General features: G+C 44.9%; 1 protein-coding gene and 1 pseudogene across 2 annotated transcripts; one reads left to right on the plus strand and one right to left on the minus strand.

Annotated features, from left to right (window-relative positions):
• The first annotated feature begins 3,973 nt into the window (after window positions 1–3,973).
• On the plus strand, window positions 3,974–8,122 carry LOC119312969 (probable WRKY transcription factor 14). 2 transcript variants are annotated; one of them, XM_037588768.1, is made up of 3 exons: window positions 3,974–4,565; window positions 5,071–5,256; window positions 7,480–8,122. In XM_037588768.1, the coding sequence occupies exons 1-3, from the start codon at window positions 4,117–4,119 to the stop codon at window positions 7,958–7,960; spliced, it is 1,116 nt and encodes a 371-aa protein (XP_037444665.1). In that variant the 5' UTR covers window positions 3,974–4,116; the 3' UTR covers window positions 7,961–8,122. The 2 variants fall into 2 exon arrangements, with proteins under 2 accessions (XP_037444665.1, XP_037444666.1); XM_037588769.1 differs by having other exon boundaries at window positions 5,110–5,256.
• Window positions 8,123–18,103: 9,981 nt separating this feature from the next.
• Window positions 18,104–19,365, minus strand: LOC119306854 (annotated as a pseudogene).
• Between the last annotated feature and the right edge of the window lie 41,554 nt (window positions 19,366–60,919).

The following is a 60,919-nucleotide window of genomic DNA, read 5'->3' on the forward strand; positions in this document are numbered from 1 at the left end:
ACTTTCTGTGGATTTTTTGACAAGTAAAATGAAAAGTCAAGTTTATTTCGGAAATATTTTAAGTTTCTTGGACTTTTTAATTAATTACTATTTTCCCATATAGGGTGTATATACATGTGAGAGTCAAACGTGCTTGTCCTTTTGGGGGGTCATGATATTTTAAGCTGACGCAACACCATGTTCCTTTGTCATCATGCATTGGAAATGTCCGAAACCCTGTCACGTAATCACAACTTATGGACACCAGTGCAAATTTTCCACATTACATGCCTGAGCTAATTTGTAAAAGAAACACATAGGAAAACAACATATGCCATTAGCAGGAAGAAATAATCCGAATGCATTAAAACATGAAATTTGGTGTTCGTGTGTTGTCAATGAAGGGAAATGATGTTGTTGTCTGTTTGTTGTGCATGGTTTGTGGCGTCAGTTTTTTTCCTTCTTCTTCTTTTTTATCTTTTTGGTTGTGTACATACTCAGTGTCTTGATTAGGACTTGAAATTGTGTTATTGTAAAGGCTGGGTGTAATTTGTTTCATCTTGGTACTAATATATTACCCTTTGTTGAATTTGTTTTTTGAAATTTGGTGTGCATTATTTACCCACTTCCACTTGCTAATATGACGTATACTCCCTCCATTCGAAGATAAATATTTAATATTTTAGATTTTTCTAGGCTGACCATTTGACAACTAATGTTTCTATCAACATGTAAGTACATAATTATTAAAGTACATTCTGTGAAACTATTTTCAGAAGAATCTAATTATATGGTTTTTCTCCCAACAAATCTATCTATTATTTAGTTGGCAAAGATAGAGAATTTTGACTTTGCGCTTCTAAGAATTCATTATTTTGGCATGTAGTAGTATGGCATAGCTTGCCTGTGGCCGTGTTGATAACTTGACAAATAAGCATCTGTTTACAGGCCTGGCTGTTCATCATGCCGTATATAAAATGATCAATCGATCAATGCTCACGATCTGTAGGAAGTGACACGACAATGTTAGTTAAACTTATGTCAAAAGGGGCACTGTACATGCACATAGGCATGCGTACGTCCACACATATGTGACAAGGGGGAACACAGAATCTAATTAAATATGTTGCCCAGCACGGTATGTTTCTCATGAACAGCAGGCCGGTCTGATTGCACAGGTTGCATTCCTCACACTTGTGTTAGAATTTAGTTTTTCGCTGCCCGGAGGCAGTAAGAGCATCTCTAGCAGACCCCGCAAAAACGGTTAAACCCGTAAAAATCTACGTTTGCAGATTCGTGGTGTCAAAAAACGTCCCGAATAAAACCCGCAAAAGCGGTCAAACCCGTAAAAATTTTGCAGGCCTGTGAATCCATCCCACGACCCTTAATTTTGCAGATTTGGAGGTAAAATATAAGGGGAACTGCAAACCGGTCAACGCTACGCGACAAGGAAATTCCGCCGTGTGCACACGTGCTCCGGTGACCTTCCGCCATGGAACTCGCCGGAATCTCGCTGGAAACTCGCCGTTTACCGCTGCCGCCACGGAACTCATCGGAATCTCGCCGGAAACTCGCCGTTTACCGCTACTCGGCCACGAACGAGCTAGCTAGCAAGCTACTAATCCATCCGGCCACGAACGAGCAAGCTAGCTAGCTAGCTAGCAAGGTCCTCGATCCATCCGGCCACGAACGTTGAGGGAGTAGCTAGCAAGCTCCTCGATCCAGCCGGCCATGGAATAGCTAGCTAGCTCCTGGATCCATCCGGCAACGGAGGAGCTGCCTCCTAAATCGATTCGGCGACTACCATGGACGACGGGAGCTGACTATGAACACAGGCAAGAGGAAGAAGAAGACACGGGAAAGAATATACATGAATATTCTTTTTTACGGGTCCGTTATACGGGGTCTGCATTTGCGGCTGTCCGTGCCGGCCCGCAAAGCCGTTTTTTCACGAACTGCAAACGTGTTTTGCGGGTCGGCGGGATGCGGGGTCTGCTAGAGATGCTCTAAGAGAATCTGCAACAGGGGGGCACACACCTTTAGTTGTCGGATGTATATGCACCTAATATGAAAAAATAATTTAGTAATTGCAAAAAAGTTAAAAAATCTAAATATTTTTTGAAAAAAATCTTGACTTTCATGGTATCCAGGTGGAAAAATATTAACGCTATGTACAAGTTACTATTCACACTTCTTGTTCTCGAAAATTTGTTATTTTTGCCCTAAAGTCGACGGGAGTTTTTTTTCGTTGACTTTTTAATATGAGTACAACAGAAGGTTAAGTATGTTTCGGATTTTTGTTAAAAAATTGACCTTTTTTGCAATTACTAAATTACAACAGAAAGTTAAGAATCTAATTATACAACAAATCAATCTATTTTAACAAATTTGGGAAATTAACTCAAAGAATAAAAACAAAATTTTGAAGAAAAACATAATACTCCCTCCAATCCAAAATAAGTGTTGCAGCTTTGAACTAAGGTTAGTTCAACTTTCGTTCAAAACTGTGACACCTATTTTGGATCCGAGGGAGTAAATAATTTATTGGAGTCATGAAGAATAAAATATTTCAAGGAGAATTTACTAAAATCAAATAAATTCGTAGGTACTTCAATGATTTTAAAATTGTTGGTAACATACATGGACTATTCTACAATTATAGTTTTTTCATTTATCCCGCAATCCATTTTTCCTCGCATTTTTATAAAACAAATAAAATTACAGTCTTAAAAGACTATATATTTTATAACTCTGTGTTATAACATGTCTTAAATAAATTTAAATTTTCCATAATTTTTGATAAATTATCCATGATTTCTACTATTTTGTCAAATTTCTTGATACAATTGACCTTTTTTTTGCTTATCATATATAGTTGACTAGGTTGTCATGTGTATAAAAAGAAGCCGCACCTTCGCAAAAACTGTTTCACATGGAGTGAGGACCAAATTTGCCCGGTATAGTTTGGTGACCAAATAAATGGTGATGTAATAGGCTACCCGCATTGCTACTTTTATTTCTTCCATGGTTTACCATAAAATCTTCCTGGTAATTAAAACCCTATTCAACCGTCTCTAGTGATAAATAGCACGTTGAGACCGTCTTGAGATGTATCTAAGGATGCTTCTACAACGAGGTGTTGACTATGTAGTCCAATTTGTGTGAACATCGCTCCACTCTTCTTCCTCTTTAACCTAGACACCTCTCTTCCCTTATTCCTCACGCCAACTCCTCCTTTTGTCGCTTTTCCACCGACCCCGTGTCGTCATACTTTGACCAACACCTTGATAAGGCTAGGTGTCCAGCCAAGCCATCTAGGTCGCGGCGAGGGGGCGTAATTCCTCCTCCCGATTCTTCTTCCTCTCTTTTACGGCAACACGCGACCAGATTGGGAGCGCGGAATGTGCTCTCCCTAAGGCTGAAGAGTGAACGTTCATTCACTAGGTTCTCCCCAAAAAACTTGAGGTGTGGTGAAAAGAAGCTGGTGAGGGGGAAAGGACCAGCTTGCCAAGCCCTACTCCTCTCTCTCTCTCTCTCTCTCTCTCTCTCTCTCTCTCTCTCTCATAAGTGCCACCATGTCCCTGTCCCGTTGTCGTTTTCCTCTCTCTAAATAAGGGGGGCAAAGGCAGTAGTCCTTGCAGAGAGACGGATGGAGGGAGTGCCGTAATGTCCTGACCTCTGTTCTGTGGTGCAATAAGCTGCTCACAGTTGGCGCCAACAGTGTCCTGAGCTCAAAATAAATGCAGGTCGCTTATTTCGTCCTACACATCCGACCGGTCCGCCTCACGCTCACCATACGTAGACTAGACTCATAGCCAGCCATCAGATCGCGTATCTCCTCATGTGGTTAGTCCATGAAAAGACACACGCGCACTTATCCGCTTGCACCACAGCCCTGCCAAATTGTGCTCCATTGTCACCTAGCTACCTAGATATAGCTCATGAATCAGAGATAGAGAGAGAGTTTTAGAGAGAGGAGGACAGTGTGAGTGTGTGTGTGTGTGTGTGTGTGTGTGTGTGTGTGTACAGCTCCTGCAAGCTGGCTGCGTGTGTGTGTGTGGCTAAGCTAGGAGTAGCAAAGACTAGGCTGGTAATAGTATAAACAAGAAAAGATACAGCAGAGAGCACAAGACCACTATGGATATGGAGGAGCAGGCCAACGCCGCCGCCACTGCAGCGCGGGAAGGCGACCTCGCCGATGTCGTGGCCCGTGCCAACTCAATGCCCTACTCCGCCGGAGCCCGTCGCCAAGCACCACCACCACCTCCCCCTTCTGCGGCAGCTCGCGTCATGATCCCCTACGAGGAGGAGAGACAACGGCGGCCTGCGAACGTCGCCTGCGGCGGCGGCGGCGGCCAGGTTACCTTTGAGGCCCCGCCGTCAACCGTTGTGGTCGACCCGTACCTTCTGGCGGCGGCTGGTGGATATGGGCTGCCGCAGCAGCAGCAGCACCAGCACCAGCAACTGCTGGCTTTCCAGATCTCTGAGCATGCGTGCTGCGCCGCCGCCGACAGCGACGACCCCATGAGGATCTCGCCACCACCACCACCACCACCACCGGCTCCTCATCATCAGATGATCACCAGGTTATTAACTCCTAATTAATTCCCCTTCCATCCATCCTAATTTCTTTCCTAGCGGAGAGACTTGATCTGTCCTATTCTTTGTTGCTTCAGTATTTTATTTGTCATTTGCTCCTTTTTTAATACATTTCCCCCCTTCCCTTACAATTGCATTAGTTCATGCATGTACCTATGTAATTTTCTGTGGTTCTATTCTATCTAATCTTTAGTTCTTTCTATGCATTTCCATTGGTTCATTTCAGCATCATTTTTCAGTAGATTGAAAGAACAATTAAATACTTCACATCTGTGAAATTGTCATTCTGTTTCTGCTACCATGAGTTAACTCAACAGTTCATAGTTTTGAATTCCTGATATTTGATGCATGGATAGCTGCATGTTTCTCCCCTTTCAAATTAAATTAGGCTTCTTTATTCCTTTCATGATGTTTATTGGAAGATGTTTTTTGTGGGGACATGTTTAATTGTTCTTCAAAAGCTCTAACTGCTCTGCCATTCACCACATTAAGTTATTGCGGCATGGCTTGCACGCATATACCATACTGCAGAAAGAACGATGTGAGGAAGGTGGTGTGCATCCCGGCGCCGCCGGTGATGAGCAACCGGGCAGGAGGGGGAGGGGAGGTGATTCCATCTGATCTATGGGCATGGAGGAAGTATGGCCAGAAACCCATCAAGGGCTCTCCTTATCCAAGGTACTATTGTTTTCATGATCCAGTTGAAGTTTATAATTAACATCTGATGTCTTAGTTTGGTACTGTATGCGAATAAGTACATGCCTCACATTAGTTATTCTCGTTTAGTTTTTTCAGTAGGTTGTTCCAATTAGGTCGACTGGTCTGGTCATATAAATTTGAACGAGCTTACTGTTTTGCTGTCAACTCAAATTTCTCCAACTTTTCCACATTTGATCGACATGGAAATCTATGATTTGACCAAAGGAAAAACAGCGACATCTCAGCATCTTCCTTGTGGATTTGGACGGAAAACACACTATTAAACTGGTGTTTGTTGCGTTTACTCATCGTTAGTGTTTCTTGCAGTGTTTCAATGTTAGGAAAGGGATGTTAAGGAACATGAGGATGATTTGGGCCGGTGGGATACATGGATCGATCGACTATGATATGGTGAACAAGGTGAAAGCTGCGGCGGAGAGAAGCACGCAATGCTACACCCTCTTGGCACCTTGTCAGTTTCTTCACTAAGGCGAGGGTGGAACTGCAAGTTTAGAGCGGGGCGGGGAGGGGGGGGGGTTATGTAGTGGGTAGGGTTGGGGTTACTCTTAAGATGGGTTGGGGTTACAACAAGAGTGTGAGGGAAAGTTCAAAATGGTGTAACATGTTGGACACTACTTCCTAGCCGTCCGGTTAGAGAGCCAACGAGACGGAGCAATAGAGTGTGCGGAAGTGTGACATAGGGCGTGAGTATAATTTTGACTTTTGTGGGAGGTGGGTCTTGTCGCAGATTTAAATGCAAAACATATCAACCAGGGAAATCATTTATCAATAATATAAGTTGTTATGTTGTGATTCAAATTCAAGTATAAAAAGAAAGGCTAACTTCTGACGAGCGAGCGGAGCGCGGCCTGTCAATGGTAGGCTTGGGCTGAAGCGGTACAGATCAATTTTGACTGAGGTCACATGGGTTATATATATCCTTTGTAAGCCGCCGCATGGGATAAGTTGATTAGTTGTAATCCCCGGCATTCGTAACCTCCCCCGATATGGCGCCCGTGGTTTTTTTCCCTTCGTGTTGGAGGGGTTTTCCACGTAAAATCTCGTGTCCCCTGATTGCTTCTCGTTCTTCGCTGTGTTGATTTTCCTGCCGTATCTCTAAAATAAGTTCTAGAATATAAATGGAAAATTGAGATTGGTGCTATTTAGCTGGAACACACAGGTTTGGCTCTTTGTCCAAACCCAACAAGTATGTACAAAGAAAATAAGGTTACCTCCAGGCTAAATATTTATTTTGTCAATTAGATTCAATCTTATAACACCCCCCCTCCCCCCCCCCCTCCCCGTGTCCCAAATAGTTGATTTATAAATTCTATCAAAAATTCAACTATTCCTAAGTTTGATCAAATATATGGAAAAAACTATTAACAACTATAATATTGAATAAGTACATTAGGAAAATATATCTAAGGGTGGATATAATGATATTGATTTGGTATTGTTTATCTTCATATTTTTGTATATCTGCTTGGTCAAACTTAGAAATCATTGACTTTTTTAGTCAGTTTATACGCCATCATTGACATTCTGTTCTCAAAATCAATAATTTGTTTCATATAATTCAACAAGAGGCATCTTTTGTATTCAAATATTGGTCAGTTCATGAGTTGTTTCATTATGCAATTGGCTCTAAGCACAGGATGATAACATTCTAAAATAGTTCTTGCATCATTTTATAAAAACAATTACCCAAATATTTAAAACAATATTTTTGATTAACATTTCAATGTTTGAACTAAGACATGTCCAAAACGTCTAAACTGCAGGGGTAATTAACTAAATAACCGAAACACAATCATTCTAGACTCACACAGACAATTAACTATATTTGTATGTATTCATGTCTCCCTTTTGGCTGGTGAATTACTCAATTGTGTGGCTATGTATTTCTAGCTGTTGATTTCTTTATCTGGGTAGTTGCACATTTTTGCCTTAGCTAATAGCTGTGAAATTGTGCATCTGTCACCTGCACGCGATCGACCACACCAAATTAAATTTAAACAAAAAACTTGTCTTTTTTTGTCGGTAACACACACAAAAAGGACAGTTTGCACCTGAAGGATTATGCTGTGTAATTAACTTGAGCCACTTAGAAATAACAATTCTTAAGTAAAGGAAAAAAATAACGAATACGTGTTAATAAATATACAATGACGATGGGATATTTTTGGTGCCTGCATGCAGGGGTTACTACAGATGCAGCAGCTCCAAGGGGTGCCTAGCCCGGAAGCAGGTGGAGCGCAGCCGCAGCGACCCCAACATGCTGGTTATCACCTACACGGCGGAGCACAACCACCCATGGCCTATGCAGCGCAACGTCCTTGCTGGATACGCTCGTGCTCACACGCACGCCGCTGCCAAGAAGCAGCAGAAGATCAGCAGCAGTAGCTCCGCTGATAATGCCGCGAGCTCGTCCTCCAGCAACAGTTTCCACGTCGAGCAGATCAATCCGATCTGCGGCGACCAGCTGCCCGTCAGTTGCAAGATGCCGGATAGCACGGCCACCGCCGGAGATGGTGGTGGCCTGTTGTTTGAAGGCATCCAGCCTGACGAGGTCTTTGCAGAGCTGGAGGAATTGGAGACTGATAATAATCCGATGATGACAAGTGCAAACGTCTACGGATCCAGGGGGGTAAGTAGTAACTACGAGTGGCACAAATTCTAATCACGATGCTTCTAGCTAATCAATCGATCAGGGCGGCTGTGATACATATATGCATGCTCGACTAAGAAGATCATACATATCTTAAAATGCACGGGTTTTTTTCCTTTATTTGTACAACAGGATAACTAATATATTTGTTTCCGCCAATATATGATGATAAAACTAAGAGTGTACATATACGTATATTTTATGAGGTAATTAATCATGAGAAATATCTACATGTGTCATGCCTACTCCTATCGCTAACAAAGTTTCCATATTATTAATCAATAGTATTACAAATGTATAGCAACCACTTCCTCCGTTCCTAAATATATATTCTTTAGAGATTTCAATATAGATTACATACGGAGCAAAATGGGTGAATCTACACACTAAAATGTGTTTGTATACATCTGTATGTAATCTGTATCGAATTCTCTAAAATGTCTAACATTTAGAAACGGAATGAGTACTATTTAAGTAGATCTAGTAATACACATTTGATGTTGTGGATGCTACTCCCTCTGTCCCAACTAACACCAAGTCAGTTATTTTGGGACCTAGGGAGTAGTAATTATTTCTTCATGGCGGATCTAGCTTACAACAAGATGAAAAAAGGCTTAGGTTCTAGAACTGTGTGCATATATTCATGATCCGAAGTGAAATGGTTGAGTGGCCTAAATTTTGGGAGGATGTATGTTGGCCTGACTGCCCTTTTAATTCCATTCAGTTCTTCTAGTTATTTTACTCTAATAATATATTCTATCTTATCATATTATTTTAAATCAGTAGAAAATACTGATATTCAAATTTTTCAAGTTTTACTGAATGCATAAAATTGTTCATGTAGTTAAAATCCTTGTACCATTATGTATGGTTTGATTTCTATAATTGTAAAGTGTGCATGTATTTTAATAATAATAATAATAACACTCAACTTTAGAGTGTGCACTAATATGGTCATAATCTCATTTTCCTATTTGTACATCTTAGCACGGTGTTGTAAAAAAATTCCTTAGGAATATAATTAATTAATTAACTCTATCAAGTGATGATCTCACTTATTATATGCATGTATGAGTCAAATAGTGTCTTATTCCTTCGAAAACATCATATGGTGAAGTATGTAAGCTAGCCACCATTGGAGCAAGATGCCGTCGTTGCTAGCAAAATATAATTTTGCACTCAAACGAAACTAAAAGAAGGTAAACGACATTGGTTAACCACTTAAACTCAGTCTAGTATCAAATGCTGGCAAATTTACCTATATTATTATTAAATATAATTTCCTTGTATATTTATTGGTCAACTATTAAACCGCAATGATACTTGTCGAGCTTCATGTACAAAATCTCACTCATAAATTAATAATCTAAGGGTCAGTTTTGAAGAGAGAAATAGTAATGACATCATTGTCTCGAGTGTCAGTGGGGGCATATAGGGTGCACTAGCACCTCAAGGCGTGCCATTGTACTAAGCCTTTTGTTTCAAATTTACTATGGATTGAAAATTTTCAAGGAAATACAAACACACACACATACATTATGTATACTAGAGAAGATACACGTGCGTTGCAGCAGCAATTGGATGCAGTAATTTCTATGAGATTTGGTGGTATGAAACTTTAGTATTCTTATTACAATATGAGAATTAAAACTCAAGCACATGTAGTTTAATATATTTGATTACCGTATAGTTGTAGAAAATTTATTTATTATAAGTAACATGCATGATGCATGCTAAGTCACATGCATAGTGGCGTAGTGAGTTTGCATAGTTGCATGTTCAGAGAATTAAATTTAGTGGGGCATGCATGATGGCATGATGATTTTGCATAGTTGCATGTCAAGATAATTGAGTTAGTAGGGATTGACTATTTAGGTATATATATATATGATACCATGCTAGAAAAAAATGCAAATTCAATTCGTAATTAAGAACTACAAAAATAATTTTTTATGTGAATAGTACCATTAGATACTATTCAGCTCAGTTTTAAATATGATACTATACACTGCATGTCTTGTCTGGTTGTGTATGAATTTGTGAATCGAAATAAGACTTGGAATCTTGTAGGATGGTACATGTACATATGCATCATTTATATGTTCCGATTTATTTAAATCAGAAGTTTTACATATGAATCTTAACCTAGTGAACCGCCAATACATCTCAAATGTTCTGGTGCTCGGAGTGTTGGCCAACTTTCAAGATGCATGATATGTGCTTTGATTTCTCAAGCATTTTGTAGAGGCAATGAAAAGTTGGAGATAAATAATCCTTGAGCTGAAAACTGGTCTTGCATTATTCCGCGATCTCGATGGAGCCATTCCTTGTTTTATTTATTTATTTTGGGTCTATGCATGGAAATTCAACAACACCCATACACTATGTATGTAATATGTTGCCAATACATAACTCGAGAAACAAAGAAAACAAAATTCTGTTTTGAATAGTATCATTATGAAAATATTCAATACAGTTTTGAATGTGATACTGTTTATGGTCTGTTTTGTCTTGTTGTGTATCAATTCCTGAATCTAATTAGGACTCGGGATCTTGTAGGATGATACATATGCATCATTTAATTATATATCCCAATTTTAAAATTCAGAACTTCTAGATATTGATTTTTACCTAGTGAACCGCGAGTACATCTCAAATGGTTTAGTGCGCTGAGTGTAGACCGGCTTTAGAGATGCATTTTCCATGCTTTGAATTCCTATGCATTTTCGCGACAATAAAAAATTAGGGATGAATAATCCTTAAGCTACAAACTTGGCTTGTAGTGTACAACAATTTAGGGAGCCATTGCTTGCTCTTTTCTTTTTGGGGTTGTTGCGTGCAAATGCATCCTGCATGAGAAGACGACAGAGTCGAATCCATCATAGATATGTGTACAGTTATCAAATGCTGACATTTCTGAGCAAGCATCTCACGAAACAATGACATTTTTGAGCAATTACAACTTTTAATGGCAAAACTGAGTAGTGGGACACAACTAGTGGCATAAATGATAAAAATCCTATTATTAAATATCATGTGCCTTGTATATTTATTTTCAACTGTTTAAACATAATGATATTTGTTGTCCTTCTCGCTCAAAATCTCATCCATAAATTAATAGTATATATAAGCTTTTCAGTTCTCAAGAGAGAAATAGCAATGACATCTTTTTGTCGAGGGTCGGCGAGGACATATAGCACCTCGAGGTGTACTAGTGTACTAAGCCCTATGTTTCAAATTTGATATGGATTGCAAAATCTCAAGAAAATTCGACAACACTCATACAATATGTACATACCACGTTACAAAATTTAAGGTCCAAATTCAATTACATAACTCAAGAAGCAAAAGACAAATCTGATGTGGATAGTACCATTATGATACTATTCAATTCAGTTTTGAGTTACTGTTCAGTTTAATATTGAATGTGGCACTATTCACGATCTGGTTTGTCTTGCTGCCTATCAATTTGTGAATCTAATTAAGACTGGGAATTTTGTAGGATGGTACATATGCGCATCATCTATATGTCCCATTTAAAATCAGAACTTACTGGGAATCTTGTAGGATGGTTCATATCATCTATATGTCCCACTTAAAAAAAGAACTTCTAAATCCTGTTTTCTTTTACCTAGTGAACCCCAGTACATCTCAAATAGTCTAGTGCGCCGAGTGTCGGCTATGCTCGGCTTTCTAGATGCATGTTATGTGCTTTGAGTTCAAAAAAAATTAGAGATTTAAATATATATTTTTACCTAGTGAACCGCCCATACATCTCAAATGCTTTTGAGTGTCGGCCGGCTTTTGAGATGTGCTTTGACTTCCTATGCACCCTTTAGAGCCAATGAAAAGTTAAGACATAAATAACCCGTGAGTTGAAAACTTGGCTTGTAACTACCCAGCTATGTCGAGGAGCCAGTCTTGCTCTTTTCTTTTGGGTTGCTGCGTGCGAATGCATCCCGCATGATGAGGATTGAGGAGACGACAGAGACAATCCTCATAGACATATGTACATGCATGTACAGTGACGCTGTTGTGCCTAGCGGCCGGCATGCAGATCTGTGGTAGACCCCAGGTTGCAAGATCTATCTAAAGTGGACAGAAACGAGTAAAGTGCGCGTCAACGGTTGGCGATGTGACAATACAAGTCCTTTTTTACAGTTTACATTGTTCATTTTCCTAGCGTGCGCTCTAACTTTAACTCCCTCTTTGATTCAATTTGAAATAAATTTTGTAGCTAGTTTTCATTATATACGAAATTTTGCTACAGAGGTGCTGTTTGATGAACCATATGATAAGATACATGAACATGGTGAAGATCATATCTATAAATTACAAAAAAATTATGGAAAAAAAAACCAAGCGTGTACAATATATACACACATAGTAAAGCAAATGCCAAAAATGATTTGCGTGTTCTACCAAAGCTGTCATGCAGGTGTACTCTACATGCATGGATTCTTTGAACATTTTTTTCAAAACTAAAAATATGTTTTTCTAAGTTACTAATATTATGATTATATGTACTAGTACTCCCTCTGTCCCCGTGAAAACACTCTTATATTATGGGACGGAGGGAGTACATGATAGTATGAATTATTCATTATTCTGTGATGTTTCATGTTTGATTGCATGATAATAACCCTTTGCACTCAACTCCAAAGTAGTATTGGCATGAGTCTAATCTGCATTTAACTACAACATTGCACGTAATGAACTCTAAGGGCATCTCCAGCCGCGTCCCCAGCAGGCCCCCCCAGGCCACTTTTTCGGCGCCGGCGCCGAAAAAACGGCCCAGTCGCGCCCCCAGGACGCCGAAAATCGCCGGTTCGGACATTTTTTCCGCCCGGCGGTCACAGGCCGAACCCGGCGCACTGGGGAGCCGTTGGGGGCTCCGGCGCTAGGGAAAAGCACGCCTGGCCCACACCGACAGGGGAAAAGTCAAGGTTTTCTTCCCCCGACTCGCCTCGCACCCCCGCGCCCTCGGCCACCACTAGCTATATCCCGGCGACGGCCGCCGGCCTACTCCACTAGATAGCCATTCCCCGCCGGAAAATAGCAGCGCTTCGCCGCGGCAGCCCCTCCCGCAGCAGCTGGGCGTTTCCGGCCGCCGTTTCCGGGCGCGGAGGCGCGGTTTAACGGCGGGTACACGCCCATTCTAGCATTAACGGCGGGTACTATCTAGCTGACGGCATCTATCCGAGATGGTCGACATTTGTGAAGACGATCTCAAACCCTGTGGCAGGAGGCAAGAACACCTGGTTTGCGAAGGTTCAGGAGGCTTGCAGGAAGGATGTCGAGCGGGCATTTGGTGTGCTCCAATCTCGATTCGCTGTTATTCGGTACCCCGCTCAGACCTGGTCGAAAGATCAAATGTGGGAGATCATGATTTGCTGTGTCATCTTGCACAACATGATCATCGAGAGCGAGCAAGAAGACCCAGTGTTTGACACTGAACCATACTACAGGCAGGGTCCTCTAGCCGAAGTTGATCACCAGCTACCGGCAACTTGGACTGCCTATCTCAGTATGCGTCAGGAGATCCGAGACCCACAGGTGCATCATCAACTGCAGAAAGATCTGATTGAGCACCTATGGAGGCACAAGGGGGACGCCGCGTGATGAAATACGAGTTTTTATTTGTTGAACTATATAATTTGTATTGAACTATTTGTTGTTGTAGTATTTTGTTGAAGTATTTGATTTTTCTGTGATGAAATATGTGTGTGTTGATAATTGAACGCCGAAACCACGCTGAATATGGGCCTATTCTCGCCCATATGAGCCGTTTATTCGCCGAAATTGGGCTGCAAAGTGGGCCAATTTCGGCGCCTGGGGGCGGGCTGGGGGCGACGACTGGACGCAAAACCGCCACCAGCGTCGACTGTGTCGCCGGCTCGCCCCCAAGCGGCGCTTTTAGACGCCCCTTGGGGGGCCAACGGCTGGAGATGCCGTAATGATAACTCAAGCACTTTCCTGGTGCAACTAACCATTTTCTACATGTATTCACATCTCTTTCTCTATTCCTTTCTCTCTCACTCTGCCTCTTGCTCTTCCTCTCTCTCTCACTCTCACTCTCCCTCTCCCTCTCTCTCTCTCTTCCTTTCTCTCTCACCTCCCCCCTCTCTCTCCTGCCGTCTCTGAATCAGATCGGTACTGTGTACACACATGTGTTGCTTTGCTTTTGGCATGCATGCAACCATGTCTTTTGGTCAGAGGAAGTGGCAGTGAACTGACAAGGCCATGCATGTGGGGAAGAACTGCACTGTGTAGCGGCCATGCATGCACACGTACGATATGCTGGTACAGGTGCAGGAATCGCGCATGCATGTAATTGACCAAACAAGACAAACCTGTAGAGCAGCCATGCCTTACTTGGCTTACCTATGCCACGCCTGGCCTCTGTAATTCGTGTCGCCTGTGCTCATTTGAGCATCGTTTCAGTTTCACGCGTTGTCACGATTGACCTCGACCCCACGAGAGAGCCAACTCGATTCGCTGTCAGGAAAACGAAAAAAAAGAGCTGTAACACGATGATCACCTGAATTCGACGGGCTAGGTTAATTAATTTAGTATATACCAAAGATAAAGTTTTCACTTTTTGCAAACGCTTTCGAAGCCATAGAAAATTCCTACAAAATGTATTCTGATGAGTAGAAAACTTTTAACGCAATTTAATCCTACAAATTAAACAACTCCTATCTAAAACATCCTAAATGTCCTAATCCTCCAAATTTCTATAACAATCTTTAGGACCAAAGAGGTTTGTAAATCACTCATACGTGAACTTTTGCCCTAGCTTTAAACCCACCTTAAATTAGTTTATCTTCCTCTTGTTTACCTATGACATATTGTATTTGAGGACACTGCCGGCATTTTTGATTCGGGGAATTCTAAGAACACGGGAATAGGATATATTTTTTAGGACTGCAATGTCATTTCATTGGAATTTTAACGGATTTAGTTTGTTTGATTGGATGACCGGAATACAAAAGGAATTTTTCCAAGAGATTAATTTGTGTGGATGCTAAATTTCACATGATATGTAGTAGTACAAATTAATTTAGGGGGAAAAGTAATATATGTTTTAATCCTGCAAATCAAAGAGGCTCTGGACAGTATGGATTATGAGATCAATACTTCATTTCCACCTTTTATGCAAATTGAGCGTCCTATCATCGTGTGGTTGCAAGAGAAATTACATGCCATGTGCGAGTCCACACAATACTATTGGAGGCACTTCAAAGTTTGAGCAATGTCATTGCAAAAAGAAAAAAAAAAGTTTGCTGCTAACATTTATGTCGTGTCACTGGTTGCTCACAGGTTTGGGGTCTCCATGGGTGCCCGTAACCTAACAGGATGGATGTCATGTCGTACCCATGGTCGGGTTTGGGTATTGGGCATGGGTAGAATTTGGAGTGATGGGCACGTGTTTAGGTAAGTTATCCACTATCCGCTCGGTAGTGTGCATGTGGATAAAAATTCTATACGACTGGGTCGTACTGACCCAAGCTGGAGACCCTCTTCTTCACGTGACACTTGGCAAACCGAAATTATTATTATAGTAGAAAAATAAATGTCATTCTTCAGATTCACAAGGAAACCTACCGTCGTCCAGTGCAGGCAAGCCGAGAAGCAAAAGAATCACACAACGGCGGCGAGAAGCTTGGCCACAACCGACGGGTGCTTGCAGTCTGAGCAATGCGTCAATGGTGCCGATGAGGAGCATGACCGTGGCCGGCGGGGACAAGCAATTGGGCTTGTTCCGCGAGCTTTATCGCTGACAAACCCGACAGACATGGAGCGCCACGAGCTAGGGAGTTAGGTCCGACAGCGGCGAGCATGCGCACGACCATATGTGGTGGGCATCGAGTGGCCGGGCCGCGGGTAGGGCGCCAACGATCAGGTTTGCCAGGTGTCACTTAGGGAAGAGGGTCTCCAGTTTAGATCCATGCGACCCAGTTGTATAGGATTTTTTTTCCTGTGCATGTTGTCATCTTGAGCGTGACCCTCTAAATTTTCGTTCAACAATATATATTACCAGTTGCGTCATATATATATATATATATATATATATATATATATATATATATATATATATATATATATATAGACACACACACACACAAATAAATGTCTCAGCTTTAGTACAAAGTTGAGACACTTATTTTGGAAGGAGGAAGTAGAAAAGAATAAAATGTAGTCCTAGAGCAACTCTAGCAGACCCCGTGAAAATTCGACCCGCAAAACGCGTTTGCGGTTTCACGAAGATCGCGTTTGCGGATGGAAAACATGCACGACCGGTCAGATACCGTATCTAAACCTGCATAATTTAGAAAAAAAAACACTTTCACAGAAGAAATTGCACAAACATAGTTCATCACATCACATATTACAGAGTTCATACATACTACATGATCAACAAATTAAGCATAGATCATACTACATGCTACGTTAACTAGTAGTAGAGGGGGTCGGATCTGACGACGGTGAGGTCGCGTCAAAATGGACGACACCGTGGAGGCCGAGCGATGCTCAATCCTCCTCGCCGGAGCTGCACAGGTCGATGTACTTCGCCGCCCGCTCCGCGCGGATGCGGCGCCACTCCTCAGCATTCTCTTTGGTGGCGACGTTGTCGGCAACTGCCTGCCGCCACTCGAGGGCTTCGAGCTCCTCGGCGTGGTGCCGGCGCTCCGCCGCCTCGCGCACGCTCTGTTCTGACTGAAAAATTAGACCGAACCCGCATACTCGCCAGAATTTTTACGGATCGGACGTTTTGCAGGATCTGCTAGAGTTGCTCTAACAATAACTAACAAATGAAGGCTGGCTAGATTTATAGAGCAGCAGGCCTTCCACCACATGCAATTGGCAGGCCACACATGTGCTTGCGACACGACGATGCATGTTGACGTGGGTCGCACCGAGCTTTGACTGCGCCGTAGTGGAGTCCTTATATAAAACGGATAATATCATCGCCTAAAATCTTCGGAAATGTTAACGTTCACAAGTGTGGGCACATCCACACGCGTGGATCCGCGTCGGTTCGTGAGCGCATGAATCTTGGCATGTTTTTAGTGTCACGTAGGACTGACCTGGTGTGTGAGCGTTTACCCGGTCGTCCACACAACCGTTTCACCACACGGGAGGGGCTAGTGTGTGGGCGTTCAACAGTTCGCCCACACGCCACTTTCCACGCACGCATAAGGGCTAGTGTGTGGCATTTGTCATCTCGCCCACACGCCCGTCTCCTTCCCACACCCAAGCTGCTAGTTGCCATATGTTTTGCAGCACACATGGCAACTGCCCTAGTGTGCTTTATAAGCAGGTGGCAACTCTCCTTTTACCCGAGTTGCCATGTGTTTTGCACGGTACACAACAACTGCCTAGTGTGCACGTAAGCAGATGGCAACTCTCTCTTCACCGAGTTGTCATGGGTTTTTGCATGGTACATGGCAACTGCCCTAACGTGCACGTAAGCAGATGACAACTCTTCCTTTTTACATGGCAACTGCCCTAGCATGCTTGTGAGCACATGGCAACTCTCTCAACTGCCTAGTGTTAGTATGTGGCAACTCCTAAAGTTTTGAAACCATGGCAACTACAGTAGGTCAGACCATACATGGCAACTGCAGTTGAGCAACCATGGCAACTGCAGTTGTCCGACATGGCAACGGTAGTTCAGTGACATGGCAACTGCAGTTGAACGAACATGGACGAGGGTCTGGACCATGACAACTGCGGGCGTGCGGTGACTGTCATGCGTGGCGTGCGGCTCCACGAGGTACGAGGCCTGACATACGGGGCGTGTGGGCGTTATCTACTTCGCCCACACGCACGTGTGTGAGAGGGACCGTGAGGGAAAAAAAGAGGTGTGTGGGCATTAGTTGTTTTGCCCACACGTAGGTGTGTGGGTTGTTCCTCTTATATATCACACAAAATGTGTGGGCAGCATTCCTAACGCCCACACGTGTGGCACTAAACTTCTGAATTTCCTATTTTTAGGATGTGATTAGTGATTTATCTACACCATATATGTTCATGCTTTTAGTTGAAATTTCTCAATTATTTTTCTTAATTGCTCGAGGTACCTATAATTATTGTTTAATAAACATATCACTCTTTTTTAAGAAACACTTTTTTTGAGGGGGAGTAAGAAACATTTTTAGATACATCAACTAGCACTCTTTTTTGAATGACAATGCAGGAAAGAGATCACACGCATGAATAAAGCTTATTCACACAGACATGCCGTGGCACGCAGGCGGGGGTTCAGATCAGGCGACCGACGGGGAAATCCAGACGGGCTCGATGTCGACGAAGTGCCCGCCGGCGATGCCTAGCACCGTCGTCTCCCGGTCGCCAAGCGAGTACACGCCGATGGCATGCCGCGCCGTTGTCCCCTCGTCCCCCTGCGCGAAGTACACGCAGTTCTTCCGGATCCCCGGCGATGCCGACGACGACACCGCCACCGAGGCAGCCGTCCCCACAAACAGCGCCTTCCCGCCGGGAAGCTCCGTCGCCGCCTCCCACTCACGCCGCGCCGGCAGGAACCGCCGCACCTCCACCCCAACCGAATACCTCGGCCAGCATGAACACCGCCTTATGCCCTGCACTACTTTCCTCGCCACCAGGAGGAGCTCCCCATCCGACTCCACCAGGTACACGCGCCGCCGCTCCCAGTTGTACAGCTGGTGCCCGACCTCCTCCCCGCGCAGCTCGCACACCGCCGCCAGGCGCGCGCACAGGTTGACGCGGTAGGCGAGCACCGCACCGTCGTCGGCCAGAGCGCACAGCCGGCCGCGCCAGAACGCCACGTCCTGGAAACCTCCGTGCCCCGAGCCGGCGGCGTCGATCGTGGTCCTGACATAGACGGACATGACGCTGTCCGGCCGAACGAGCTCGACCGTGCGGCCCGAGCAGCTGAGCTGGGCGGCCACCCAGCCGGGGGAGGTGGGCGGTGCTGAGAGCACGACGTTGGCGACCGGGAACGCGAGGGCCCGGGCCAGGAGACGGACTCGCCGGAGAAGACGTTGCAGAGCGCGACGGCGCGGTCCCCGCCGAGGCCATCGCGAGCCAGCCGCCGATCTGCCCGCAGCACCGGCCGGCCGGGAGGGCGAAGGGAAGGATCTCGCGGCGCCTGAGGCTGAAGATGGCAAGTTCGCCGCCGGATCCTGGGCGGCGGAGGAGGAGAAGTGGGGCCTCGAAGGGCGCCGGGAATGGGGCCGGAGCGGCTCGCGCGCAGGAGCGCCACGAGGTACAGACGAGCCGGACGGCAACGCGGCCGAGCGGGTCGAGCGAGCGGAAGACCTTCTCCAGGAGCTCCGGTGGGAGGTCGGGCCAGGCGGAGGACTCCGTCTGCCGACGGCGAGGATTGTACGGGATGGAAGCCATCACACCAACCACTGAGCTTGGCTTTGGCCACTCTCCTCTGCCTGTATTTGCTTTCTTGCTACAGCATACAGGGAGTAACGAACAGTGGGGTCCGCCCAAACAGCAAGACCAATACTAAGTACCTCTTTGACCGGAAATACTTGTCGCATAAATGAATGAAAATTGATATATCTAAAATTAAAATATATCTAAATACATTCATTTTAATGACAAGTATTTTCGGACGGAGGGAGTAACTGACTGCGCTTTACTGGTTTTCAATTTCGATTTCAGAAATATTTCAGCCGTAACCGAAATCGCTGAATTCCACTTAACTACATAGATTTCGGTTTTCATTTTGGCCAAAAGATAGAATTTTTGCACTTGTATTTGTTGCATAATTGGATTGCGATGTGTCCACACTGTATCTATCTACATGCCTGAAATTCTGATGAAAGTGAATTTGCTACCGGATAAATTTTACGCAATAGGAGAAAGTAGCCCAAGTCATTGCCATGTATCTACGTTAATTTAAGTCAGCTTATAACCACGTACGTAAGTTGAGTGACATTCTGAGTACCCGTGAAACGACACTCAGCTTACACGGCATAAACCAGTCCAAATGAAGCTGACAGCGGTAACCCGAGTTTATTTGAGGCTTCGCCGACTATATTTCATACTCGGCTTTATTTATTTTCCTGTATTGTATCATCTGGTTAAAAAAAATAGTGATACATCATGGAGACGGAGTTCAGCCGTAGCATCTCGGAACACTCATTCCACCATGATCCATTTATCGCGCACCCTTGCCTTGTATGTCTTTTAACTTCAGTTCTTTGTGCGGCGAGGACTTCTCCTCATGTCATGCCTTCAAATTTATGTAACACCATACTCACGGAAGGATGTTTTTGTGTTCCCTGATGATAGTCCAGTCATGCCATGGTGTTTTGGTTTAAAATAGATCGTCCCAAGCATTGAGACATAAGGATAGCATATTCTTGTGTTTCCTTAGATATTTTATAACTCCGTTCATATATCTAGGCCTATGGATCATTGTTCAACCGTTTTCTTCCTCGCCATCGTCCATAAATAAACACAACAACATTTTGCAGCAAATTTGCAATCATAATTAAGTTCATTAAGTGTTGTGTGGGTGCACCGGAGCTAAGGTACTATGCTTACTTGAAAACATACCTAATTATGATTATATCCTCCATGTAAGCATCCACAAATACAAGAGAAGCAATTAAGATAAATCTAACCATAGTATTAAACCATAGGATCCAAAACATCCCCTTACGGAGCAATTCATAAACTGGGGATTGGGTTTCTATCGCTCCCGCAACCAATCATCTACAAACTAATTCCACAATCTATTCCCCTAGGTACAAAGATGGTGAAGTGCCATGTAGTCAAAATTCACATAACACCACTAGAGGAAGGACAACACAACATATCATCAAAACATTAAACGGTAATCAACTCACATGATTACTAGAAACAAGACTTCTCCCATATCCACAAGAACTAATAGATCTACTCACAAGACATCATATGAATCATGATCAGTGGGTATAAATATATGATAAACAATCCGAACATTACAATCTTTCACCAATAAATCTCAGGTGCATCAACTATAAGATGTAATCAACACATAAAAGTACTCCCATCAATCAATCTGAGGTTTGATACAAAGATTAAACAAAGATATGAAATAGGGATTGGAGATGAGATAGTGTTGGTGAAGATGTTGATGAATATGATGATCTGAATGATGTGTTGCTGATGACGATGGCTTTGATTTCCCCTCCTAGAGGCAAGTTTCGTCATGAGAATCGCTCTGCCAGAGCGAAAAGTGCTCCACCTCAGTTCCGCATCGCAGATGGCGGCGGAAAGGCTCAGGTACTTTCTATGATTTTTTTAGGTTAATTGTGAATTTATGGGAAAAGGGCATCTAGAGAGGACCCGTGAGGGCCCACACGGCCAGGTGGCACGCCTTAGGACCCAACCACATGGGGTGGCCGCGTGGAGCCCTGGTGGGTCCCCTCTCGCCCATCTTCGGTTCCAAATCTTCATATTTTCTCGAAATAATTCTGAAAGCACAGGTTTACTCCTAGAGGTGGGGTGAATGGGAGATCTTTAGAAATTTGTCAAACTCTGATGAATTTGACGAAGATCGGAGTGGAGAAACAGAAATGCAATGGAACTATGTCATCACAGAAATGAAAAGCATGCATACAAGATACATACAAGTGAAGAACATGCAATCATATAGTCATACAAGCATGAGGAAGATGAACTGAAGAAATAAAATACAACAGGATGAAATTCTTCAGTTCAAGTTCTTCAGAAAGTAGATCAGAAATTCTCCAGCAGCGGAATAACTTAAGGGAAGTGTGAGGAATTTGAAACCAGGTTGGCTCGGTAAGACATACGATTTGGTAGACCAATTTCAGTTGTTGTATCAATTGTACATCTAGTTGAGGCGGCTGAGATGAACCTAGAGGACACATAGTCCTCACTGTATTCCTCTTGAGCTAAGGTCACTTAGATCTCGGCCAATAACTCGTGGTAAGTCTTCAAGGTAGACTTCCAAAACCTTCATAGAATTGTTCACCGGCACACCACAATGATTCTTGGGTGCTTAGAACATGACGCCTAACCGTCTGGAAGAATGACAGTGTTCGAAGGTAAAAGGCATCGGATCACACAGATCAATCTCTTTAGTGATGCTCAATCACTTTGGCTCTGGGTTTTTCCTCACTTAGGATTCTCTCAAAGTCGTTAGAGGATGAGTTGCTCTCAAATGACAAGTGTCATGTTCTCTCTGAGTAGAAACCAACAAGTGGTTGTGGGGGCAGCTATTTATAGCCAGGGCAACCCGACATGAATTGTCATAAATGCCTTCTTCTATATGACTGTTGTCAGGATAAGGATCCACTTGACAGCTGGCCCATGATGCAGCAATGGTTGGAATTTGAACTCTCAAATTCGCCGAGGAACTCAATTTCCTCAATTTTAGCAGATCGTACTGGCGAACTCCTAACTCCTCAACCTGATCAAATTCGTTAGTGGCCAGATGAACATCGTCACTGTCGCTAGCAAATGCGTCAGCTGTTCCGGAGATTTCCAAAGACTTCAAACGAAGCGGCTTGTGTGTGTATAGGTTTGAGCATCACTTTCGAAATATGAACTATGATTCACCTAGACCCCCTTTAACAATACTGTTTTTCCTATGACTCAAAATAAGAAGAGAGAAACTACGAAAACAAAGGTCTTCAAGCTTGTCTTCACATCAATTACTTCAAAGGCCGTACCAATTTCATCACCAAATTCTTCATTTGAATACATCCATTTTTAAGTGTCGTCTTCCATGTGTTAAACCAAATCTTTAGGGACTATATCTCTTGTATACACTCACAAACACACTAGTCCCTCAACCTATTTGTCTTCAATACTCCGAAACAACTAAGGGGCACTTGATGCACTTACAACATTTTGGTGATTGATGACAAATTGGTTAGGTTTTCAACGGGAGTAAATAATTTAAGTGTAAATACTGAGTATGAAGAAATTGGTTACAAGATATTGAGGAACTCCCCCTAAAGATGTGCATATGAAGAATTTGTTTTGGATTGCAAATGCACATGGCAGGTTGAAATTGTAGAGATCTCCCCCTATATCTTGGAATCCAATCATGCATGATCATTAAGATACTTGAAGAATTTGGATGCATGATGAAAACTGGTGTCTAACAAAATTGTGCATGTATGAGCAGATATATTTAAGGGTCAGAGCATGCATATAAAATGTAGCAAAAGAGTCTGAGCACCAATAGTTATTAAGTTACAACGTATCAAAGAATGAATCAAATGAAGTTCAAGAGTTGTAACTCAGGAAAAACATCCCATATAATGACCCGCTTGAATACTAACTCAGACTTCTCCCCCTTTGTCATCAAATGACCAAAAGGAGACGAAACTGAGAACTAACGCCCTTGAAGAATGTCATCATGACAAACTCGAAGGAGCGTCAGCGTTATTGAGGTCGTGTGAAGCAGAGGGGCCACCAACAATGTCTTCAATAACTTCATTTTCATCAGTAGTGCATAATGAAGACTCTGAGCTCGGGATGAGAGGAAGAACTTGAGTTTTCTTGAACTTCTTCCTGGGTGGATCGGCCCAATCAAAGTTCATCTAGAAATCCATTGCAACAATTTATTCATCTGTCTTGAGATGTGAGAGTATGGCCCATGTTCTGCCAAAGATCTCGTGGGCATAGTAATGGTTCTTGCACACAGAGTTATGCGCCAACATGTTGGCTTGAATTGCAGGAAACTGGCGCTTAACCCATCTGTGATTCTTGTTAACTTTTTGGTGCAGATTATGAGGAGTTCACGGTCAGTCGTGACTCGTGGTGCTTCTGGTGAAGGAGATGGTCTTAAAGCTTTTGCAGTTGTGTCCTAGCTGGTTGCTTCATCACACATGGAATTAGAGACAGGCTGACGAAATTGTCCATCAAGGGGACAAAATCCTTCATCAATTATAGCCTTGCCCTTGCCAGGAACTGAAGAGATCACTACTAGAAAAACGGCTATACTTAATATGAACATTAATGGCGCACCACATATGTGGTGCGCCACTGCTATATAGCAGTGGCGCACCATATATAGGTACACCATTAAACTCTAAATACTAATGGCGCACCACATCCACGTTGCGCCACTACTAACAATATTTTTTTCAAAACTAGTAATGGCGCACCAGGGGATAGTGCACCATCACTAGTTTTAACTAGTAATGGCGCACCACACCCTCGGTGCGCCACTACTAACATTTTTTTTCAAAACTAGTAATGGCGCACCTGGGGATTGTGCGCCATTACTAGTTTTAACTAGTAATGGCGTACCACACCCACGGTGCGCCATTACTAACTTTGACCAAAAATTGCACCAAATGCACCCCCCGGTTGGACCGCCTTTTCAGTTTTTAAAAAAATAAAAGAAAATGATGGAAATGTCAAAAAAAAGAAAATAAGTTTCCCATGTGATATGTGGTCTAGTTGTTGGGAAAATTTACAAATATGAATTTCGAATTTATTTGCAAAATCTCTCTGAAATTTAGTAAAATGGGCATAACTTTTGCATACGAACTCAGATCAAAAGGTTTTTTATATGAAAAATCATCTACTTGAAAAGTTACATCCGAATTCAACCGAGGAAACCACCGTTGAAGATTTCTAGAATCCCAAAAACCTAACAGAAAAAAAATTACAATGCTTTTAAGATCCGGAGGCAAAAAAACAAAAGAAATAAAAATAATAAAAATAGCAATGGCGCACCAGTTAATAGTGCGCCACTACTATTTTCCCGCCTTCAGAATTCAAAAAGATAGCAATGGCACACCAGTGCACAGTGCGCCACTGCTAAGTTGGCCAGAAGTAGAAAAGGGCCGGCCAGCCTCCTCTCCTCCACTCCATCTCCTCCTCTCCTCCTCTCCTCCACTCCATCTCCTCCTCCTCTCCTACTTTCCCCCACTCCATCTCCTCCTCCTCTCCTCCACTCCATCTCCTCCTCCTCTCCGGCGACCTCCTCCTCCTCACGGTGCTCCTCCTGCGGTGACCTCCTCCTCCCTCCTCTCCTCCTCACGGCGCTCCTACTCTGGTGACCTCCTCCTCCCTCCTCTCCTTCTCACGGTGCTCCTCCATCCTCTCCTCCTCACGGTGCTCCTCCTTCCTCTCCTGCTCACGGTCCTCCTCCTCCTCTCCGGCGACCTCCTCCTCCTCTCCGGCAACCTTCCTCTCCTCCTCACAGTCTCTCCTCCCTCCTCTCCTCCTCACGGTCTCTCCTCCCTCCTCCTCTACTTCCGGACACATGTGGAGCTCCCCCGACACAAAGAACGTACCAGATCCAGGTCGAGAACGAAATTAGAAAAAAAAATCAAGCAAAAAAACGAGCAAAAAAACAAGCCAAAAATGAGCCAGATCTAGATCCAGATCCAAATTCAAAATTCAAAAATAGCAATGGCGCACGGTGGGGGTTAGACGGTGCGCCACTACTATTTTCCCGCCTTCAAAATAAAAAAATAAAAAAAATCAAAAAAACTTTTTACCAGTGGCGCACCTGTAGCAATAGTAATGGCGCACTAGAAGGTGTGCCACTGTTACCTGAAATACTAATGGCGCACCAGAGGTGCACCATTAGTATTTGTTATTAGTGGCGTGGTAATAGTGGTGCACCTATAGTGTGCCATTAATAGCAAAAATAGGTGCGCCACTAACAACCTTTTTTCTAGTAATGGATGGTGCTTTGAAGAACTTCAACTTGTGGCAGATAGTTGAGATGATTCCAACAATCAACCTTGTAATGAATCGAAGACCGGGATCTGATGAATATCATGATCCATGGAGCATACGACTTCAGATCAAAAGGTGACTGGGCCACTATGACCAATGTCCTCATGAAGAAATCATGGATTTTGATTGGAGTACCATGTATGATGTGAAAGAACAGATTATTCATGACTTCAACAACTTCTCCAGTGTTGGAGTTGTGACCTTTGATAGGGATGATGGTCTTGGCTAGAATGTGATATACTGTTCTTGGCACATATAGCAAATCCTTCACTAGGAAGGTTGTCCTTGGAGCTTTTCCTTCAGTCAATGGCTTCATAAGAACTTGCATCAGATGATGTGGCTGCCCAGGTTCTTCATAGATCTTCTTGGCTTATTCATGGGGTGGATTAACTGGTAGAGCACGAAGAAGTTCATCAACAAGTGCATTATAATGAGTGTCTTCACTCATCCAGTCCAGAGCCCATGTTGCAGTGTCATCAGCGTTTCCAGAGAAATGCATGGTGGTGTAGACGAAAAGAATTAGCTCTTCATTCTAGTCATAGACATCAAATCAGAAGCTAAGTAACCCAGCATCATGTAGTACATCCAATATAGGCCTGAAGCAGGGAGTGGACTCCATATCCACATGAGGAATATAGAGATGCGGGAAGATCTTGTTCTTGTCAAAAAATAGTGAAGCATAATAGTCATATGTGCTTTTGTACAGAAGCACATCCGCCTTATCTTGGCTGGGTCATTGATAACCCGCAAGTATGGGGGATCGCAACAGTTTTCGAGGGTAGAGTATTCAACCCAAATTTATTGATTCGACACAAGGGGAGCCAAAGAATATTCTCAAGTATTAGCAGTTGCGTTGTCAATTCAACCACACCTGGATAACTTAGTATCTGCAACAAAGTATTTAGTAGCAAACTAGTATGAAAGTAACGGTAACAGTAGCAAAAGTAACAGTAGCAGTTTTGTAGTAATTGTAACAGTGGCAACGACAAAGTAACTAAGCAAAGCACAATATGTGAAAAGCTCGTAGGCATTGGATCAGTGATGGATAACTATGTCGGATGTGATTCCTCATGTAATAGTTATAACATAGGGTGACACAGAACTAGTTCCAGTTCATCAATGTAATGTAGGCATGTATTCAGAATATAGTCATACATGCTTATTGAAAAGAACTTGCATGACATCTTTTGTCCTACCCTCCCATGGCAGCGGGGTCCTAATGGAAACTAAGGGATATTATGGCCTCCTTTTAATAGAGTACCAGACGAAAGCATTAACACTTAGTGAATACATGAACTCCTCAAACTACGGTCATCACCGGTAAGTATCCTGATTATTGTCACTTCGGGGTTAACGGATCATAACACATAATACACTAGTAGAAAAAGGGCCGTTTGTCCCGGTTCCTAAGGGCCTTCTATCCCGGTTTAGGAATCGAGACTAAAAGGTCGTTACTAATGCCCTTGGCCTTTAGTCCCGGTTCTTACAAGAACCGGGACAAATGGGCCTCCACGTGGCCGCTCCGGCTAGCCCAGGCAGGGGGGCCTTTGGTCCCGATTGGTGACTGACACGTCTCCAATGTATCTATAATTTATGAAGTATTCGTGCTATTATATTATCCTTCTATGATGATTTATATGCATTTATATGTCATTTTATGTGATTTTTGGGACTGACCTATTAACCTAGAGCCCAGTGCCAGTTTCTGTTTTCTCCTTATTTTTGTGTTTTACAGAAAAGGGATACTAAATGGAGTCCAAATGACGTGCCAATTTTTGAGGATTTTTTATGGACCAAAAAAGACCACGGAGCATCGGAGTTGGGCTAGAAGAGTCCCGAGCTGCCCACGAGAGTGGGGGGCGCACCCCCCTATCTTGTGGACAGCTCGGAGACCCCCCTGACGTGAAACCAATGCCAAATATTCCTATAAATACAGAAACCTTTGGGAATTAACCTAGATCGGATGTTCCGCCGCCGCAAGCCTCTGTAGCCACGAGAAATCAATCTAGGCCCTCTCCGGCACCCTGCCGGAGGGGGCCATCATCACCGGAGGCCATGGAGGAGGATCTCGGAGGGGCCATCATCACCATGAAGGCCAAGGACCAGAGGGGGAAAGCCATGAAGGAGGAAGCACAAGGGGGAGAACCTCTCCTCCTCTCTCTTGGTGGCACCGGAGTGCTATCGGGTGGGGAATCATCGCCGCGGTGATCGTCTTCATCAATGTCACCATCATCATCACCATCCTCATCTCTTTTACGCGGTCCACTCTCCCACACCCCGCTGTAATCCCTACTTGAACATGGTGCTTTATGCTACATATTATGATCCAATGATGTGTTGCCATCCTATGATGTTTTGAGTAGATATCTTTTGTCCTTGAGTTGATTGATGATCTAGATTGGTACGAGTTGTATGTTTTATTATTGGTGCTATCCTACGGTGCCCTCCGTGTCGCGCAAGCGTGAGGGATTCCTGCTGTAGGGTGTTGCAATACGTGCATGATTCACTTATAGTGGGTTGCTTGAGTGACGGAAACATAAACCCGAGTAAGGGGGTTGTCGCGTATGGGATAAAAGAGGACTTGATGCTTTAATGCTATGGTTGGGTTTTACCTTAATGAATCTTTAGTATTTGCGGATGCTTGCTAGAGTTACAATCATAAGAGAATATGATCCAAGTAGGAAAAGTATGTTAGTTTATGCCTCTCCCTCATATGAAATTGCAATGACGACTATCGATCTTGTTAACAATTGCTTAGGACATTTCCGCACACCGATCCACCATTATTCCACACTCGCTATCTATATTATTTAGTAATATATTCTAACTTTATGATAACAGCACCTACTTTTATATTTTATCTCTCCGATATCATACAAAGTTATCCTCTTTATACCCGCAACACAACTTTATTTCTTGTTTCTAGTTGGAAGCAAACGTTCGGTGCACGTAGAGTCGTATCAGTGGCATATAGGGCTTGAGAGAATATTGATCATACCTTTAGCTCTTTGTTGGTTCGACACTCCGTACTTATCACTTCCACCTTTGGGAGTTGCTACGATGATTCGCTGCACTTGGGGATTATCATGCTCTTTTCTGGCGCCGTTGCTGGGGAGCAATAGCGTGGGGTTGATATTTTTGTGTGTGCTTGTTTGCTTTCTTCACTTAGTAGATTTTGTTTTTACTTTTTTGTTTCTGTTTTGTTGTGGGTGAAACATACAATTTTTTTAAGAAGAATGAAAACACCAAAAAGAATTACTTGCCTCTCATGCCTAAAAAGGTTTTTTCAAAAGGAGAAGTGATTGGAAAGTTATGCATTGAAAGTGAGGGTCGAACTTGAGCACTTGTGTTCATGCTCACGGAAACAATGTAGAATTTTTCATGGAAGTTTCTCTGTAAATAATTATCCCCTTGTATATATCCTTTGTATTATAAAATTATTGTGCCAAGCTTTGGTTTTAGGATGATAAGATTGCTTGCTTACTACGTGCAGAACAAAAACAGAAACTTTGGCTGTAGTGCTTGAATTTACATTTTTTACTGGAAAGTCAAATGGGTCTGAAACTTTTTGCGCATTACTTCTGTACAAATTGTTCAAATTTTCAAATTTATTTCATAATTGTTTGAGTTACATAAGTTTACTAAACTTCCATATTACTACAGACTGTCCTGTTCTTGACAGATTCTGTTTTTCGTGTATTGTTTGCTTATTTTGATGCATCTATGGCTAGTATGTAGGGTATGAACCATAGAGAAGTTGCAATACAGTAGGTTTAACACCAATATAAACAAAGAATGAGTTAATTACAGTACCTTAAAGTGGTAGTTTGCTTTATTACACTAACGGATCTCACAAGTTTTTGTTCAAGTTTTTGTGAATGAAGTGTTTGAAGAACGAGGAGTTACCAATGTGAGAAGAATAAAGAGAGACAAGAGTTCAAGCTTGGGGATGCCCAAGGCACCCCAAGTAAATATTTCAAAGGATACTCAAGCATCTAAGCTTGGGGATGCCCCGGTTGGCATCCCATCTTTCTTCTTCAACAAATATCGGTATACCTCGGTTTTTGTTTTGTTCACATGATTTGTGTCCTTTGTGTTTGTATTTTTCTTTAAGAATCATGCTAGTATGAGCTAGCTCTTCATTGATTTATAGAATTCTTCATGTGCTTCACTTATATCTTTTAAGTATGATCTTATAAAATTGCTCCTTGTGCTTCACTTAAATCGTTTGAGTATGGTTTTGTAGAATGCTTCGTGCTCTTCACTTATATATTTTGAGCTTGGATATTGGCTAGTTTATATTAATCGTAAAATGCTCCAGGAACTTCACTTGTATCTTTTGGAGTATGAATAATACTATAATTTAAAGTGGGTTTGGAAGATGCTTAGAGTTTCCTCCTTTATGATCATTATACGATCAGAATACGTGCTTCGTGTAATAAAAAAATATACTTAGAGTTTTGAAAATGCATGTTCGCCGCTCGGGTGTGTATCTCTACAGGGTGCCCACGGTGGGCCGGCCCACCCTGGGATTTTGGGTCGTCCCAGGCCCCGATTCCCCTCTGTTCTGCTGCACGCTTCCGATATCTACTCGCCCCCAGCCGCTGCCTCGCCGGCGACTTGCCGTCCCCGGAAGGCATGACTCTAGGAGGAGACGCCAGACTAACAGGAGGCCAGGAGCCGCTCGCCCAATAGCGTCACCGCTGCCCGGGCACGCCGCCGTGCCTACCTTCCCAGTCCGTTCAGGGCTCAGGCGTGCAGCACCCACCAAGCCAACCCGATTTATCCTGAGATATGTCCTCAACACTCAGCAGCCACTCCTCATCACCAATTTTCTAATTGATTCATTACTCATTAGGCAGGACTGTCATTAGGATTCGTTACTCAAAATTCCGGCCCTCGGAACAGAAACTAGTCATTTTGGATTGTTTTGTAGTGACATTGACCCAGATTACTACTGCAAGCCAGGTTTGTTGACAATTTTACTTGTCTTTCTTACTCATTCGATATAATATCCAATTATTCACGTCGATTAGTTGCAAACAATAAGTGCTAGACAAACTTCTTCATTCCGATTTTGGACGGTCTCTTACTGCAGTTACAATTCTGCATACTTGTCCTAATAAGCTCACAAGTAAATGATTGATTCACTACATCTATGCTTGCCTTGTCATATTTGTTGTCAATATTCTTTTAGGGTGGACCACCCTGTTTCTAAATACTGGAACCGTAGACATGAGTGAATAGTATTTCTCTATGTGATCTCTTCCATCATGTGTGGGTAACGAACACTGCGTTGTATAGAAAGAAAGTGTCATTTCCAGCTTTTACATAGGTTTCGATCTTTGACATGGAATACAATCTGCCTACTTGCTTTGTGTCGCACTACCAACACTCCACCTTTGAAGCTAAACATTACGCCACTCATAATTGCTTAGTTTATTTGTTCAAATACGAATTTCATATGATTCTAATGTTCCTACTTTAGTTTTGAAATGTGTGCCTGCCTGTTATAGAGACAGAAGGGGTTTGTATTTCTGTGTGTGGTCTGGTCAGCACGGTTGGGGAGGTGAACTTTGCATATGCAGGGGTTTATAGGGAGACACTCTCCAAGTTGAATCCGCAATGCATTCCATATATAATCTGACTACTTTTTATGTTTTCATGAATCTCAGATTCTGAACAGCATCATAATGATTATGAGCTTGCGCGCATGAAAAGAATAAAGCAGAACAATGCCATGGCTGTCAAACTTGGCATTAAGGGACTGAAATCAAGTCTGGATGCAATGCAATGCAAACACTCTCCACCTACAGATTCATGAACAGAATATGATCCTAACAGTGATTCTGAGCTAGAGGGAGACCTAAGTCAATGTAGCTCCCTAGTGGAGGAGTCAGAGGAAGATGCCCTATCTTATTCACCCATCAAGGTACTTGCTCTAACTTTCCAAGGTTACATTGCTCGCACATATCTTGCAACTGATGCTTTGCATTGCTTCTACATTGCTCGCACATATCTTCCATTAGCTTATTTTACACATCGTGTATGTGAATACGCCCTGCCTATCCATTTTCAGTACATATTCCATTTGTCATCATACCATATTTATCCATTCAAATGCTGTTCTTGTGTATCAGACGTTCAAAAGGAAGAGGGCGATTGTTGATCATGGAGGGCACAAGCAAAGTATTTGGAAAAGGTAGTGGCACCTGATAAATCAAATAGCCCATTAGGTGTAGTTACAATATCACGTGACCCACAAAATACTCCAACTCTAGCAGACTCTAGCCCTGCTACACTGGTCATTTCTGATGCCCCAACTCAGCAGACCCCAACTGCAGCAAACAGTATGATTATGCCAGTTGACATAGCACCAGCTGTACGACGCAAAACCCCATTCCAGCAAAGAGTGCACCAAATCCAGTTGCCAAATCCCTTTTCAAACCAGAGAGAGCCCCAATTGCAGCAAATAGGACCCCTGTTCCATTTCTTCCCAGTTTAGAAGACGAAGCTTATGTTGTTGTCAGGAACTTTGTGCGCATCTTTCCTTCATGGAAAGATTATACCGCAGACACAGAACAATTTCCAGTCTTCCTCCGCAACTTACGCGTAAGTAATGTACTAATGTTATTCATGGTCATTACTGCATATGTTTCTGCTGACAGAAGACACAAGATTTCATTCTTTTAAATAGGCGAGGAGCAAACTGGATTGTGATGACGAGCAAGAGTTGGTTGCGCTTTTCAAGCACTCGTTGATGAAGTATCGTTCCTACCGGAGGCAAGCGCACTTCGATGGCAAGCCTCTGAATGAAATTTCTGTAAAGTCTCCGGCGCTACATTTATCCGACGGTGACTGGAATAATCTTGTTACACATTGGTCTCGGCTGCAGCGTAAGGTACTATCTATGATATCACATCACAATTTGAACTAGATTTCTGCATTTGCCTTAATGTCTCACTTGTATGAAAACTGTTAGCAGAAGAACATTCATTCTCAAGGGACCACAGAATCTCGCAACTATACTGCACAATGCATTGCTCTTGTGAGTACCTCTTGCCCTGTATGACCATACTTACTTTCATAGCTGTTTGATTATGTAGCATCACTACACATGTTAGCCTCATAATCGTCCATTTGGTGGACATTATAAGATCCGTATGGACTCTTACACAAATTTAGAATCAACCCAATGCTTTTGAAGAGGTTTAGCTCTGTAGTCCTCTTGTAAGGACTGAACGTGGTCTATCACTGTACTTACATTAACAGCTACTCCCTCCGTCCCATAATATAAGAACGTTTTGTACAGTACACCAGTGTTCAAAACACTCTTGTATTATGGTAAGAGGGATTGGTTCATTTTGTAGCATTCTGCATCTTATGTCCCTCGCCCACCATTTACTAAAAAAGATCAGATCTATATTTAATCTTACCAACAAGTAGAATACACAGACAATGCAAGTGCAGAAGTGTAGCCCATTGCTCTTGTCAGTACATTTTGTCCTGTAAGGCTTGTACTTCCAGGGATTGGTAGTTGATTATGTAGCATCAATCTGCATCTTATCTTCATTATCCTCTATCCCTTCCAGTATTATCATATCTATAATTACTCTCTACAAAATGTAGAGTACAGGCAATGCTTATGAAGAAGATTCTGTGCTGAAATTCTTGAGTTATCCTTCCCTTGACATGGAGAAGGGCATTATAAAGTCGGTGTTAACTGTTAATGTAAGTCAGTCCTTCTAAAGCCTTTATCCTCAACTGCTGTTTAATTTTCTCATACTCCCTACCGTTTACTACTGTTTAGTTTGCTGTTTCTACCAAAATGCATGTTCGTAAGAACCATACGTTCTAAGTTTTACTTGTAAAACCAAATTTCTTATTCATACCATGCACATTACTTAATACTCCCTATATGTATGCTTGGTTTTGTGGATCTATAATCCAGTGTGTGGTGAAGCAGCCCACGTTTGCACCTTGTCATCTCCTGTTTTATCTTATTGATGTGGCTGATGATATGAACACCATGCCATGCACATTATCCAAAATAGATACAATGACTTTCTTTTCCCTTCATCTATGCTTGTTATGTTGACATGGTAATCCAGTAGTGTGGTGAAGCTCCCCGCATTATGAACAATGCCAAATTATGCTATTGATATTTTGAACTTACTCTTTATTTTCTAATTTGAAATTGGATAGAATTGACAGAACAATTATCATCTTTGTTTATACACGTGCAAAACCTGTCATCTCTCTGCTTTGTTTTAGGGTGATATGCCTGATGGCATGCACAAGTCTGCTGAAGGCTGTGAGACAAACCCAACATATATTGCAGCAAAGAAGGCAAAACATCTTGAAGATAGCGAGACAACCCCAAAGTCTTGTCTTGATGCAGTGTTCAAGTTACTTGAGACTAACAGTCAGATAAGCTCACATAATTCATTGTCTGAATCAGTTCGGCTTCTTCAGTCCCAAGTTCTAGCAGAAAGGCATTCTGCAACTCAACTTCGACTTGAAGTCCTATCCCTAAGAAAGATTGCGGAGAACACCAATGAGAACATCATCGCTAAACAGCTACACCTGGAAGCTATGACCGACATGCTAGGCCGGTCTCACAGCCTTGCTCAGTAGCTTGCGCAGCAGCTCCCCCGCAAGGCTAACCTTTCTTGAACTGTCTTGGAAGTGGTCTCGGTTCAGTATTATTTTGTTACGCTGCAATGGTGCCTAGTTTTTGTAATCTGCTTCTTCGTTGCGCTTTATGATCACTGGTGGCGAACTTCGATGCCTAGTGGATGTAATATACCTTAAATCCTTTATTGTATAGTGTAGGTTTATTCTTAGTTACTATGTCGTAATTTCTTTATTGTATAGAGTAGGTTTGTTCTTAATTCCTACTAGTTACTGCCATCATTCGCTATCTGAAAAAAAATCAGATGTAGTCGACCGGGCCGAAACATTCGACTCTAACGTGCCAGGTTTTTAGCGGGCCACAATTGGGCCGGCCTGCGTCTTTCTTAGGCCCGAATGATTGGTGCCTTCACACATTGCGCCAGGCCCAAACTTACACTGGCCTATATTTTAGTTGGGCCTTTTGTCGACCCAGCGCTTAGTTTGGCCCAGGTAGCATTGGGCCATTAACAGGCTAAATATTGTACTGGCCTGTTACGGCCGAGATGAAACCACGGGCCTTTAGCAGGCCAAAATGCATGTTGGGGCCTCAATTTTCACTAGTCGTCGACGGTCCTTCAGCAAGCTGAAATGTTGACCGGGCCGTTATGCGCCTAGTTAGCTCATGGGCCGTTACCAGGCCGAAACATATCTCGGGCCTTAGTTGGCCCACTGATATCATGGGCCTTTAAGAGGCCGAAAGCTTAGTACCGGCATCAACGGGCCGAATTACGCGACAGGCCTTTAACAGGCCCAAAGTCACGTTGGGCTTAACTGTTGCCACCTTTAGCATGGGCCGTTAGTGGGCCTGATGTCCCGTCGGACCATATATGGCCCATGAGCAGCACGGGCCATTCCCAGGCCGAAAGTTACACCGGGTTGAAATGGGCCCATGTCTACATCAGGCCTCTAACAGGCCGGAAGTCACTGGGCTGTAGTTGGGCCCGAATATTCGGCAAACAATTAACGGGCCAGATCTGGCTTCAGGCCGCAAATGGGCCCAAATATTGGGCGAACAATTAACGGGCCAGATCTGGCTTCGGGCCGTAAATGGGCCCAAATATTGGGAGAACAATTAACGAGCCAGATCTGGTTTCATGCCGTAAATGGGCCTTTATTAAGCAGGCCGTTATTGGGCCGGCCCACTAGTACCTGATTAAGTTCTACGGGCCTTTGACTGGGCCGGCCTTTTTAACCTATATGGGCCTCTGTTGGGCCTAGCCACGTGTCGACGTACCATAGGCATGTCTCCTCCAATGGACGGGCGACATCTGGCCCACTGACGAGCTGACAGGTGTTCCCTTCGGCCAATCAGAATTTTACATGTGGAAATTTCCCATTGGTCGGGGCTGTTAACGGGTTATTGGATCCAAAATCCGACCCAATAGCTTAACAATGTTCCATTATGGTGGATGCCACGTGTTGGTCACCCTTGACGAAAGAACTTCTGTGATGCATGATTTATCGTCATGGAAGTGGACATTTCCGTGATGATAATTTTGGTAATGTCATGGAACACTTCTACGACAGCATAGGTATGACTATCTTGATTCTGTCATAAAATCGTCATGGATGTACCTGCATGACAAAAAACCCGACCTACTGTGACAAACATGTATCATCACGGAAGTGTATTTTTTTGTAGTGAGTTGAGGTCGGTGAAGCATCAGGGGACCCACGAGACAGGGGGCGCGCCCAATGGGAGGGGGCGCGCCCCCACCCTTGTGGACAGGGTGTGGGCCCCTGGCCTTCCTCTTTTTCCAGTATTTTTTATATTTTCCAGAAGTTATCTCCGTGGATTTTCAGGTCATTCCGAGAACTTATGTTTTCTGCACAATAAACAACACCATGGCAGTTCTGCTGAAAACAGCGTCAGTCCGGGTTAGTTTCATTCAAATCATGCAAGTTAGAGTCCAAAACAAGGGCAAAAGTGTTTGGAAAAGTAGATACGTTGGAGACGTATCATATTCCCGCTTAGTACAAGTGAAGGCTAGCAAAAGACTGGGAAGCGACCAACTGAGAGAGCGACAACAGTCATGAACATGCATTAAAATTAATAGACACTGAGTGCAAGCATGAGTAGGATATAATCCACCATGAACATAAATATCGTGAAGGCTATGTTGATTCTTTTTCAACTACATGCGTGAACATGTGCCAAGTCGAGTCACTCAATTCATTCAAAGGAGGATACCACCCTATTATACCTCACCACAACCATTTTAATAGCATGTTGGCACGCAAGGTAAACCATTATAACTCATAGCTAATTAAGCATGGCATAAGCAACTACAATCTCTAATTGTCATTGCACACATGTTTATTCATAATAGGCTTAATCAGGAACGATTAGCTAATCATATTTACAAAAACAAGAGAGGTCGAGTTCATACCAGCTTCTCTCATCCCAATCATTTCATCATATATCATCATCATTGCCTTTCACTTGCATGACCGAACGATGTGGATAATAATAATAGTGCATGTGCATTGGACTAAGCTGGAATCTGCAAGCATTCATTTCAAGAGAGAAGACAAAGTAATATGGGCTCTTGGTTAAAGTAAATCAATCATGCATACGAGAGCCACTTAGACATTTTCAGTATAGTCTTCTCCTCTCGACCCCAAAGGAAAGAAAAGAAATAAAACTATTTACACGGGAAAGCTCCCAACAAGCAAAAATAAGAACGAGAAATCTTTTTGAGTTTTTTTTTAGTTATTGCTACTACAGGCATGGAAATTAAACTAACTAATTTTTTTTGGTTTTTCTTAAGGTTTATCTAACACACAAGAAGAAAGCAGGAAAATAAATTAAACTAGCATGGATAGTATAGTGAAAGAGTATGAGCACCGACACTAGAATGAGTGTGTGAACATGAATGTGAAGTCGGTAAGGAATACGTACTCCCCCAAGCTTAGACTTTTGGCCTAAGTTGGTCTATGGCCATGGGTCAGAGCTACTCCCTCCGGTGTACTGGGATGCATCGTCTGGGTACCACTGGCTGGCAAACTCCTGCGGATTCCACTGATAAAAGGATGGTCGATAAGGGTCAAGTTGTGGTTCCGGCTCAGGCTCTGGGGCTGATGTCTGGCCTTGGCAAGCACGAGCGCATCCGGTAAGACGAGAAACGTGCCTGTAGATAAATCAAACAAAGAGGGTGCAGGCAGGATAATAGTTTCACTGTGTTTCTTATGATATCTCAAATTATACTTAAGCATATTCTCATCATTTGCAACAATAAACTCATGTGCTACCATGCTCTTGTAATCTAGAAAGGTAGGGGGCAATAGTTTTCTTCTTCCTCATAGTGCCTAATAGGTATCTCGAAGTGTTTAGCGAGGCGTGCCGCATAGATATCTCCAAAAATAGGGCCCTTAGTACGGCTCATGCTTAACCGTCTAGCAATAATAGCGCCCATATTAAAAGTGTTATCAAAAAATAAATCATGGAACAAAATGATAATATCAGGAATACTAAGGTTTCCATAGTTTCCACGACCAATCAAGCATCGACTAGCAAATATTGCAAAGTAGCGTAAAACAGGAGAGTGTATGCTAGTTATTCGTGCATCGGAAACTTTCCTCGTTTCCCCTACAGTGATAGTGTCAATAAATCCTTCCACATCTTTATGATGTGGTTCCTCTAAGCTGCCCCCGAAGGGTATCTTGCAAACTATGCAAAATTCATATAATGACATCTCCCTATCAACATCATATAATTTAAACTCTACTGAAGGAGGTGATTTCTTAGGATAAAAGTAGAAGTTTTGCACGAAAGTATTGGTGAGCAAGAGATACTGTTCAAGTTGGTTGTGGAGGAAGTTGGTGAGGCCCGCATTATCAACCAAAGAATAGAAATCATCATATATCCCGACTGCTCTCAAGAAATCATCACAAGGCCATTCACACGGCCATACTTCCACCACACGAGGGAGATTATACTTGGGCTTTTCATTCTCCTTAGCTTGTTTATCCTTAGAACCTTAGCTAGAAGAGCCCCTCAAGAAGAATCTCTTCATCATTTTCTAAGAATATCTAAAAAATTTAGTGACTCAAAATAAAAGTGAAACAAACTTAATAAAATTGATAGCAACTACTCCCACAAGTGCCTAGAGCCTCTATCATGCATTAGAATTACTTGGGACCTTATAAATTTAACATGCAAGCTCACGAACAGGGTCACCTAAACATCGAGAATTTGCAATGAATAAAGCACTAGAACAAAAACTAATTGGATCATTGGAGGATTCACATACCAAAGAACAATCCCCCAAAGCAGTTTTATGAATGGAGCTTTGAGCAAGGAGATCGAAAATGGCAGCAAAACAAGCTGGAACTCGTGCTTGAGCTAGGTAGTGATTTTTTGGGAGGAACATGGAGTGTGTGGGTGCAGGAATAAGTGGAGGGGAGCCACCATGGGCCCACGAGGCAGGGGGCGTGCCCTGTAGGGGTGGGCGCGCCCTGGACCCTCGTGGCTAGGTGCTTGCTCCCCCTGCTGTGTTCTCAGTGCCAAATATTCTCAGATATTCCAGCAAAAATCATACTAAATTGGCATGGCATTTGGAGAAATTTTATTTTTGGGATATTTTTCTTATTGCATGGATAATTCAGAAAACAGACAATATATACTATTTCTACTTTATTTATTCTAAGTAACAGAAAGTAAAGAGAGTGTACAGAAGGTTGTGCCTTCTAACTTAATCCATCTCATGCTCATCAAAAGGAATCCACTAACAAGGTTGATCAAGTCTTGTTAACAAACTCATTCCGAATCACATGAAATTGGAGAAATTTCGAAGTGACACTAGGTTACCTCAACGGGGATATGAACATCCCCAATAATAAGAATATCATACTTTTTCTTTGCAGTAGGAAGAGGAAATTCAAAACCTCCTAATATAATTGATGGAAATTTCCCAATAGAATTTATGCTGTGAACTTGAGGTTGTTTCCTCGGAAAGTGTACCGTATGCTCATTACCATTAACATGAAAGGTGACATTGCCTTTGTTGCAATCAATAATAGCACCTGCAGTGTTTAAAAAGGGTCTACCAAGGATAATCGACATACTGTCATCCTCGGGAATATCAAGAATGACAAAGTCTGTTAAGATAGTAACATTCACAACAACAACAGGCACGTCCTCACAAATGCCGACAGGTATAGCAGTTGATTTATCAGCCATTTGCAAAGATATCTCAGTAGGTGTCACATACTTAATTCAAGTCTACGGTATAAGGGAAGAGGCATAACACTAACACCGGCTCCTAGATCACATAAGGCAGTTTTAACATAATTTCTTTTTATGGAGCATGGTATAATGGGTACTCCGGGATCACCAAGTTTCTTAGGTATTCCACCCTTAAAGGTATAGTTAGCAAGCATGGTGGAGATTTCAGCTTCAGGTATTTTCCTTTTATTCGTAATGATATTTTCATGTATTTAGCATAAGGGTTTGTTTTAAGCATATTAGTTAAGCGCATGCATAAGAAAATAGGTCTAATCATTTCAGCAAAGCGCTCAAAGTCCTCATCATCCTTTTTCTTGGATGGTTTAGGAGGAAAGGGCATGGGTTTCTGAACCCATGGTTCTCTTTCCCTACCACGTTTCCTAGCAACAAAGTCTCTCTTATCATAACGTTGATTTCTTGATTGTGGGTTATCAAGATCAACAGTAGGTTCAATTTCTATATCGTTGTTATTGCTAGGTTGAGCATCTAGATGAACATCATTATTAGCATTATCATTAGGTTCATGTTCATCTCCAGATTGTGTTTCGGCATCAGAGATAGAAGCTTCATTAGGATTCTCAGGTGTTTCTACAATAGGTTCACTAGAAGCATGCAAAGTCCTATCATTTTTCTTTTTCTTCTTTTTAGAAGGACTAGGAGCATCTAGATTATTTTTCTGAGAATCTTGTTCAATTCTCTTAGGGTGGCCTTCAGGATACAAAGGTTCCTGAGTCATTTTACCAGTTCTAGTAGCCACTCTAACAGCAAAATCATGTTTATTATTTAATTCATCAAGCAATTCATTCCGAGCCTTAAGTACTTGTTCGGCTTGAGTAGTGACCATAGAGACATGTTTACTAGTGAGTTTAAGTTCACCCTTAACTCTAGACATATAATCACTCAAGCGTCCAATCATATAAGCATTATTTTTCAATTGTCTACTAACATAATCATTAAAATTTGCTTGTTTATCCATAAAATCATCAAATTCATCTAAGCACTGGCTACCAAACTTAGTAGATGGGATTTCAACTTTATCGTATCTATAAAGAGAGTTTACCTTCACTACCTATGCCGGTTTATCAAGACCATGTATTTCTTTAGGTGGCATATTGAGGCCATGAATTTCTTCAACAGGCGGCTTTAATACCTTTCTCTTTCATAGATTTCTTTGCCTCTTGCATATCTTCAGGACTAAGAAATAGAACACCTCTTTTCTTCGGAGTTGGCTTAGAGGTTGGTTCAGGGGGTGCCCAATTATTTTCATTTGGCAACATATTATTTAATAGCAATTCATCTTGGTCGACTATCCTGTCCCTGAAAACACAACCAGCACAACTATCCAAGTGGTCCTTGGAAGCATCGGTTAGTCCATTATAGAAGATATCAAGTATTTCATTTTTCTTAAGAGGATGATCAGGCAAAGCATTAAGTAATTGGAGAAGCCTCCTCCAAGCTTGTGGGAGACTCTCTTCTTCGATTTGCACAAAATTATATATTTCCCTCAAGGCATCTTGTTTCTTATGAGCAGGGAAATATTTAGCAGAGAAGTAGTAAATCATATCCTGGGGACTACGCACACAACCAGGATCAAGAGGATTAAACCATGTCTTAGGATCACCCTTTAATGAGAAAGGAAATATTTTAAGGATATAGTAATAGCGAGATTTCTCATCATTAATAAACAGGGTGGCTATATCATTTAACTTAGTAAGATGTAACTCTACAGTTTCAGATTCAGTGCCATAAAAAGGATCAGATTCAACTAAAGTAATTATCTCAGGATCAACAGAGAATTCATAATCCTTATCAGTAACAAAGATAGGTGAAGTAGCAAAAGCAGGGTCATGTTTCATTCTAGCATTCTGAGTCTTTGTTTCAGCTTGGCTAATAATTTCTTAAGATTTGGTCTATCATTGCAAGCAAGAAAATCTCTAGCAGTTTCTTCATCCATAACATAACTGTCAATGTCAAAATCGGTGGATCTCGGGTAGGGGGTCCCGAAATGTGCGTCTAGGCGGATGGTAACAGGAGACAAGGGACATGATGTTTTTACCCAGGTTCGGGCCCTCTCGATGGAGGTAAAACCCTACTCCTGTTTGATTAATATTGATGATATGGGTAGTACAAGAGTTGATCTACCACGAGATCAGAGAGGCTAAACCCTAGAAGCTAGCCTATGGTATGATTGTTGTTCGTCCTATGGACTAAAACTCTCCGGTTTATATAGACACCGAAGAGGGCTAGGGTTACACAGAGTCGGTTACAATGGGAGGAGATCTTCATATCGCATCGCCAAGCTTGCCTTCCACGCCAAGGAAAGTCCTATCCGGACACGGGACGAAGTCTTCAATCTTATATCTTCATAGTCCGGGAGTCCGGCCAAAGGTCATAGTCCGGCCATCCGGACACCCCCTAATCCAGGACTCCCTCAGTAGCCCCTAAACCAAGCTTCAATGACGACGAGTCCGGCGCGCAAATTGTCTTCGGCATTGCAAGGCGGGTTCCTCCTTTGAATACTTCATAGAAGATGTTTGAACACAAGGATAGTGTCCGGCTCTGCAAAATAAGTTCCACATACCACCGTAGAGAGAATAATATTTACACAAATCTAATCTGCTGACGTATTCCGTAGTGTGATGTCACGCTACTGCCAAGCCTTTATTCGAATCGTTTTACTGTTCCACCTCAGCGTGTTTAGCGGGGCGGTTCCTTGGTATGTCTTGTCAAAGCAGAGATCGTGTCCCCTTATTCCGGGATTCTCATCAATACGGGCGTGGGTAACCCAACTGCGCCATTAACCGCGGCACTTGGGAGATAAGCGAGTTTATTAGGCTGGTGGGGGCTCATAGTTCGGCCGCCCATATAAGGGGATAAGGATCCGCCCTTTCCATCTACGCCTTCTTCCTCCTTTGCTTATCCATTCCTGCGCACTCAAGCTCCAGCGCCCAAGTCCGCACTTCCCACCTCAACCTTTTCCAATCATGTCCGGAGAGGGAGGTAGATGGATGGCCTCCACCGTCACGGAGGGGCACATCAAGAAGTTGAGGAAGGCCGGATACTTGTCTGACGACATCGCGTACCGACTTCCAGATGAGGGGCAACTCATCCCCACCCCTTGGCCCCATGAGAGGGTGGTGTTCCTTACCCATTTCCTCTGCGGACTGGGCTTGCCACTTCACCCATTTGTCCGGGGGCTCATGTTCTACTACGGCCTGAATTTCTATGATCTGGCCCAGAACTTCGTCCTCAACATCTCGGAGTTTATCATCGTGTGCGAGGCCTTCCTCCACATCAAGCCTCACTTCGGCCTATGGCTGAAGATCTTCAGCGTCAAGCCGAAGGTCGTGAGCGGCCGGCAAGCGGAGTGCGGAGGCGCCATGGTGGGCAAGATGCCCAACGTCACATGGCTCGAGGGCTCCTTCGTAGAAACCATCAAAGGGTGGCAATTGTGGTGGTTCTACATCACCGAGCTACGTGACCCTGAGTGGGCAGCGGCCCCCGAATTACAATCTGGCATCCCCACCCGGCTCACGTCCTGGAAAGAGACGGGCCTGTTGTGGGGTAATCCGGAAGAGGTGGCCGGACTCCAAACTTGCGTCCAAGACCTGGTGAACAAGAAGGTTAAACTTGTAAACGTAGTCCAGGCCATGCTCTTCCGCTGGATCCTCCCGTGTCAACAACGGGCTTTCAACTTGTGGCAGTTCAACCCGGCTCAGCACCAGACTTTGTCCAGGCTCTTCGACACAAAGCACGAGGACGCCTGGAAGGTGCTATTCAAGAGCTCTGAGGTCTCCCCTCCCGTCACCGAGGATCGCGGATTCTGCGCCAAGCGCCAAGCCACCAAAGTAAGCTTGTTTTTATCCTTCAAAGGATACTCGATTTTCATAGTTTGACTCTATGCAGGATCTAAACTCCCGCTCCCTTAACAAGACTGGAAGAGGATGTCCGAACAGTTTGACTGTCCGGCCCCTTTGCCCGAAGGCCCAGCAGATGCACGCTTGACGAAGCTGTTGGTTCCGGCACCTCACGTGGTGCCGGAGAAGAAGGCCAAGAAGAAGGCCACGGGGACTCGAAAGAGTTCCCGATGCCTGGTGGTGTCGGATTCATCGCCCGACGACCCCGAAGAGCCCTCCGCCTCCGAAGACGAGGGGAGGAAGAAGAAGCCTCCCCCCCTCCAGCGGGGGGAGGAAAGAAAAGGAAGGCCACCCCAACTGGGGAGGCCAGAGGGTCCAAGAAGGGGAAGACCCTTCTTCCGGACTACGCCTCCAACGCCGAAGACGGCGGAGAGGAATGGCCATCCATGGTCAAGCCCCTGGCAAAATCGTAAGTATCCGGATACCAGAATAACTGATGGCGTTCCTCTATTGTACAGTACCTTCTGACGCCGAATTCAATCATGCAGTCCGCCCAAGGCTCAGCTCGGCGATTCGTCGAGCGGCTCCCTGGATTCGTCGGATGTGAATAGCGCTTTACTCCCGACGGCCTCCTCCCCTCGCCCTACGGACGATGCCGAGGTGGAGTCCCAAAAGGGAATAAACCAGGAGGACGTGGTCCTGGAGGCGCCGCAAGGCGACCTCCCAGACTCCAGGCCCAAAGGGGATGAAGCCCTAGAGGGATCTAAGTCCGGCCCTGGGACGGACACCGCTCCGGAACCTTCAGTGGTTCCGGAGTCCGGCAGGTGGCCCCTTCGTAAGAAGGGCAAGCCTATGATGCCGGCGGCCTCCGTCCAACCGAAGGCGCCGGACAATTTGCTGGAGGTGCTTAACGGCACCTCCATCAACAAGGAGCACCGCACTGTAATGAGTGAGGTGATTCAGAAGGTTCAGTCCGCCAAGAGCGGGCTGACAGAAGCCTGTACCAGCCTTCTAACAGGATTTGAGGTATGTGTTTAAAACATATAAAGATGTTACTGCATAGACAGTAGCCCCTGATGCTCAGTTTGGTGTTCGGAAAGAAAAGCCGGACTGAGGATCTAAAAAAGATATACACAGGAGTCTAACATAAATATGTCAATATGGGAATGTAGGCTGCGCTGCTGACCTCTGCCGCACTGACTGCGGAGGTCGATGCATTGAAGCAGAGCCTCGAGCGGTCCGAGAACGAGCTCGGCCGTGCCAAGAAGCAGCTCGAGGACAAGGAAGGTATGTAATACCTTATGTAAGTATATAAAAAATACCTGGTTGCAAATAATGACAGGACCAACGTGAATGTTGCAGGGGCCACATCCGAGGTGGCGACCCTGAAGGAAGCGATGTCCAAGGCCAAAGACAATGCGGCCGTGGAGCGCACTGAGCGAGAAAAGCAAGAGGCGCGGGTGGCGGTGGTGCGGCAAGAGCTCGATGCTCTTGTGAAAAAACATGAGAGGTTAGAGCTTGACTCCAAGACTCGAGAGTCCGAGCTTGCCTCGGCACTTGAAAGCGCCAAATCTGCCAAGGCCGAAGCCCAAAAAGCCCTCCAGGAAATTGAGGCGATGAAAAGGATTGCGGCGGGTAAGGCATTCTTTATGCAAAGCAAGCACGTGAAAGTAAATTACCTGTTACTTACCCGAATCCGGAGCTCTCCAGGAGCATTCGTAGATCTGCCCCGCAGTGTATCCGACGCTGCCGCATTCTACCGGGCCGAGGAAGGGAGCTCGACGGAGAAGGAGTTCTGGTACCAGTATGCTGAGGCCGAATCCCCGGTGCCCCTGAGCAACCAGCTGAAGCAGCTAGTCGAGCTTCATAAGGCAGCCGAACAAGCCATGAAGGGCCTGATAGGCCGGCTGTGGCCTGGGGAGGCCATGCCTTTGAGCTACTTTGGGCTGGTGCGGCGGCTGGTGGATGCCTGTCCACAGCTTGAAGTCATCAAGCGCTCCATGTGCATCGAGGGCGCCCGTAGGGCTTTTGCCCGTGCTAAAGTGCACTGGGGCAAGCTGGATGCTGAGAAGCTGGTGAAGGATGGGCCACCGGAGGGGAAGGAGCATCGCAGGCCCGAGATGTATTATGAGGGCGTCCTGAAGGGTGCCCATCTTGTAGCGAATGAATGTACTGGGGATGTAATTTTTGAGTAACTCGCTCGTGTTTATCGTGCGCGCTGAAAACTTGTTCATATGTGCTAAGCAACGCTTTTTGAATTTAAAATATTAACTTCTGTGCGGCCGTTTATGAAATCTGAGAGATGCAAGTCATCGGCTTCTACCCCCATGCCACGAGTGCTGGGGTGTTCGGGATAAACCTGAGCGCTCTTGTTCCCATTATCGGGTCCATCTAGGGAGGCGCTTAGCACAACGAACAAGGCCGTCGGACTTATAATGCTTTATCACTCTCACTTGGCCATAGAATTCTATAATTTTAAATTTCGGCGAAGCCACTAGTATTCGGAAGACCGAGTTTGGGGCGCTATCCACGCCTGGGCCGGATAAATCCAGCTCCTCGCTCTAAGCGGCATAAGTCTTTAGGGACTCGAAAAACCTCTCGAAGAGCGACCGGTCTCTCGCCCTATCATAACGGTCAGTTTTAGCTTTCTCTACTGAGGTGTTAACCCAGCTCAACTGGGGCACAATCGCAGTAGTTCTCCCAGTGCTACCTTAGCTGACATTGCGGAACTTAAGGTACCAAAACATGGGAGCCGGGCAAACCCAACTATTGACCCAAGACATGATTCGGAGCCGATGCATATAGTGCTATAAGTTCGGGGTGCCGCACTCATGAGAGTGTTCGGTCTTCTCACACCGTATTATGGGGTACTTAAGCCCCTGGTGTATTGGCCGTACCAAAGTGTACGGTTGCATAATGTCATGACTGAACATATTTATATAAAAATGAATGAATACAATAATAGAGAAGAGCTATGTATTGTTATTTAAAGGGCTGCTATGAAAGCAGAACGATACAAATAGTGTGATAAGCAAGATATGGGATTATTTGACATTCCCCCCTTCAGGGGCAAGCTGCGAGACTTTAAGTAAGATAGGTATTTAGCTTGTTATAGAGACCATCTGGACATTTGACGTGGCTTGTTGTCCCCATGGCTGCTGCATCGTGTGTTCGGCGAGTGTATTGCCGGACAGGCCTTCCGAATAGTGGAGTCCTGAAAGTATATATATATATATATATATATATATATATATATATATATATATATATATATATATATATATATATATATATATATATATAAAAGAAGAAATGGCAAAATCGGGAGCCCCTAGTGCGGTTGAGCCGTATTCTGGGCGTGCCGTGGTTGTGCCCCTCCCCTTATGCCCATGGTATTTCCAGAGCGTAGTTATGTACGCGTGGTACTGCTATCGCAATCTCGCGAGGGCTGGGGTTGGGGCCGCACTGCTATGCTAGCTCGGAACGTGCCAACCGGTTTTGTTGTAGGTTACTTCAGGCGCGCTTGACGTTGTCCGGACGTTTAACAGCCGGATTGGAGAATTGCCTTATGAGGCTACTTTGTACTTCCGCCGCCAGGGCCGCCGTGTGCTCCTCTGTTCGGAGAGAGCGTTCGGTGTTTCCATGACCATAATGACTCCGCGAGGGCCTGGCATCTTGAGCTTGATATATGCGTAGTGCGGCACCGCATGAAATTTTGCGAATGCGGTTCGTCCGAGCAAGGCGTGATAGCCACTGCGGAATGGGACTATGTCGAAGATTAACTCTTCGCTTCGGAAATTGTCCGAGGATCCGAAGACCACTTCGAGTGTGACTGAGCCTGTACAGCTGGCTTCTACACCTGGTATGACGCCTTTAAAGGTCGTCTTTGTGGGTTTAATCCTTGAGGGATCTATACCCATTTTTCGCACTGTATCCTGATAAAGAAGGTTCAGGCTGCTGCCGCCGTCCATAAGGACTCTAGTGAGGTGAAATCCGTCAATGATTGGGTCTAGGACAAATGCGGCGGATCCGCCATGACGAATGCTAGTGGGGTGGTCCCTTCGATCAAAAGTGATCGGGCAGGAGGACCATGGGTTGAACTTTGGGGCGACTGGCTCCAAGGCATAGACGTCCTTGAGAGCATGCTTCCGCTCCCTTTTGGGGATATGGGTTGCGTATATCATGTTCACCGTCCTCACTTGTGGGGGGAATCCCTTCTGTCCTCTGTTGTTCGGCGGCCGGGGCTCCTCCTCGTCATCGCTATGCAGCCCCTTGTCTCTGTTTTCGGCACTTAACTTGCCTGCCTGCTTAAACACCCAACAATACCTGTTGGTGTGATTGGCTGGTTGTTCGGGGGTGCCGTGTATCTGGCACGAGCGATCGAGTATCCGATCTAAACTGTATGGGCCCAGAGGATTTCTTTTGAATGGCTTCTTCCGCTGGCCGGGTTTAGAGCCTCTGAATCCAGCATTAACTGCCGTATCCTTAGTATTATCGCCGTTAATGCGGCGCTTTTGCTTGTTACGATGTGACCTGCCATTGTTGTCCTTGGTATCTGAGTTACAAGGGCTCTTGGTTATGTTATTGCTACGAGCTAGCCAGTTGTCTTCTCCCGCGCAAAAGCGGGTCATGAGTGTCGTGAGGGCTGCCATAGATTTCGGCTTTTCCTGTCCTAGGTGGTGGGCAAGCCATTCGTCTCGGATGTTGTGCCTGAAGGCTGCAAGAGCCTCTGCGTCCGGACAATCGACTATTTGATTTTTCTTGGTTAGAAACCGCGTCCAGAATTGTCTGGCCGATTCCTCTGGCTGCTGAATTATGTGGCTTAGGTCATCGGTGTCTGGTGGTTGCACATAAGTGCCCTGGAAGTTGTCAAGGAATGCGGATTCCAGGTCCTCCCAGCAACTAATTGACTCTGTTGGCAGGCTGTTAAGCCAATGCCGAGCTGGTCCTTTAAGCTTGAGCGCGAGGTATTTGATGGCGTGTAGATCATCACCACGGGCCATGTGGATATGAAGGAGATAATCCTCGATCCATACCGCAGGATCTGTTGTGCCATCGTATGATTCAATGTTTACGGGTTTAAAACCCTCGGGGATTTGATGATCCATTACTTCATTTGTGAAGCATAGTGGGTGTGCGGCGCCTCTGTACTGGGCTATATCGCGACGTAGCTCGGATGAGCTTTGTCTGTTGTGTTCGGCCTGGCCGTATTTGTCATACCCGGCGTGACGGTTATCATCACGTGACGTGGGGCGCCCACGCGATCCGTATATTGATCTTGTTTGCCTTGCCTTATCCTCCAATATGTCTCGCAGGTCTGGTGCGTTTCCCCGTGCTCTGGTATTTTTTGAGCGGCGCCGGGGTGCGGCTTGAGTTGAGGGCCGAAAGGCCTCTCTGTCGCGGCCACGGGGTGGCCGATCGGCCGCATCATACGCTGGTGATGTAGGTTTAGTTGCTTCCTCCTCTAGTTGGGGTAGCAGCCTGCGCTTTGGGTAGCTCTTGGAGGGGCGTTCGAGTTTGTACTCTTCGGCCGCCAGGACTTCAGTCCATCTGTCGGCTAGCAAATCTTGGTCAGCTCTAAGCTGCTGCTATTTTTTCTTGAGGCAGCTTGCCGTGGCCATAAGCCTGCGTTTGAAACGCAATTGTTCGACGGGATCCTCTGGCACGACAAATTCGTCATCGTCGAGGCTTGCCTCGTCTTCAGAGGGAGGCATATAATTGTCGTCCTCGACCTCCCTGTCTGCCGCTCTCTCATGAGGGCTGGCTTCTCCGTCCTCCTGCGTTGAATCCTGCTGGAGGGGGTTTTCTTCGGCACTGTCCGGGGTGTTGTTATCTCCAGTGCTGTACTCGCCGTTTTTGCTTTGGTGGGATTTAGAGCGGCGCCGCTGACGCCGGCGCTTAGGTTGTTTCTTGGAGGGGTCATCCTCCGTTTTTTCATGGCCATTCCCTGCTTTCAGGGTGTCCACCATGTATATGTCATATGACGAGGTGGCTTTCCAGTTCCCTATAGGTGCTGGTTCTTGTTCTTCTCCTTCATCGGCGTCCATACCGTCGATGTCGGTTAAATCATCGACAGTGGCTACGAAGTGGGTAGTGGGTGGGTTTCGAATTTCTTCATCGTCCGCATCCCAACCTTGCTGACCATAGTCTGGCCAGGGCTCTACTAACAAAGAGAGAGACTTTAGTGAATTCAGGATGTCGCCAAAGGGCGAGTGCAGAAAGACGTCCGCGGCGGTGAACTCCATGATCGGAGCCCAATTGGGTTCGATCGGAAGGGGTGCGGAAGGTTCGGAGTCCGGAAAGGAGTCCGGCACCTTGGAGTCACAGGCCTCACAAAGGACTAGGCTGGTATTCGGCTCGATCGCCGTAGAGATTGCAGCTTCTGGGGCGGCGTCCAACCGTCCGTCCCCAATTGGCACGGTCGGCTCCGAGCTAAGGGTCGGAGCAGACACCTGAGCGGCGCTCTGAGAGCTGTCCGGCGGCAGAGCTAGATCATGCCCATCGTGACAGTGCGGCGCGCTCGGCCGTGGCTCGAATCCGTCGAAGATCAAGTCCCCGCGGATGTCACCGTGTAGTTTAAACTTCCAAATCTGACCTGATGGCTAGGGGCGTAGCTTTCGATCTGCTCCAGATGGCCAAGCGAATTGGCCCGTAGTGCGAAGCCACTGAACACGAAGATCTGTCCGGGGAGCAAATTCTCACCCTGGACTGCGTCGTCGTTGATGATTGAAGAAGCCATTGGGCGTAAAGGTGACGACACAGAGGAACTCTCAATGAAAGCACCAATGTCGGTGTCAAAACCGGCGGATCTCGGGTAGGGGGTCCCAAACTGTGCGTCTAGGCGGATGGTAACACGAGACAACGGACACGATGTTTTTACCTAGGTTCGGGCCCTCTCGATGGAGGTAAAGCCCTACTCTTGCTTGATTAATATTGATGATATGGGTAGTACAAGAGTTGATCTACCATGAGATCAGAGAGGCTAAACCCTAGAAGCTAGCCTATGGTATGATTGTTGTTTGTCCTATGGACTAAAACTCTCCGGTTTATATAGACACGGGAGAGGGCTAGGGTTACACAGAGTCGGTTACAATGGGAGGAGATCTTCATATCGCATCGCCAAGCTTGCTTATCACGCCAAGGAAAGTCCTATCCGGACACGGGACGAAGTCTTCAATCTTGTATCTTCATAGTCCGGGAGTCCGGCCAAAGGTCATAGTCCGGCCATCCGGACACCCCCTAATCCAGGACTCCCTCAATAACCCTCAGGAACAACAGGCAATTCTTATCTAGGGGAGAACCTTCATCATCACTATCATCAATATTATCAGTTTCAATAATTTCATTCTCCCTAGCCCTAGCAAGTTGTTCATCAAGAAATTGACCTAATGGCACAGTAGTATCAAGCATAGAAGTAGTTTCATCACAAGTATCATGCATAGCAGAAGTGGCATCATCAATAACATGTGACATATCAAAATTAATAGCAGAAGCAGGTTTAGGTGTCGCAAGTTACTCATAACGGAAGGAGAATCAAGTGCAGAGCTAGATGGTAGTTCCTTACCTCCCCTCGTAGTTGAGCGATAAATTTTAGTTCTTTGATCTTTCAAGTTCTTCATAGTGATCAGAAGATATAAATCCCAAGTGACTCAAAGAATAGAGCTATGCTCCCCGGCAACAGCGCCAGAAAATAGTCTTGATAACCCGCAAGTATAGGGGATCACAACAGTTTTTGAGGGTAAAGTATTCAACCCAAATTTATTGATTTGACACAAGGGGAGCCAAAGAATATTCTCAAGTATTAGCAGTTGAGTTGTCAATTCAACCACACCTAGATAACTTAGTATCTGCAGCAAAGTATTTAATAGCAAAGTAGTATGGAAGTAACGGCAACAGTAGCATAAGTAACAGTAGCAGTTTTGTAGTAATTGTAACAGTGGCAACGGCAAAGTGACTAAGCAAAGCACAATATGTGAAAAGCTCGTAGGCATTGGATCAGTGATGGATAATTATGTCGGATGCGATTCCTCATGTAATAGTTATAACATAGGGTGACACAGAACTAGCTCCAGTTCATCAATGTAATGTAGGCATGTATTCCGAATATAGTCATACATGCTTATGGAAAAGAACTTGCATGACATCTTTTGTCCTACCCTCCCGTGGCAGCGGCGTCCTAATGGAAACTAAGGGATATTAAGGCCTCCTTTTAATAGAGTACCAGACCAAAGCATTAACACTTAGTGAATACATGAACTCCTCAAACTACGGTCATCACCGGTAAGTATCCCGATTATTGTCACTTCGGGGTTAATGGATCATAACACATAATAGGTGACTATAGACTTGCAAGATAAGATCAAGAACTCACATATATTCATGAAAACATAATAGGTTCAGATCTCAAATCATGGCACTTGGGCCCTAGTGACAAGCATTAAGCATAGCAAAGTCATAGCAACATCAATCTCGGAACATAGTGGATACTAGGGATCAAACCCTAACAAAACTAACTTAATTACATGGTAAATCTCATCCAACCCATCACCGTCCAGCAAGCCTACGATGGAATTACTCACGCACGGCGGTGAGCATCATGAAATTGGTGATGGAGGATGGTTGATGATGACGACGGCGACGGATTCCCCTCTTCAGAGCCCCGAACGGACTCCAAATCAGCCCTCCCGAGAAGTTTTAGGGCTTGGCGGCGGCTCTGTATCATAAAACACGATGAACCCTTCTCCTCTTATTTTTTTTCTCCGTGAAAGCAAATATATGGAGTTAGAGTTGAGGTTGGTGGACGTCCAGGGGGCCCACAAGGCAGGGGGCGTGCCCTAGGGGAGGGGGCGCGCCCCCACCCTCGTGACTAGAGTGTAGGCCCAGTGATGTTAATTCTTTCGCCAGTATTTTTTATTAATTCTGAAAAGTGCCTCTGTGGATTTGCAGGTCATTCCGAGAACTTTTATTTCTGCACAAAAATAACACCATGGCAGTTCTACTGAAAACAGCGTCAGTCCGGGTTAGTTTCATTCAAATCATGCAAGTTAGAGTCCAAAACAAGGGCAAAACTGTTTGGAATAGTAGATACGACGGAGACGTATCAGTCATATGGGGACTCACTAGTGAAGAAATTCTTCTCTTAGAAGAATTCAGCATTATCAAACTGTGGTCGCCTGACACTACTAGGGAAAACCTTATACACAGAACATTAGTAGTAGCGCTGGATAAACTGAGACGCCACTGCTACTTAACAGTAGCGCATGTCCAAAGCAGGCGCTACTTCTATAGACATAGCAGTAGCGCCGCAAGGACAAAGAGCACTACTACTAAAATTGCCCCACCGTTTCCGTCAGGGTAAGTGTAGTAGTAGCGCTTTCCCTTGAAACACGCTACTGCTAGGTAGTTTAGCAGTAGCGCTTTCCCCTAACACGCGCTACTGCTAAACCCATCCTATCTTCTCCACCGTCCTCCCTTCACTCTCCCCCTCTTCACTCGCACTCTCACTCCCGATGCACCCCGTTGTCTGTCGCCGCCGCCGTCCAGCCCTCCCCAACAACCGTCATCGTCCGCCGCCGCCGACGCTCCTGCTCCTCCTCCACCGAGGTACGTAGTTCCTCCATCCCTCCTCCTTCCACCTCCCTCCCCTCCTCGTCCCCCTCCTGATCCCTCCCTTCCTCTCCCTCCTCACTCCCGCCTCCTCCCTCCCACCTCCCTCCCTGCCTCGTTCGTCCTCTCCTCCCTGACTCATCTGTCCTCCTCCTCCCTGGATCATCCGCCTGCCTCCTCCCTTCCACCCTCACTCACCCCTCCCTTCGTTCCTACTGCCTGTACTTCCCTCTATTTTTGAAATTTTAAGAATAGAAATTTTTAGGTATTAAATTTAGTAATAGAAGTAAGAAAATTTAGGGTAGAACTAGGGTAATAGAATTTTTAGTAAGTGTTTAATAGAAATAATTTATTTAGTAAGTGGTTAATAAAAGTAGTTTATTTATAATAAGTGCTTAATAGAACTAGTTTATTTAGTAGATGGTTAATAGAACTAGTTTATTTATTAAGTACTTAATAGAACGAGTTTATCTAGTAAGTACTTAATAGAACTAGTTTAGAGAGAGACCTATATTGGCAAATTTAGTTATGTTAGGATTATATATAATATATTTTTAAATGTTTTTGTTCATATTTTCAACCATTGAAATGCAATGACCATCATGTTTGAATGCTCATATGATGTAGATATAAACAAGTATATCTATTGTTGCACAAATAGGATATGTGTTTGCCCAAGTGGCCACGTTTGCACGGAACACCTCCGAGTGGCCTATGTTTTGCCAGAGTGTTGATTAATTTCTGTTCCGGCAAATTTCAGGCGCTCGATATGTCCTTTCTTAGCAAAAGTCATCACTACTAGGAAAAGGCCTACTAATGGCGCACCTAATTTGGCCATTAATGGCGCATTAGTGGTGCGCCATTAATGCCACGCCATTAGTATATTTTACTAATGGCGCACCAGTGGTGCGCCATTAGTATCTGGTATATTAATGGCGCACCACTGGATGCGCCATTAGTATATACAACAGTGCGCCATTAGTATGCCTCCCAGGGGGCCATGTATACCCAGATGCTTTGGCATACTAATGGCGCACAACAACAAGATGCGCCATTAGTAACTTCGGCATACTAATGTCGCACTGTTTAATGATGCGCCATTAGTATCCTTTGGCATACTAATGGCACACTGTGATGTGATGCGCCATTAGTATGAATATTAGGTTTTTTTATTTTTTTATTTTCTGTTTTTTGCACAGGTTACAAAATGTATAATTGGACAAAATATAGACAGCACACATCAACAACAGATTCATCGAATACAATAGAAGATTAGTCTCTGAATACAATTCATCATATTAGTCTCTGAATACAATTCATCATATTAGTCTCCGAATTGAAAAGACCGAACAAAGATAGAACATTATATTACAAGTCTCAAGACCGCGAGTAGCGAGTTTGTCTTCACATTACAAGTCGATATCGATCATCTAAACTACCATCACATAGAAGAGAGCTGCGGTCATCACGATGAGCATCATCACGATGAAACTCGTCTTCATCCGGTTCCTCCAACGCTCCCTCCCCTCTCCCGCTAGATAGCGGGCATATCTAGATTCAGCCTCGGCCCTAGTGGTGTACCCTTTGTAACTGTTACCGCTGAATCGATGAACCTGTCTCCGACACTCCTCCCAGTCGTCGTAGACTCCGGGAACCTTACCCTTGTACACGACATACGACGGCATCTCTATGCACTAGCCAAACGAAATGTTAGTACCAATTCACAGACAATACATAAGCAATATATAAGTATGCAATAGAACAATCGGAAGAGAAAAGCAAAACATTAATAGCATCGATTACATCTAAGTTGAACGACTCTCGAAACCAAAGAGACATACTACAAGTTCATTAAAGTTTAATTACAACATGAGCCAATTGATGTTTTAGAACTAGACACAGCATCACTGCTTTCGACTCGACTCAAGGGACCGGAGCGTGGATGAAGCCGCCGTCTATCGTGGGAGTCATGAAAGAATGGGCGTTGTCAGCCTGCATTTGTAGCATTGTGTTGATGTCACTGTTGGACGGTTGATTTCTGAGGTAGAACTGCCCCGAGGTACGAAGGACATCTTGATGGATGATTTCCGCAAACTCCGACTGGATGCGAAAGAATTCTTGTCTGATGTCCGCGTCCTGGATTGCCGACACGCTCGCGGCCCAATCTTTGAGTTTACTCGGTAGCAGAAGTTGATGATGGTCCCGTACGATCGCTCGCATGTGATGGATGGCGTAGGAGGCACCCTTCTGACCGCCAGGCGGCTGCTTGACGCAGTAGAACGTCGTATTGTGGGAGAACACGTGCTTGCCGTACTTACGAATAGGCCTGGTGAAGGTGCCCCCAGATTTGGCGTAGCCGGGGAGAACATCATCAAGAACCTTCTTGACATTTGTGTAGTCTACGTTCGACTGACGGTCCGGGTCGAAATACGTGGCCATGGAATATTTGGGGCTTAGGAGGATGAGCGTGCAATGTGTGTCACTGCAGAAAACACGGAATGTTAAAAGAAAAACGATCGAAATCTAAGAATTTATATGTTACGGGCCGGTTGAGGGGAGGACTTACTCGGGAAAGTAAGGCACGAGGAAGTTATCCTTATCTTGGTTTGCCAGAATGACGCCTTCGAGGTAAGAACTCGCGACTTGCCGGTCCCCAGCGCTGCCCAAGATCTTGGCACGCATGTAGAAGGGTTCGACTATCACGATGTCCGGGGTCTTGTCGCGAATGATCCGCATCTCCATACTCAGGGAAAATAGCCGAACGAAGGTGTAGTGCAGCGGATGAAGGTTCAACATAGCGTGGATGTCATCAAACCGCAAGACGATCGTACGCCCGATGGAGTTATCCACAAAGCCCTTGCCCTCTGGCACCTTGGCCGCGAAAACCGGGTATGCCACATCCTTCTCTCTGAGACGCCGCTTCTCCAAAGAAAGAACACTGTCATGCAGACTCCGCATAGCACCGGTTGCAACATTGAGCATATTTGTCGGTAGCATCGCCCTACCCGCCACATGCACCCTCCTCGAGATATCCTCAGGTGAAGGTGGCCCGTCCTAAGCACGGATCGTACTCGGTGCCGGCTGGCTCACACCCTTGTTAGTCTTTCTTTTGCGTGCCTTCTTCTTCTCCTGTAATGGGACCGAGTTCTGCTCACAGACCGCCTTCTTGAGTGTGTTTGGGCTGATAATATTTTGCACCTCGCCTATCTAAGGCTCGGTGAAGTCGGCAGCTGGAGGCGTCTCCTGAGAGCTGAACGGCAGACGACGCCTGTTGCAACTTGGCTTCTCCGCGGTACCAGCTAGATCGTGCACGTCTTTTGTTGGGTTGGGTTCTTGAGAAGGAGGCCCCATGAAGTCGCCATCGTACCCATGTTCGGCAAAGTACTGATCGACATTGCCAAATGTATCGTCGTCGTCGTCGTTCTAATCCTGTGACATATGCATGTTTGGATCCAGTGGCATAGGGATGTCCGGCACCATTGCGGCGGTCTTGCCATAGGGCCGACTTGGCGCCGACACGACTGGCGGTGTTGTCTTTGGGGTGGTGTCCCCCGCCCCAAACGAATCTGGCTCTTTGGCCAAAGCAGGGGCCAGCTCAGGTAGGCGCTGAGGGTCATCACGTCATCATCGTCGGCCCCGACGGGTCGAATCGGAGGTAACAACTCGTCGTAGCCTGGCAGCACCCGAACCAGTTCAACCCTAAACAAGTTGGGTGGCATCTGGGTACCGTGGAACAAGGGGTTGCCTGGTTGAACGATTTTGCCCTTGGAGACATCGACCAACTCGTTGTTCACGAAGTGCAGGAGAGTGCACGGAACATCGGCGGTGCCCTGCGAAAACATGTAGGGCGTCAAGGATGCCCAGTCAAAGGCAAGGAGATGAAGTCCTCGGCCGAGAGAGGCTTAATTAGTTACCGTGATGATGGCGTCGAGCTCGGCTAATTTCGAGGCACCGCCAACGGCGGGCGTGCAGTTGACGGAGGGGCCGCTTGCTGCAGAGGTGCCAGCTGGCGTACACCCGGGTGCATTAAGCTCCCGTGCCGGCGTCGGAGACACCAATGCCGCCTCCGCCGGAGACACCAATGGCCCCGCCATCGCATTCTGCGAGTTGCTGGCCGTGAAGCTAGGAATCGGGGGCGGCCCCTGTTGGCCTCCCGCAATCCACGCACTGAACCCCTGGATCAAGGTAGGCATAATGGCGGTGATCGTCGCTCCGAGTTGTTGTTGCACTTGCTCTTGGACAATCTCCAGAATCCGCGCCACCTATGCCTTGAGTTCTTGAACCTCGGGCGCCTGGCTTTCCGAGCTGGTCTTTTTCTCCTTCCGCACACCAGCGGTATAGTATGACCCCCATTTTGTGGACAAGCCTTTGCTGGCCACACGACCAGCTGACGTCGGCTTACTGAGCTTATCCTTGTTCTTCATTACATTCAACGCCCTATTTAGAGTGGTGTCCTAAGGGTTGCTCTTAGTCGACCCCGCGCTACTGCTTTCAGTCGCCTGCGGAAGGAATGTGAACCATTTAGAAATTTGGCTTCATTAATTAGAATGCAACCATATGGAGCTAATTACGCGGGGGTGTATTCCTTACCAGAACAAGCTCAGCGCCCTGGTCTTCGGATCTGTGGTAAGCTCCTGTGTTATCGGGTCCTCCTTGTACCGGGCCCTGACATAGTTCCAGGTCTGCTTGTTACCGTTGTATTTCTCGAAGCAGGGCGGTAGGCCTTGCTCGGCATGCTCCGCGTCCTCCTTGTCCCATATAGGCTCCGCCACTCTGTAACCGCCGGGACCGAGTTTGTGTTCCCCTAAGTTCAATTCCCGCATTTCTTTCCCCCACTGACTTGATTCGGAGTTTGCAGTGCTCGAGCAATTGATCTTGAAGTCGTTGTAGTCATCTTCGATGATCGAAGGATTTTTCTCCTTGATCTTCTCATAACTCTCACCTTTCTCGATCATTCTCTTCACATGGCTTTTCCAAGTAGACAGGGCCTTGCTCATCTTCGTGAGGGCAGCACTGTTCACTTTATTCCCTTTGAGGCTTCTGTTTTCAAATTCAGTGGGGAACTTGTATCGTTCGTGCAGCTTCGTGAAGAGGAGGTTGCGCAAATTCCCTCGGTCAGGATGCCTCAAGTTCTCGGTGTTGATCGGGACGGTGCTCCAGAGAATGCACCCGATCTGAAGCGAGTACCCCTTGACTATTCGTTCGGGCGCCGTTGGATTCCCGTCGGAGTCCACTTCAGTAACTGTCTCCTTGAGGGTGCGGAGCACGGTCGGGCGCCAGTCCTTCCGTTGCCTCTTCGGTTGGCTGCCATCTGTGCGTGCGCTGCCATCATCAGTGGTGGCATCCTCGGCGGCACCATCAGTGGTGGCATCAGTGGGGTCATCCTCGGCGGTACCATCAATGGTCTCAGGATCGGTGGGGAAGGCGGCGTCCTCATACAAGTGAGGTTGTTCCTCCATCTCCTGGGACAGCTTCCAGAATGCCTTGCCGCCCGAACACCCGGCCTCATCGTTGTTGGCCATGTTTCTCTCTAAATAGGAACAAAGTTGGTTATTGTCAAGGAACAAGATCATGGTCTCATCATTTAGGGTTTGTCGACACAGAGGCATCCTAAAAGCTAAGCTTTTATCATTGAGGGTTTTTCGACGGCGAGGCACCCTAAAAGCCTAAGCTTTCATCATTAGTCACAAGTACCCCGGCCCATGCATTAGTCACAAGTACCCCATATGTCCTATTTTTAGCAAATCATGCTAAAATTCACGGAAAATTTCAGCATGACCTTTGCTGAAAATAGGACATATGGAGTACCCGAATTTGCTGGAACGGAAGTTAATCGACATTCCAGCAAACTCAAGGGCCTCTCGGGTGGACAAGGAAAAAAAGGCCTCCATCACAACATGGAAAATACATTGGCATGTGAAGAGGTGAAACAATATATGCATCGCCAAGCAGTATCATTCAACATTTTGGACAAACCACTACAAGCAACATGAGACACTGAAAACAATTGCTACCAATGAATCTACACTTCTATAAGAAAATAAATCAGAAACTTAGTCTATCATCATTAGGCAGCCACCATTAGTTATTCCGTTATGTTAAAGCAGAAATAGAAATAATAGACTGAAAACACTAAAATCAGAAACTTAGTGCATGATACAGATGCAAAGTAGGTTCAAAGACAAATGAAGACCATATGGTAAGTACAGCAAGCGAAATAGGATCACCAACTAATAGCTGAATGAAAGGCATATATATGACAGGCATATTTTTCGGCTACAAAGTGTTGTGGCAAATATGCCAGGCACCACAATGTGATCACACAAACAAAATAGCCTCAAACCAGTTATTCTCGCATGATAATATGAAAATGCATATGGCACTGCCAAATTATACTATCCATATTTCGGTATAATGTCATTATTCCATACAGCAGGCAGCACTGTCACCACAAATCAGTTATTCTAGCATAATATAAACAGACAGTTGAACTAGATGATCTCACATCGATCAACCAACGGGGATAAACAGCACAATCAAATACCTTTTTTCCAAAGCTTGCTTTTAGTACTCCTAAAGTGTTTTACTGATTTAGTATTAAGTTGTAGCATCCACTTGTTTAGCACCGAAAGAAAATTGAACTTCCTATACTAATAAGACTTACTAGAACGTGTGTGCAGTCATTTAGAAGTATCCACTGCCATGGTGCATAGATCATTTTAGAAGTTTTGACTGATAGAGTACATATCTACAGGCCTTTATGTACAATCTAAACTGAAACTGCAAACATTCCATGCTGCTTCCTACCAAGATGTCCGAAGATTAAAACGATAAAATGGTTTGAAGAACTATTCTTGCTTGATTAAATGGAGAAACATTTTAAGTAGTGACTGCCATGAGTGTGGCAAACCATGAGCATTATGAATTCCTGGAACAAACCTACCACTGCTAGAACGCTTTATTTGATGCATTTTGTATCCCAATTGTAGAACCATGGATGAGAGGTAATTCACTGGAGACGCCGAGCCATGGAGAACAGATTTGAACAGCGAGGGGGAGAGGGGGAGAGGAGGAGGGGGAGCTCACCGGGGCGGTGGTGTGGACGGGGCGACGAGGTGGGGCGACGAGGTCCGGGTGGTGGTGGTGCGACGAGGTCCGGGAGGCGACGAGGTCCGGGTGGTGGTGGTGCTCCGGCGATGGTGGTGTTGACGGGGCGGCGTCCGGGCCACCGGTGACGAGGGCGGCGGGGCGATGGCGTCCAACGAGGTGGGGCGACGGGGAGAGCGGCGCCGAGGAGACGAGGACGACGGGGCGGTGGCGTCGGAAGAGGAGAGGGCGGCGTCGTGGCGTCGAGGCGTCGGAGCGGAGACGAGGACGACAGGGCGGCGTCGAGGTGGCGGGGCAACGCGTCGGGAGAGGAGAGGGGAAGGGGATCGAGGGCGAGGGCGAGGGAGAGAGAGGGGATAGGCCGGGGAGGAAATATGGATGGGGGCGGCACAATACTAATGGCGCACCACCCCTCGGTGCGCCATAAGTACATCCATACTAATGGCGCACCTCGCCCTGGTGCGCCATTAGTATTTTTTTTTTTTGATTTCTGCTCGAGCCAACAGGTTATCTTCCACCTGACCTGATCCACATCAAGTTCCCTCTACTAGCTTGACTGGTCAGCAGCCAGTTCTCACACCAGGAGGTCCTGGGTTCGATTCCTAGGCTCCACAATTTTTTTTATGCATTTAAAATGCTGTTTGATACTTATTTGTGTTTAAATATGTTCAAACTTGTTTAAATCATAACAGTAATATTTTTTTATAAGACAGTAATAATATTTTTAAAAATATCATCAAACAGTAATGCCGGTGGAGCGGGGGAGGGTGC

This window comes from Triticum dicoccoides, chromosome 5B (assembly GCF_002162155.2).
Source record: "Triticum dicoccoides isolate Atlit2015 ecotype Zavitan chromosome 5B, WEW_v2.0, whole genome shotgun sequence".
Lineage (NCBI taxonomy): Eukaryota > Viridiplantae > Streptophyta > Magnoliopsida > Poales > Poaceae > Triticum > Triticum dicoccoides.

What these genes read in the sequence shown, in the direction of transcription:
- LOC119312969 (XM_037588768.1), top strand. Translation starts at nt 4,117, where the DNA reads ATGGATATGGAGGAGCAGGCCAACGCCGCCGCCACTGCAGCGCGGGAA. An exon ending in CATCATCAGATGATCACCAG is followed by an intron (nt 4,566 to 5,070) that starts GTTATTAACTCC and finishes CACCACATTAAG; the next exon opens with TTATTGCGGCATGGCTTGCA. An exon ending in AAGGGCTCTCCTTATCCAAG is followed by an intron (nt 5,257 to 7,479) that starts GTACTATTGTTT and finishes GCCTGCATGCAG; the next exon opens with GGGTTACTACAGATGCAGCA.